The 63,404-nt window shown below is 30.5% G+C and overlaps 4 protein-coding genes and 2 long non-coding RNA genes across 8 annotated transcripts; 3 read left to right on the top strand and 3 right to left on the bottom strand.

Annotated features, from left to right (window-relative positions):
- The first annotated feature begins 5,561 nt into the window (after positions 1-5,561).
- Positions 5,562-6,550, top strand: Pfdn1 (prefoldin subunit 1). Of its 2 annotated transcripts, XM_075293884.1 has the most exons (4): positions 5,562-5,662; positions 5,726-5,774; positions 5,868-6,010; positions 6,071-6,550. In XM_075293884.1, the coding sequence occupies exons 2-4, from the start codon at positions 5,745-5,747 to the stop codon at positions 6,273-6,275; spliced, it is 378 nt and encodes a 125-aa protein (XP_075149999.1). In that variant the 5' UTR covers positions 5,562-5,662; positions 5,726-5,744; the 3' UTR covers positions 6,276-6,550. The 2 variants fall into 2 exon arrangements, with proteins under 2 accessions (XP_075149999.1, XP_075149998.1); XM_075293883.1 differs by having other exon boundaries at positions 5,620-5,774.
- On the bottom strand, positions 6,535-8,337 carry LOC142224074 (protein-lysine N-methyltransferase CG9154). Its single transcript, XM_075293882.1, has 3 exons — positions 8,096-8,337; positions 7,863-8,010; positions 6,535-6,931 (listed from the first exon to the last, which is right to left on the bottom strand). The coding sequence occupies exons 1-3, from the start codon at positions 8,240-8,242 to the stop codon at positions 6,570-6,572; spliced, it is 657 nt and encodes a 218-aa protein (XP_075149997.1). The 5' UTR covers positions 8,243-8,337; the 3' UTR covers positions 6,535-6,569.
- Positions 8,338-12,475: 4,138 nt separating this feature from the next.
- Positions 12,476-13,777, bottom strand: LOC142227501 (uncharacterized). Its single transcript, XR_012719867.1, has 3 exons — positions 13,486-13,777; positions 13,050-13,420; positions 12,476-12,985 (listed from the first exon to the last, which is right to left on the bottom strand). It is a non-coding gene; the product is annotated as an uncharacterized LOC142227501 (long non-coding RNA).
- A 44-nt stretch (positions 13,778-13,821) lies between these two features.
- LOC142224072 (uncharacterized) lies at positions 13,822-14,909 on the top strand. Its single transcript, XR_012719019.1, has 3 exons — positions 13,822-13,899; positions 13,965-14,335; positions 14,400-14,909. It is a non-coding gene; the product is annotated as an uncharacterized LOC142224072 (long non-coding RNA).
- A 702-nt stretch (positions 14,910-15,611) lies between these two features.
- On the top strand, positions 15,612-46,617 carry Kr-h2 (transmembrane protein 33-containing Krueppel homolog 2). Of its 2 annotated transcripts, none has more exons than XM_075293879.1 (4): positions 15,612-15,771; positions 44,398-44,857; positions 45,518-45,651; positions 45,720-46,617. In XM_075293879.1, exons 2-4 carry the CDS (start codon positions 44,414-44,416, stop codon positions 45,940-45,942), a joined length of 801 nt encoding a protein of 266 aa, XP_075149994.1. In that variant the 5' UTR covers positions 15,612-15,771; positions 44,398-44,413; the 3' UTR covers positions 45,943-46,617. The 2 variants fall into 2 exon arrangements, with proteins under 2 accessions (XP_075149994.1, XP_075149995.1); XM_075293880.1 differs by lacking the exon at positions 15,612-15,771 and adding an exon at positions 36,560-36,710.
- A 3,753-nt stretch (positions 46,618-50,370) lies between these two features.
- Positions 50,371-51,662, bottom strand: brn (beta-1,3-galactosyltransferase brn). Its single transcript, XM_075293878.1, has one exon. It carries the CDS (start codon positions 51,566-51,568, stop codon positions 50,471-50,473), a length of 1,098 nt encoding a protein of 365 aa, XP_075149993.1. The 5' UTR covers positions 51,569-51,662; the 3' UTR covers positions 50,371-50,470.
- Positions 51,663-63,404: the final 11,742 nt, after the last annotated feature.

Genomic DNA, 63,404 nt, shown 5'->3' with positions numbered 1-63,404 from the left:
CGAAAAACTAGCAAAATATCATCCAAATCGGTTCAGATTTAGATATAGCTCCCATATATATAGCTTTCGCCCGATTTACACTCCTTTGTCCACAGAGGCCAATTTTTTGCTCCGATTTAGATGAAATTTTGCACAGGGAGTAGAATTAGCATTATAGCTATGCGTGTCAAATTTGGTGGAAATCGGTTCAGATTTGGATATAGCTCCCATATATAGCTTTCGCCCGATTTACACTCATATGACCACAGAGGCTAATTTTTTGCTCCGATTTAGTTGAAATTTTGCACAGGGAGTAGAATTAGCATTGTTGCTATGCGTGCCAAATTTGATTGGAATCGGTTCAGATTTAGATATAGCTCCCATATATAGCTTTCGCCCGATTTACACTCATATGACCACAGAGGCAAATTTTTTGCTCCGATTTAGTTGAAATTTTGCACAGGGAGTAGAATTAGCATTGTTGCTATGCGTGCCAAATTTGGTTGAAATCGGTTCAGATTTAGATATATGTTTTTCTGATTTCGACAAAAATTGTCAAAATACCAACATTTTCCTTGTAAAATCGCCACTGCTTAGTCGAATAGTTGAAAAAATGACCCTAATTTTCTTAAACTTCTTATGCATATATATCGAGCGATAAATCATAAATAAACTTTTGCGAAATTTCCTTAAAATTGCTTCAGATTTATATGTTTCCCATATTTATACCCTTCACCACTACTGTGGTACAGGGTATAATAAGTTTGTGCATTTGTATGTAACGCCAAGAAGGAGTAATCATAGACCAACCTTTTAGTATACGGATCGGCTTAGAATTAAATTCTGAGTCGATTTAGCGATGTCCGTCTGTCTGTCTGTCTGTCTGTCTGTCTGTCTGTCTGTCTGTCTGTCTGTCTGTCTGTCTGTCTGTCTGTTGATGTATTTTTGTGTGCAAAGTACAGCTCGCAATTTTAGTCCGATTGTCCTAAAATTTGGTATAGGGTCCTGTTTCGGCTGAAAGACGATCCCTATTGATTTTGGAAAAAATCGGTTCAGATTTAGATATAGCTGCCATATATATTTTTCACCGATCTGGTCATAATTGGCGTGTATATCAACCGATCTTCCTCAAATTCCGTACATCCGAATATTTTATGAGTCTCGAAAAACTTGCAAAATATCAGCAAAATCGGTTCAGATTTAGATATAGCTCCCATATATAGCTTTCGCCCGATTTACACTCATTTACCCACAGAGGCCAATTTTTTGCTCCGATTTAGTTGAAATTTTGCATAGGGAGTAGAATTAGCGTTGCAACTATGCGTGCTAAATTTGCTTGAAATCGGTTCAGATTTGGATATATCTCCCATATAAAGCTTTCCCCCGATTTACACTCATATGACCACAGAGGCCAATTTTTAACTCCGATTTAGTTGAAATTTTGCACAGGGAGTAGAATTAGCATTGTAGCTATGCGTGCCAAATTTGGTTGAAATCGGTTCAGATTTAGATATAGCTCCTATATATATGTTTTTCTGATTTCGACAAAAATGGTCAAAATACCAACATTTTCCTTGTAAAATCGCCACTGCTTAGTCGAAAAGTTGTAAAAATGACTCTAATTTTCCTAAACTTCTAATACATATATATCGAGCGATAAATCATAAATAAACTTTTTCGAAGTTTCCTTAAAATTGCTTCAGATTTAAACGTTTCCCATATTTATACCCTTCACCACTACTGTGGTACAGGGTATAATAAGTTTGTGCATTTGTATGTAACGCCAAGAAGGAGTAATCATAGACCAACCTTTTAGTATACGGATCGGCTTAGAATTAAATTCTGAGTCGATTTAGCGATGTCCGTCTGTCTGTCCGTCTGTCTGTCCGTCTGTCTGTCCGTCTGTCTGTCTGTTGATGTATTTTTGTGTGCAAAGTACAGCTCGCAATTTTAGTCCGATTGTCCTAAAATTTGGTATAGGGTCCTGTTTCGGCTCAAAGACGATCCCTATTGATTTTGGAAAAAATCGGTTCAGATTTAGATATAGCTGCCATATATATTTTTCACCGATCTGGTCATAATTGGCGTGTATATCAACCGATCTTCCTCAAATTCCGTACATCCGAATATTTTATGAGTCTCGAAAAACTTGCAAAATATCAGCAAAATCGGTTCAGATTTAGATATAGCTCCCATATATAGCTTTCGCCCGATTTACACTCATTTACCCACAGAGGCCAATTTTTTGCTCCGATTTAGTTGAAATTTTGCATAGGGAGTAGAATTAGCGTTGCAACTATGCGTGCCAAATTTGCTTGAAATCGGTTCAGATTTGGATATATCTCCCATATAAAGCTTTCCCCCGATTTACACTCATATGACCACAGAGGCCAATTTTTAACTCCGATTTAGTTGAAATTTTGCACAGGGAGTAGAATTAGCATTGTAGCTATGCGTGCCAAATTTGGTTGAAATCGGTTCAGATTTAGATATAGCTCCCATATATATGTTTTTCTGATTTCGACAAAAATGGTCAAAATACCAACATTTTCCTTGTAAAATCGCCACTGCTTAGTCGAAAAGTTGTAAAAATGACTCTAATTTTCCTAAACTTCTAATACATATATATCGAGCGATAAATCATAAATAAACTTTTTCGAAGTTTCCTTAAAATTGCTTCAGATTTAAACGTTTCCCATATTTTTTTACTAACATTGTGTTCCACCCTAGTGCATTAGCCGACTTAAATTTTGAGTCTATACATTTTGTAGAAGTCTATCAAATTCTTCCAGATCGAGTGATATTTAAATTTATGTATTTGGGACAAACCTTTATATATAGCCCCAACATATTTGACGGATGTGATATGGTATCGAAAATTAAGATCTACAAAGTGGTGCAGGGTATAATATAGTCGGCCCCGCCCGACTTTAGACTTTCCTTACTGGTTTTTTACTAACATTGTGTTCCACCCTAGTGCATTGGCCGACTTAAATTTTGAGTCTATAGATTTTGTAGAATTCTATCAAATTCTTCCAGATCGAGTGATATTTAAATTTATGTATTTGGGACAAATCTTTATATATAGCCCCCAACACATTTGACGGATGGGATATGGTATCGAAAATTTAGATCTACGAAGTGGTGCAGGGTATAATATAGTCGGCCCCGCCCGACTTTAGACTTTCCTTACTGGTTTTTCTATAGAAAATTTTGTCAAAATTTTATTTCTATAGAAAATTTTGTCAAAATTTTATTTCTCTAGAAAATTGTATTTCTATCGAAAATGTTCGCAAAATTTTATTTGTAAAGGAAATTTTGAGAAGAGGGTAAGGCTTTTGACCGGGCGAATCAAAAACTGTTGTTGTATAAGCTGGATAGGATTGGATTAGCCAGTACACTTTGGTTTTGAACTTGAAGAAATGCAAGTTTATTCGTTTCTTCAGGTCTAGGTCTATTGATGTTCGGTATAGTATACAGGGCACGTTATTGGAGGAGGTTTATTCTTTTTGTTGATCTTGGCATTGTTATGGATCGTAGGCTTAATTTTAATGATCACATTAATTCGATGGTGAGTAAGGCATCTGGGGTTCTAGGATTCATAAAGCGTTGGACGAAGGAGTTTTCGGACCCTTATGTTACTGCCTTTGTTAGACCTATTCTGGAGTATGGTCCTATCACGTGGGATCCTCAGTATGATAAAATAGAATAGGTTCAAAAGCAGTTCTTGTTGTTCGCTCTGAGACATCTTCATTGGAACAGTGATTTTGTTCTTCTTCCTTACATTTCTAGATTGAGGCTGATTCATTTGCCTACTCTTAGGAGCCGAAGGACGATGTTGGGCTCCATGATGATGTATGGGCTAGTTTGTGGCGATATTCCATGCTCTGAATTGATATCTAGGATTATGATAAATGTTCCTTTTAGGGCATCTAGGAATTACCAGTTTCTTTTAATTAATTTTCAACGTTCGAATTATGCTTCTGTGGAGCCTATTCGTAGGATGTGCATTAATTTTAATTCAATCTATCATATAGTTGACACTAACTTAAGTATTGATATGGTGAAGTCCAGAATTTTAGCATATTTGGATAACTAATACATTTGTTTTATTGAATAACCTAATATTTTGTCTTGTTTTGTAATTTACCCGGCTGATGAGTTCTTCTCTGTAGCTGGTTAAATCCCTCTGCCTCCACCCCGCCATGGTCCGGATCATGGTGTGTACGCTGTCGCTACGTCATGGGGACGAGGCCCTCACGGTCGGAAGGGGCGGGAAAGTTGGCGATGGGACAGTTCGACTGTGACAACCGTACTACAGAGGACTATGATCTTGGCTGTTAGACTGTAGGAACGTAGATGTAGTCTAGTTCTTGGACACATGTTGGTATTTTCAGAATTTTAGTCGAGTGTCGGATGAGATTGGATCTTGATGGTGTAACAATGCACTGCGTGTATCTTCCAAACTATCGATTTAACATATGAAGGAACAGTACAACTGGGATGTGTCCAAAGAGATTTGGTAGTAAATCAAGACGGTTTGAAAGAACACGACCGCTACGATTTCAAACCCGGATTTAAAATTAGGAATTAATCTGCTTTGCAAACCTTTTGTTTGCGGCTGTGCCTTAATTAGAGAAAAAATCACATTTTTACGCAAATACACTACATTTTCTAAAAATGGCATTATTTGTCGCTTTATCACTCCCGGGTCGTTTAATAAACTGAGATCGCATTATTCATCTTGGTGGAATTCGAGAGTGCTTTTACAACGGCCAGAAAAAAACTTACATGTATCTGCGCCTAACTTTTGGTTAGGTGCTCGTGTACTATTTTTCTAATGTCTAATGACTCAGTTCCTTTGCCTCTCAGGTCCTAGCTGCGGTTAAAGAACTAGTAGTTGCTGCTTTGATCATCTCCCACAACTTCCACTCGGAAGAACGATCATGAGGTGGCGCGGTAGCACATTGAAACGGCAATCGGTGTTGTCCATGAAGCATTCCTAATTGGACATCTCGCTATGTATTTAATTTTTGTAAGCTACAGTGGGCACCCATAATTCCATTGTGGTATCCTCGTTCACCGTGTAAACTTTGGAGTTATCAAATAGGCTTGTGAAGGGTATACCTTCCTCTTGACGTTGCCTAAAAGAGAATGCCAATGTTTGTGCATCATAGCACAAATAGTTTATGCTCGCATTCTGACGTTCGGATGGCTGGAAGAATTTCGATAGTGTACTTAATGGTTAAACCGAAAGTCGATATCAAGTCCGACAGACAGAAAGAAATCTGGTCCGATAGACAATGGGCTACGCATACTTTGCGATTGTGTTTTGAAATGATCAATTATAAGACGAAATCGCTCCCAATACACTGGATATCTGCCATCCTATAGTTTGTGTGACTTTTTCAACATTTGTATGCCTTTAAATATATTTTTGTGAGTTTACAATTGGGATTTTACTGTGACAATGTACATGGACTGATATTTACTAGACATTTTTACTCTACCCACCTTACAATACATTCACAATAAGAAACGTTATTTATTATTGTGAATAGCGGCGACGTCGAATGTTTACATTTAGATAAACTCGCCCCATTCATGCTGTTTTGATCTGTCAAAAGCTTATGACAGTCACAAAAATCACCGTAGACCTCGTAAAGGAATAGAAATTTTGCAGGTGTTGTATATTTTATAAAAATTCCAAAGAAAATCAATAAAAATTACAACAAACTATTTACAGAACAAAAGATAACTTCAAAATGGAGCAAATGGATATGGAATTAAAGAAGGTATGTACGATTTACTCTAACAAATGGACCATCTTCACATTGTGAGTCATAAAACCAATGTGTCCTGGTGAATTTTTTTCCCATCTTTTCCAGGCATTCACCGAAATGCAAATTAATAAAATTGAGACAACCAAAAAAATGAATATGATTGACATGAAATGCGACATGGTAAAGACGGGTAAACAGAAATATCAACTAACAGAAAAAGGTACCAGTGACCTAACAGATGATACCAGGTAAGAAGGACTAGTGGAATCATTTTCACGAATCATCATTAACAACTAATCTTCTTATAGAGTATACCTATCGGTGGGCCGTATGTTTGTCCTGACCAGTGTCACAGATATGCGTAGTGATTTGAAAGCCAAACAGGAAAAATGTGATAAGGCCATTGAATTGTTGAGTAAAAAGAAAGAATTTCTAGTGAAATCGCTGAAAGATCAAGAAGATGGTTTACGTGAACTAGTCCAGCAGCGTAAAGAGGCCGAAGCTACCAAATAGAATCACAAAAAACATACACAGCTAAAACCAGCTCCCGCTACTCATTGTCTTTAACTTTAATTTGTTTGCATTTAGCTTTTAACAAGGAAGTAGAACGAACAATATATGTGGTATTAGAAGCAATACTCTACTACTACTACTACTACTTCTACAGGATCCGATGTCATTAGACCTATCGATCGGATAGAATGTTACACACAAATATCTATTAAATTATTAAACATCAAAGATATACTAAGATATTAAAAAACAACATTCATTAATTTTTTCTAAAATTGTCGCCTTTATTTGTGGTTACGTTTTTACAAAATCATCCAAGTTAAAATTAGCATAAGACACAAATTCATTGCCTAAATTTCTTTCGTGTTGTGGTTGATATTTGCACTTTTTAATACCAGGCAAGCTGTTGATAAGCCATGGCTCCACAATTTCTCCAGAGCAGAAAATAATTTTTCCTTCAGGTTTTAATAGATTTTTTATAATTTTCGATATTTTTGTAATGCACTCCTCTGACAAAAAGGGTGGATCGGCTATAATCAAATCAAAGCTATGCCATAAATTATGTAGATAATTCTCACTGTTGGCCTCGTTGAAATCGTAGAATACAAAATCTTCGCCGTATGCCGAGAAGCGTTTATCAAACTCGAATATCATAACTAAAAAGAAAAAAATACTTGTATTAGTTTGGGTTAAAAACGCTTATACTTTGGAAGGTTATGGATGTTCAATCTCACTTAATATTTTTCAAATAATGGAAACAATCTACCTGACGTTTTTACAATGCCCAGCCTCCTAATTTTTCGAATTTTTTGGCTTCTTGAGAATTTATTTGCAAGATTAAGCCTTGGATTATTCGATTGGGACTTTAAAATTTGTCAGTTAGATTACGGTCAATAACGTTTTTAAAGAAAGGTCGATAAGTTCAGTTAAAGTCGATTTTAATTGATGCATGTTGCAATAGATCTTCCGAAATCACAGGAGTCGGTTGTGTTATCATCTGGTACCTTATGTCTGATTCTATGGTAAGGGAACACCATTTGAGAAATTCTCGGGGGGCTGAAAATCCCCCACTGAAACATTTTTATGCTCGGTCGACGCCTGAATAGACCTCATGATCGTTCCAATATGCAACCAAGGGCCACATGACACGCGTCATATTTCTTTCTTACCCAGCTAAACCAGCCCGACTTACCACCAAATCACTCTGGACACACCCCACCTTAGTCGCAGATCGATCTGGCTACAAACTGAAGTACAAAGCGTATAACATAAAACTGGATGAAATCACAATAAACTGTTACAACAACCTCATGATCGTCACAGTGGACATTCCAACCATTTCAAAACTATGTGTCGTGCCAATCGAAAGACTCTTGGAATAGCGTGGTGCCGTAACCCCAAAAACGAATGACTATCACAATAGAAATTGCATGGTGTTAAGAAACTAGAGAGCTTAGGGAGCAGATTCAAATGTAACGGACCAATATTCAGTTTTGTCATCGCAGATTAAAGTTTAAAAGACCATATTTGTGAAATAAATCCTTGAGATGAGTTTATAATTACTATGGTACTATTCCCTATTCTTACCGTTTTCATGTATTTCCTTAATTGTTCCATATAATGATGGACACGATAATAAAGCCATTCTATAGTCTTTGGAATTGCCCAGGAGTTGTGATGCGACACCGCCAATGATCTCTTTTGTACTTTGACTATACCAAAACTGACTGAGTTGCTAATAAATTAAAAATGATGATAATTGATTTCTATTCCATTTATTATAAAAAATAATAATAAATAATAATATATGGGGGACTAACCCAATCTTCCTCGAATTCAGCATCTTTGCCGGCTTTCTTTTCTATCTTCTCCAATTCTTGTTGTTCTCGTTGGGCTTTTTCCGCTAGAAATTGCTGAAGAATCGCCATTGTGTCGGCAGGAAGGGTAGTAACATCATCATCTTCCATGTTTTGTTTAGTTTTTCTGGCAAACAAAAATTGTTACAAAGTAAACTAGCACGTTTTGAGAATATTAACAAGCAATGTTTTGTTTATTATTGTGAATGGTATGCCAAATGGATATGACACGCAAGCCTTGGCAAAGGGTGGTACCCCCTCTAAAAACAAAACATTTGTGCGCAAAGTAATTCACAGTCCAATCAGAATGAAATAATAAAAGGTAGGATTACAAACACAACTTTACAAATCCAATATATTTGGTATTGGGGAAACTTAATGGTCGGTACTAAGTTCGGTTTCCGCAGCCAAATCCCATACAAACCAAAAATGCGAAAAACTACCGAATTATTTTTCATTTGTGGTACTTTGTTTTTTTTTTTTCGAGTTGATAAATTGACGTAATGCGCTTTACAGACTATCAGTTATTCCGGACGACAGTGCTCGTGTCGAACATATCCCATATATTGTGCGCATTATAAGTTAAGTCCGAAGGCATAATCGATACTACTGCATGTTTATGGGATCGATAACACATTTACCGATTATTTAGTCATCGCCGACAAGTCGTATCGACCCGACACACTGTAAGATTCTTTACAAACACCGACATTCCGTCCGGAATAACTGATAGTCTGTAAAGCGCATAAAGCGCACAGTCCCCAATTATATCGTGTTAAATCCTTCCTTAGGTTCCCTGCCAGCATTTCAAAGTTCCGTTTCATCCTCATCGCTACCACAGACTCGTGAGTGACACTACAACAATCGCCAACTGTGATGCGATTGTTGTCGTCGTTCTAAATTTATTTAAAAAGGCACCTAATAATTGCACTCATGCAAAACTTTTTTGTAGTAACTTGGCGTGGTACAACTTCTCAAAAGTGACGGCGCTTTTCCGACGAGTTTTGGATTGTTTTCGACGTGGTGGGGATTCTCAGAAGAGCCGTCAAATTCAAAAAATGTTGGTCGGGATCATTCTTTTATTAATGCATAAAATTATATTAAATGTGATGTGATAGTCTTATAAATGTTATATTTGTAAGAATTTATAAATGTTTAATGAAATTAATAAACCACTAAAGAATCGTGTTTTACTTGACCACAATGATTCTTTTACAACTATCTTAAAATGCACTTTTTCTGATAGTTTGAAAGGGCTCATATTGGGCTCGTTCTTATCTAAAAAGGCACCTAATAATTGCACTCATCCGATACTTTTTTGTAGTAACTTGGCGTGGTATAACATCTCAATAGTGACGGCGCTTTTGCGAGGAGTTTTCAAGGCCGAAATTTCAAAGCAAAGAGTTAAGCGGCGTGTTCATTGTGTGTCGGCCTTTACGGCATCATCAAGTTGAGAAGCTGTGCCTTGCTAAATTTCCTGCCACAATGTCGATTACAACAACCTTTTAATTCAATAAGTTGGCTTGGTACAACTTCTCAATAGTGGTACATCGTCTTAATAGTGACACTTTTCTGATGATATTTAGATATCGCGTACGTTATATGTTAATGTCAAAATAAAAGTTAAAATGTGGGAAATATTATTATTTGAGTTGCACAACCACCTAACGTATGCATATGAAGCATGAATTTGACATAACTTTTAACGAAACTTAAACGAATCTACAAACGAAAAACAATCTAAAATATGGACGAGGAATTACCCTGCCAACATTTTTTGAATTTGGGGGCGCTTCTGAGAATCCCCACTACGTCGAAAACAGTCGTATACGATATCTAAAACTTCTCGGAAAAGCGCCGTCACTATTGAGAAGTTGTACCACGCCAAGTTACTACAAAAAAGTATCGCATGAGTGCAATTATTAGGTGCCCTTCTGGATACATTTATAGGGACGCCAGTAAGAGCCCCTTCAAACAATCAGACAAAGTGCATTTTAAGATAGTTGTAAAAGAATCGTTGTGGTCAAGTAAAACACGATTGTTTAGATGTTTATTAAAAATTTATAAATTCTCATAAATATAACATTTATACGACTATCACATCACATTTAACATATTTTTATGCATTAATAAAAGATTGATGTTGAGTTACAAGTTGAAGCTACATGTTGTAGCGTCTATCAGCCAGTGCTTTTATTCCCAATGGAGGCAGCGTGTCTGGAAAAATATTAGAAAAACTATCACTTTATTCCATTTGGAAAGTCAAAAATTGTTCACCAATATACCTTTCACAATTGTAAGCGAAATAACTATAGGGCTGTTTTCTTTTTGCACTGGATGCAACATTTGTATGGGCTATCCAGAACATCGTTGCACTGGTGTTCTATCCAGAACATCTCATCAGTGCAATTCGCGCCGGTGTTGCCAGAATGTATTTGGATAAAGTGACGCTTCTTCGATTCACAATAGCAATTTATTGTTACTATTTTACCGAAAAACATGAAATTCAAAGTGATACAGTGTCATAAATAATCGCAGCAGTAAATATTTATTACTAATTGAAGCATTTCATACATTAAAAATGCAAGATTTCACTTCTTTTCTGTGATTGTTTTTAAACAGCTGATGACAGTGTTGCATATTTTTGGAGATGTCCTGGATAAACGAATACTCTGTTTTATTTTAGTCCTTAACGGCTTAGCATATCCAGTGCTAAAAGAAAACAGCCCTTATGTTTTCAGCACTTCATTGTCATTTTTATTTAAATAAATTATAAGAAGCTAGTTGTGCTCGGTGTTTCTCAAAATATAAAATGGCTCTTGTAACAATAGTGATGGCAAAATACTTTCATGCGAATAGTGATGGCAAAATACTATCACAGTTGGCGATTGTTGCAGTGTCACTTACGAGTCTGTGGTAGCGATGACGTTGAATTGGAACTTTGAAATGCTGGCAGGGTATTGAGGAAGTTGAAAAAACATAAAGTCCTATCCTTTAGTGCGTGGAACTTAAAAAACATAATAAATAGTGCAGATGCGAGGAATTCAGCAAATCCATTGGTGTTCCGACGAGTACTGTGTAACTAAATTCGAGAATCGTATTCGTCGGCGCATTCGAATATAACGTATGCACTTATGACCGGATGGTATGCAATTCTACCTTCAGCACGTTGCATTTTCCAGTAAAAAGCTGAGTGCTATGTTCAGTTTCTAAGCTGAAAATCAGCTTGTTTTCAGGGTTACTTTTTCAAATTAATTAGTTCAGAAATATAAAATGATTCGCAATTAATTCCCTGTATATTTTCCATCCACTATTTGACAAGACTTGATAAAAATATAATCGTCTTCATATATATTTTTGTACTTTTAATTAAGTGTTTTGGTGAAAAAACCGAACATAGTACTCACCTAAACTACGAAAACAAAACTAAATTCTTAAGGTGAGTACTATGTTCGTTTTTTTTTCACCAAAACACTAAAAAGTACAAATATAATTATGAAGACGATTATATTTTGATCGAGTCTTGCCAAATAATGGATGGAAAAGATCCAAGGAATTGAATACAAATAATTTTATATTTCTAAATTAGTTAATTAAAAAAAGTAACCGTGAAAACAAGCTGGTTTTCAGCTCGAAAACTGAACATAGTACTCAGCTTTACCCATTGCCATTCGATAAATTCGCCAACCGCTTTTTGCTAATAGTGTGCAAATTTCCCAATAAACACAAACGTTTGAAAAATGCTAAATTTCAACAATTTTTCAAACATTTTTTCAAAGGATTAGGGTAATATTCAAGTTGAGAAATTGTTGAGAAAATCGCGTTCTCAACAAAAAACAGACATTACCCTCAACAGTGAAATTCAACACATTAGCAATAATATCTCAAGTGTTCTCCTCAAATTGAAATACATCGCTACTCAATAATTTCTCAAACAGTTTTCAACAGTGAGAAAAATAAAAAATTAGCATTGTTGCGAATACTTTCAAACCACAATTTGTATGAAATTCAATCCTACCCAATAAACACAAACGTTTGAAAAATGCTAAATTTCAACAATTTTTCAAACATTTTTTCAAAGGATTAGGGTAATATTCAAGTTGAGAAATTGTTGAGAAAATCGCGTTCTCAACAAAAAACAGACATTACCCTCAACAGTGAAATTCAACACATTAGCAATAATATCTCAAGTGTTCTCCTCAAATTGAAATACATCGCTACTCAATAATTTCTCAAACAGTTTTCAACAGTGAGAAAAATAAAAAATTAGCATTGTTGCGAATACTTTCAAACCACAATTTGTATGAAATTCAATCCTAGTTCTAACTGAAAGTCAATACTAAATTTCTAGGGATTTTGTAAATTTTATTATTTTTTCGTTAACAAATATAATAATCTTAAAAATAACATTAATAATATATAAAAATAATAATATAATACCGATCAAAATGTAATTATCTTATTAAACGTATTAATAAATAAAAATATGAATACAACTTTAAATATCTTAAACATTTTTACATGTATAATTCCATTTCCTCCATAATGTTGGTGTCAAATAACTATTAATTAATATGCTGGCAATTTGAAATAATTACTATCGAGGAACTTGCTGGCTTGTGTGTTAGAATAGATTCCAGCAAGAGGAAATCACTAAATATCAACCTGATGACGGGATGTAAATTGATGTAATGCACATTTTCATCCAGAAGTTCTTGATATAGGAATTGTTGCACTTTGTTTTAGTTGGTTGCACTTTGTAAGTTTTCTGAAAACTTTTCTTTGTTGTTTCCTTCATTGGTTTTTCTTCGGCCAACATCTTCCAAGAATATACCATCCAATGATTTTAGTTTTCTGCAAAACAATCGAGTTTTGTGATTTCCATTATGTTTTCATTTCACTTTTTATTTTGACTTACCAATTTGTATTTCGTATTTCTTCCAACTGACCACGTACTTCGTGATTTCCTCAAGAACGTTGGAGTTACAAAATTGTTGTTATTAAAATTCTGGCAATTTTCAGGAACTTGATGACCAGATAATTGGAATAAATTTCCAGCAATTTCAATTCACAAAATAACAAATTAAACCGATGATGCGATGTAAATTAAACTATCGATGTGATGCGAATTATCATCCAGTAGTTGTTGATATGGAAAAGCATAAATACCAAGTTTGTTTGGTTGCACTTTGATTTATGGAAACTTTCTCTTCTCGATAAGCCACTACCATTGTTCATCGGCCAGCCTCTTAATGTGTCCAAGAACCAGCATCCAAATATTTTAGTCTTCTGCAAAGAGATTTGAGTTTAGTGACTTCCTTAAAGTTTTCATTTCGTGTTTTAGTTTTACTTACCAATTATTATAAGCAATTTCAATTGATTATTAAAAACTTTCCACATTTTTGTATTTCTTCTACGAACTTTGTTGTCCAAAGTAGTATTGAAAACCATGTGGTTTTTTCGTTGCATTTCAGGGTTGTGTTTTGTCAAAGTTTTCTCCAATTATCTTCAACACATTTTCAAAGTTTTCGTCAACATTTTGCCAAATTGGTTGTAATTCGCAAACTACTTGAAGATGTATTGAAGATGAGCTTTTTCAAGTCAAGTTCAATTTATGTTGAAAATTATATTTACCCTCAAACTGAAGAGGTGTTGCATTTGAAAAACGCTCATCCTGTGTTTATTGGGTTTGGACAACAAAGTTCGTAGAAGAAATACAAAAATGTGGAAAGTTTTTAATAATCAATTGAAATTGCTTATAATAATTGGTAAGTAAAACTAAAACACGAAATGAAAACTTTAAGGAAGTCACTAAACTCAAATCTCTTTGCAGAAGACTAAAATATTTGGATGCTGGTTCTTGGACACATTAAGAGGCTGGCCGATGAACAATGGTAGTGGCTTATCGAGAAGAGAAAGTTTCCATAAATCAAAGTGCAACCAAACAAACTTGGTATTTATGCTTTTCCATATCAACAACTACTGGATGATAATTCGCATCACATCGATAGTTTAATTTACATCGCATCATCGGTTTAATTTGTTATTTTGTGAATTGAAATTGCTGGAAATTTATTCCAATTATCTGGTCATCAAGTTCCTGAAAATTGCCAGAATTTTAATAACAACAATTTTGTAACTCCAACGTTCTTGAGGAAATCACGAAGTACGTGGTCAGTTGGAAGAAATACGAAATACAAATTGGTAAGTCAAAATAAAAAGTGAAATGAAAACATAATGGAAATCACAAAACTCGATTGTTTTGCAGAAAACTAAAATCATTGGATGGTATATTCTTGGAAGATGTTGGCCGAAGAAAAACCAATGAAGGAAACAACAAAGAAAAGTTTTCAGAAAACTTACAAAGTGCAACCAACTAAAACAAAGTGCAACAATTCCTATATCAAGAACTTCTGGATGAAAATGTGCATTACATCAATTTACATCCCGTCATCAGGTTGATATTTAGTGATTTCCTCTTGCTGGAATCTATTCTAACACACAAGCCAGCAAGTTCCTCGATAGTAATTATTTCAAATTGCCAGCATATTAATTAATAGTTATTTGACACCAACATTATGGAGGAAATGGAATTATACATGTAAAAATGTTTAAGATATTTAAAGTTGTATTCATATTTTTATTTATTAATACGTTTAATAAGATAATTACATTTTGATCGGTATTATATTATTATTTTTATATATTATTAATGTTATTTTTAAGATTATTATATTTGTTAACGAAAAAATAATAAAATTTACAAAATCCCTAGAAATTTAGTATTGACTTTCAGTTAGAACTAGGATTGAATTTCATACAAATTGTGGTTTGAAAGTATTCGCAACAATGCTAATTTTTTATTTTTCTCACTGTTGAAAACTGTTTGAGAAATTATTGAGTAGCGATGTATTTCAATTTGAGGAGAACACTTGAGATATTATTGCTAATGTGTTGAATTTCACTGTTGAGGGTAATGTCTGTTTTTTGTTGAGAACGCGATTTTCTCAACAATTTCTCAACTTGAATATTACCCTAATCCTTTGAAAAAATGTTTGAAAAATTGTTGAAATTTAGCATTTTTCAAACGTTTGTGTTTATTGGGAAGTAGTATTGAAAACCATGTGGTTTTTTCGTTGCATTTCAGGGTTGTGTTTTGTCAAAGTTTTCTCCAATTATCTTCAACACATTTTCAAAGTTTTCGTCAACATTTTGCCAAATTGGTTGTAATTCGCAAACTACTTGAAGATGTATTGAAGATGAGCTTTTTCAAGTCAAGTTCAATTTATGTTGAAAATTATATTTACCCTCAAACTGAAGAGGTGTTGCATTTGAAAAACGCTCATCCTGTGTTTATTGGGTTAATTCAATGTGTACGCAATGAAACTCTGCTAAATAGCTGAACATGTAGCGTTTGCGTCGTAGTAAACGCCTTGAAAAGCGTCGCTATTAATTTGACACTAAACTATTGTGAATGGTTAGGTAAATTTTTTCACAATTCTGACGTGTGATTCGTGTGCGTAAATATTAGCTTTCGATTTCACGCGGATAAATTTTGTATTTTCTAAGTCGAACGGAAGAAAGTAGAATTTTACGGAATAAAATTAAAGTATTAAAAAGACACATCCGAACTAGCAAATGTAAGTTGTGATAAAAATAATACAATAATTTGAAGAAAGTCGAGATGAATAAAAATTTACTTTACCGTGATTCCTATTATTACTGGTCATGGTGTTGGATAGCCTTTTAATTATTTCTTTGTGTTTGTTTAAAAGTGCAAATAACTATTTTTTTTATTATAAATCAAAGACCATTTAATTCAATTTGTGTTACCAAATTTACTACGTGGATATAGTCACAATAGGATATTAATCCAGTTTTTTTAGAAGGGGGAGAGTTTCCAAGTTTCTATTGTCCTTAAAAAAATGACCCATACCATTGACCCTACTGTCTTCTTTCAACACAAAAAGTGAAATCTGTGCTAAACTCACATATTATTAAATAGGTCAACGAAATATCGCAAGTCTTGGATAGTAAAAGCTTAGCTACTATTAATGGTATGTGGCCCAATTACCTAAATTACAACTTCCTAAATAGATGGGGGCCCTTATGTTTTTTTCTCTCATAACACAAGTCTGTATTTTATTCGACGTACAATAATTTAATTAAAGTGAAGCAACTGTCAACTGGCCTTTTATCTGAACTTTGGAGTTTGTACTCGCTTCAAATCCAGTTTTTAATTTTATTTATATATTTTATATTAAAGGGTAGTCTCACATATCATGCAAGTGTATGTTTGTTAAGGCTTTTCCATTACTTCTGTGTTTTTAGCTGCCCTGTGATGATGGGGGAAACTCAATGCAATTTTGAAGAATTTATTGAAATTGTACATAGAGAAAAAATGCTTTAGTACATATCAGATCAATGGATTTCTTCAACGTTATTGGCATTTCTGATAATATAAAAAAATATTTGTGCAATTTTAACAAGTCCGCTTACAAAGATTATTTTATTTTATATGTTATTTTTAAATTTCGTAGAGTAAGCCGATTGTAAAGGAAGTCGATTTCAAAATTGGCTTAAAATGGAATTTTGTTCATGAATTTAGCATCACATAGATGCTTGGCTCCAAAAAGCTCAAATTAAATTAGGAGCTACAAAAAGTCGCCAATTTTAGAAATCTGTTAAACTCGATACGTTTGGCCTAAATACCCTCCATACGCTACGGTATTAACATTTCCAACGAGTGTTTTAAATTTGGAAAAATATAGCGCTTGGTGCCAAGTCGAGTGGATATAGTAGTTGGAACATAAGTTCGTAGTCCGATCAATTGTACCTTGGAGAGGCAGTAGGTGCGGATGTTTCGTCATTATGATGAAATATCAATATTTTATAATATATGTGAAGTCTTTTGTTCAATTCGTAGTTGAACCACTCTTCAGTCAGTAGATGTCGATCACATCTTGTGGAACAATGACCATCACCTTTCCGGTCGATTGGGCAGTCTTGACTTCCTTCACTTACTGATTCGAGTTCTGCTATGTCCCCAGTGTTTACCGGTAGATTTATGTTCTATATGGACCTCTGTTGCTGTGATATTATCATTCAAGTTCAAAGATTGCTTATGTATTTTTTTTTAAATGGGCTGAAACCTGAGAATACTACTTAGTGTGAGCCCGAGCGCTATTATGATGAACGAGATTTTTTTTTCATTCCATTCAGCTTCGAATCGGTACAATATTTTGGCGCGCGAATATCTCTATAGGAAACAACTTTGAAAATCCCTAAACACAATTCTGAAATTGTCTCACTGCCGTTGTCATTATGCTGTCGATGGTAAACCCTTCACCTGTTAAGGAGCACGGAGACGGATGCAGCCCGCTGTTTTTCTGGGTCTTGATCACCGGTATGTTCCAGTGGTTTCCCGTTTCGTCGAATAAACCGCCTTGAACACAACGTGTTTAAATGAAGAGAATACTGTGGATGCGGCAAAAGTACGTAATCTAATTGGCCGTAGCGAGTGAGAAAAAATGAGCCGGTTCAACTTCTTTGAAGCGAGTTCGGCACTTTGGAGAACGTTCGACCGGTTCAGCTCCTTGTTTCTATTGGATGTTGATCTCCAGAGTGCACCAGGGGATTGTCGGTTTTTCGAATGTCAGAAAGCGAAGTGGAAAAACCCTCGGAGTACTCAGAAATGGTCTTACTCTTGCGCTTGTGGTCATAAGTAACTTTTGTTTACGCCTAAATTTCCATGAGAATCCGCTATTGCAAGAATAGCTAACGAACTTTTAGACATTATAAGGGATAGCTGTCATCAAGCTCTGCTGCCAATATTTAGTTAGAGTAAATGGAATATATGGAATTTATTTGGTCTTAACTGTCATTTCATTGCAAACGTCTGCGATCACCTCAATATGAATTTTGCAGATTTTTTTAATTTTTACACGTAGAGAAATTTGCGAAAATTGTCACCAAATATCTGGTCCTAACATTGTCCCATACAGCATTGCCGTTACTGGCTCTAAAGAGCCAAATTGGCTCCTTTTTAAACTGCTATCCTATTTCTAGCCCTTTCTTATGTTGGCTCCAAATTTGACTCTTTAATTTTTCTGACTCTTTTTGGCCCATCAGGTTTTTTCCCAACTAAAGTGACTAAATTGAAGGCCCTATCAAAGAAAAAGCAAAGCAAGATTGTTGTGTTGTATCAAAATTGGGTGTACTAATTATGTTAATGAACAAGTAAGGAAAGTCTAAAGTCGGGCGGGGCCATATCACATCCGTCAAATGTGTTGGGTGTTATAATAAAGGTTTGTCCCAAATACATGCATTTAAATATCACTCGATCTGGACAGAATTTGATAGACTTCTACAAAATCTATAGACTCAAAATGTAAGTCGGCTAATGCACTAGGGTGGAACACAATGTTAGTAAAAACAAGTATATACGGCCGTAAGTTCGGCCAGGCCGAAGCTTATGTACCCTCCACCATGGATTGCGTAGAAACATCTTCTAAACACTGCCATCCACAATCGAATTACTTAAGTTGCGGTAACGCTTGCCGATGGCAAGGTATCTTAAAACCTCCTAACACCGTCTTCTAAATTGTATTGTGGTATATATTAAATCAAAAAAGATCGATTAAATACGTATATAATTCAGTTTGAAAAAATTTTCTACAGACATAAAATTTTGGCAAAATGTTCTATAGAAATAAAATTTTAACAAAATTTTCTATAGAAATAAAATTTTCAAACAACTTTTTATAGAAATAAAATTTTGACAAAATTTTCTTTAGAAATAAAATTTTGACAAAATTTTCTACAGAAATAAAATTTTAACAAAATTTTCTATAGAAATACAATTTTAACAAAATCTTTCTATAGAAATTAAATTTTAACAAAAATTTTCTATAGAAATTAAATTTTAACAAAAATATTCTATAGAAATTAAATTTTAACAAAATTTTATGTAGAAATAAAATTTTGACAAAATTTTATATAGAAATAAAATTTTGGTAGATTATTTTTGGCTCGAGTGGCAACCATGATTATGAACCGATATGGACCAATTTTTGTGTGATTGGAGATCGGCTATATATAACTATAGACCGTTCCACATTTGAACCGGATCGGATGAATTTTGCTCCTCCAAGACGCTCCGGAGGTCAAATCTGGAGAACGGTTTATATGGGGGCTATATATAATTATGGACCGATATGAACCAATTTTGGCATGGTTTATAGAGACCATATACCAACACCATGTACAAAATTTCAGCCGGATCGGATGAAATTTGCTTCTCTTTGAGGCTCTGCAAGTCAAATCTGAGGATCGATTTATATGGGGGCTATATATAATTATAGACCGATGTGGACCAATTTTTGCATGGTTGTTAGAGACCATATATTAACGCCATGTACCAAATTTCAGGAGGATCGGATGAAAATTGCTTCTCTTTGAGGCTCCGCAAGTCAAATCTGGGGATCGGTTTATATGGGGGCTATATATAATTATGGACCGATGTGGACCAATTTTTGCATGGTTGTTAGAGACCATATATCAACACCATGTACCAAATTTCAGCCGGATCGGATGAAATATGCTTCTGTTAGAGGCTCATCAAGCCAAATCTGAGGGTCCCTTTATATGGGGGCTATACGTAAAAGTGGACCGATATGGCCCATTTGCAATACCATCCGACCTACATCAATAACAACTACTTGTGCCAAGTTTCAAGTCGATAGCTTGTTTCGTTCGGAAGTTAGCGTGATTTCAACAGACGGACGGACGGACATGCTTAGATCGACTCAGAATTTCACCACGACCCAGAATATATATACTTTATGGGGTCTTAAAGCAATATTTCGATGTGTTACAAACGGAATGACAAAGTTAATATACCCCCATCCTATGGTGGAGGGTATAATAAAATCCAAAATTTGTTCCATAATGGATCTGTTTGCCATTCTATGAATGCAACTAACAAGCCGCATTAAAATGCATACGAAATGACGTCGAACAAGTACAACGAAATATTTCAAAAGTATTAAACGTCAAACACGGTTTAAGGAACATAAAGGCATTTTCGAAGTACCGGAACATAAAATCTTGAATCATAGTGGTGATACCAGGTAGAATGTATTATGTCAGAAAGTTTGCTCAACGATGAAGAAAAAATAATAACATTTTTCTGAAAACCTTAACAAAATTCAGCCATACATGGTCCCTCGCCCGAAAAAATCAATTTTAATTTTTTTTGGTATACGTCATTGTATTATAGACAAATTTAATAGACTTTTTAGTAAGGAAAAAATCTTAAAAAAAAATCCTATAAACCATCGTTTTCTTTCTAACAAAATTCATTTTTAAAATTTGCTCTTTTTCAAAAAAGTCAGCTGCAACGCTGCTCCCATATACATTTTTCAGATCTTTGGCAATTTTTTTAAACTGATTGAAGAGTTTTTTAGAGTTTTGGATTTCCCTACCGATTTTTCCACTCTGGTTTTTGGTTGGTTTTTCTCAGTTTTTTACGTTTTTTGAGGATTCTTTGTATCAAGGTCGATTATAACCATAATCAAAATTAACTTTTGTTATATAGGGCAACACCAACAATCAATTATATGCTATTAAATGTGCCGTACATGTACATTTGAGTTTTCAGTGTACTGTCCGTACCGTATACTTATTCCATTGACCTAGCATAATAAAGAATATGGGTAATTGGAATAAGCCAATCGAAAGTCAATCGATATTGAAGAAATATCTAAACCACCACCATGGCATCACACACATACGTTTGTACATAAGAGCTATCAAACCGCATGAAATATTTATTGCTTTAATTATTAATTAAAACTATGTGGATTGTATATACTCCATGAAAGTGTTTTTGTGGTATGTATTATAGGTCAAATATTTGATGAAAATTTGTGTCAAAACTTTTCCAAAAGCATTTTGGAAAGAACTCTAGAAAATGTTCACACAATATTACTATGTGATGGGTGGACACAGGGTTTACAACCCAGTCCAAGGACTGCAAACCCCCATTTGGAGTATGCCTATTTCCCGAAAAACTCGAAAATAACAACTTCAAAGAGCTACAACAACAACAACAACTATGCGATGCACAATCTTCCATCTACAGGTTACCAACAAATGCCAACAATTATATTACCCTAATCCACAGTAGGGGTGAATGTCATAAATATGACATAGCAAAATATTTTAATGTACATAATTAGGCACTTCACAAAGAATGGCAATATTTCTGCGATTAATATCAATTCACTTGTATATAATTTCTTCTGTTTTCATAACCTTCACTACTACTGTGGTAGAGGGTATAATAAGTTTGTGCATTTGTATGTAACGCCCAGAAGGAGTAGTCATAGACCGATCTTATAACATACCCGATCGTCCTAGATTTAAATTTTGAGTCGATGTAGCCATGTCCGTCTGTCTGTTGACGTTTTTTTTTTGTGCAGTCCAGCTCACCGTTTAAGTTCGATAGTTCTTAAATTTGGTATAGGGTCTTTTTCCGGCACAAAGACTCTGTTGATTTTAGAAAAATTTCGATTCAGATGGAGATATAGCTGCCATATATATTTATCACTGATCTGGTCATAAACGACGCATTTTTAAACCGATGAAATAAAATTTTCTATAGAAATACAATTTTGCAAAAATTTTCTAAAGAAATAAAATTTGGACAAAATTTTCTATAGAATTAAAATTTGGACAAAATTTTCTATAGAAATAAAATTTTGACAAAGTTTTTTACAGAAATAAAATTTTGACAAATTTTTTTATAGAAATAAAAATTTCTTTCTGTTTTGTTATTGTTGGTTTTGTTCTTTAAGCATTGTTGTTGTTTTTATTGCAGCTTAAAATCATACATTGACTAAAGTACAAGTGTAGCTTAACCAACAGAGGAAAAGAATGTTTGTCAAATTTATTTGGGCAAAGCCCTATAGACTGCAAGATGGTTGGATGGATGCACGTTTCGGTATTACAACATTCCTCATCAGCATCCTCTACTTGCAGCAAAACTATCAACCAATTATCAGAATAAATTCAGGCAGTTCATTAAACCCAACAATGAACCACACTTTTTGTTTTGTTATTGTTGTTTTTAAGCTGCAATAAAAACAGCAACAATGCCGAAATAAAATTTTGCAAACATTTTCTCTAGAAATAAAATTTTGTCAAAATCTTCTTTCTACTATATAAAAATAAGTCGGGTTTCCATTCCTCACGCAATAACTCCAGAACGCACCAACCGATTTCCACGGTTTTGCGTTCGTCTCGGTCTCGGGCTCCGTGAGGTTTATAGCAAAAAAATGCAAGAAAAGTTTCAACGCCATCTCTGATGCAACTCCAGAACGCACGAACCGATTTCCACTGTTTTGCATTCGTTGGATAGGTCTCGGGCTCTATGAGGTTTAAAGAAAATCTTTTTTACATGCAGTGCACATTATAAAAATTTATAATTTGAATTCATTGCAGTTGCTTTTGTTATAAAATAATTTTATTTTTTTCGGAGAAAGTAGAGGGTAATCATGTGGTGAAAATAGGGTATCTCATTTTTTGATATCTGGTGGGAGAGGGGGACATCCCCCTTGCCCGACGTTTTCAAAATTTGGCCAAAGTTCTCTGATTTGGGTGAAATTTCCAAGGAAGGTTGGAGATGATGTCTAGACAAAGATCCGCTACTTTATTTTTCGATATTTTGTCGCGGAGGTGGACCCCACCCCTTTGTACAACTTTTGTTTAAAGTAAAAAGTACTGTAAAAAAACAAAAGTTCTTTGATTTACTTGCGATTTACAGATAACACGCCGTGAGATTACGAATTTATTATTGGGTAACCGATGTTTTTAATATTTGGACAGGAAGGGACCGACCTCCCTCTTGCCCGACTTTCTTAAAATTGGAACAAAATTTTCTCGAAATTTTCAGGGAAGATTGAAAGGGGCGTCTAGGCAGAGAACAGCTACTTTTTTCGATATTTGGTCGAGGACGGGGGCCTACTCTTTGTCCGACTTTTTTTTTAAAGTACAGTAAAAAAAAACTAAAATTTGTCGACTTAATGAAATTTTTCCGGAGAACTTGGGGGAGATTATGAAATTTATATGAGGTATATGTTTTTTTAATATTTGGTCGGGGATAAATAAAAGGGCACAGGAAGCCCTCATTTCTCCTCAAGTACATACCGTGAAACAATTAAAATTTTCCTATTTACTTGAAATTTACAGAGGATGTGGGGTAGGTTATATTATTATAATGGATATCCGATTTTGTGATATTCGGAAGGGAAGAGGGGCCTCCCCTTGCCCTGATGCTTCAAGATTGGGCTTATAATTTGCTTGATATTTCCTAGGACGTCTACACAATATACACTATATCATTTTTCGATATTGGGACGGGGAGGTAGACCTCCTCTGAAACTGGAAAAAACTAGAATTTTCAAGTTTACTTGAAATTTACAAAGGCCGTAGGGGAAGGTTATGAAATAAATATGGTGTACTTGATTTTTTGGTATTTGGACGGGAAGCTTCTCCTTGCCCCACACTATGAAACTTGAAGGAAAGTTTACAGAAAGTTTCTTGGAATTTGCAGAGAAAGTGACGTCCCTTTACAAAAAAAAAGGAGCAAAATCTAACCTTCTTCGTTTTACTAGAAATTGGGAGAAGATGATTAAATTTATACAGGGTACATGATCGATGTCTGGTTGGGGAAGGGGAATAGTGAAGTTGGGTAGTTTGTGAAATATGAATATAGGGTACGTGAATTTACGATATATGGTCGGGGAGGAGCGAAGAAATAAAATTTGCAAAATTTTTTGAAAATAGAAAGTCAATTGTCGATAAATGGGAACTCAGTGCATAATTTTTCCACAGGCTTCTGCCAGACTTTTTTAAGTAAAAAAACTTAAATTTACATGAAGTTGACAGGCAACGTAGAGGGTGCTCAATTTTTCGTGTCCAACACTTTAACAAATATGCTAAATTTTTAAGTACTTTTACTTTTCCGATCATTTGGATTATTTGAGGAGATGTATACCTCACCTTGACAAACCAAGCGTGAATTCATATGAAATGTTAAAGATTGTCCAACGATTTGAATACAGAACAATTACAAAACAAAAAATTAGTTGAAAGGGAACACCCCATACCCGACGTTTGTTATGCTGGTTCGTTTTACATTTGCATAACCGCCCTATTTCTGTATATAAACGAAAACGCAAGTAGTGCGATTTTTTTGGAATGCACGGGACACGTGTTTGGAAACCATGAAATTTTGCAAAAATTTCTATTTTTGCAAAAATTTTCTATTGAAATAAAATTTTGCAAAAATTTTCCATAGAAATAACATTTTGCAAAAATTTTCAACAGAAATAACATTTTGCAAAAATTTTCTATAGAAATAAAATTTTGACAAAAATTTTCTATATGAGTAACATTTTGCAAAAATTTTCTATAGAAATACAATTTTGCAAAAAATTTTCTATAGAAATAAAATTTTGACAAAAATTTCTATAGAAATAAAATTTTGACCAAATGATCTACAGTCGACTCCGCTTTAGCGCAATGCGCTTTACTGAAAAACCTCGGATAACTGAAATCGATCGCATTCCCCAGTTGTTTTTTCTGTCCATTTCATTTAAATTACTCCGCTTTAGTGAAACTCCGCTTAACTGAAAAAATCGGATTACTGAAAAGTTTTTTGTGTTCAAATGAGTTTCGTCACATTAGTATGACTTCGCTTTACTGAAAATGCCACATTCTCGCTATTGAGAGAGAGAGTACATTTTCTTCTCCGTATTGAGAACGCTTTATTTCAAGTGAAGATGGCACTTTCAAAACAGTTTAAATCACTCTGTAAATAAAATCAACTGAAAGGTAAAATTGTAGATGGCACACACACGGAATCAAACACCTTGTTTTTATTATTTTATGTACATAGCATTGGTCATAAGTTCGGTTAACTGAAATTGAGTGGATTTTTTTCCAGTTATACGGAGTCCGCTTTACTGAAACTTTTTCAGTTATCCGAAGTTCGCATTACTGGAAGTTTTTTTCAGTTATCCGTAGTCCGCTTTAGCAAAAACTTCGGATAACTGAAATTAAATGGCTGCATTTTTAACGTTTCAGTAAAGCGGAGTCGACTGTATAGAATAATAATATTTTTAACAAACATTTCTATAGAAATAAAATTTTCTATAGAAATAAAATTTTACAAAAATCTTCTATAGGAATAACATTTTGCAAACATTTTCTATAGAAATAAAATTTTGACCAAATGTTCTATAGAATAATAATGATTTTAACAAATATTTCTATAGAAATAAAATTTTGCAAAAATTTTCTATAGAAATAAAATTTTGGAAAAATTTTCTATAGAAATAAAATTTGCAAAAATTTTCTATAGCAATAAAATTTTGCAAAAATTTTCTATAGAAATAAAATTTTGCAAAAATTTTCTATAGAAATAAAATTTTGCAAACATTTTCTATAGAAATAACATTTTGCAAAAATTTTCTATAGAAATAAAATTTTGCAAAAATTTTCTATAGAAATAAAATTTTTCAAAAATTTTCTATAGAAATAAAATTTTGTCAAAATTTTCTACAGAAATAAAATTTTGCAAAAATCTTCTATAGGAATAACATTTTGCAAAAAAGTTCTATAGACATAAAATTTTGCAAAAGTTTTCTATAGAAATAACATTTCGCAAAAATTTTAGATATAAAATTTTGCAAAAATTTTCTATAGAAATAAAATTTTGCAAAAATTTTCTATAGAAATAACATTTTACAAAAAATTTCTATAGAAATAACATTTTGCAAAAAATTTCTATAGAAATAAAATTTTGCAAAAGTTTTAGATACAACATTTTGCAAAAATTTTCTATAGAAATACAATTTTGACAAAAATTTTCTATAGAAATAAAATTTTGACAAAATTTTCTATAGAAATAAAATTTTGACAAAATTTTCTATAGAAACAAAATTTTGCAAAAATTTTCTATAGAAATAAAATTTTGACAAAAATTTCTATAGAAATAAAATTTTTCAAAAATTTTCTATAGAAATAAAATTTTGCAAAATATTTCTATAGCAATAAAATTTTGCAAAAATTTTCTATAGAAATAAAATTTTTCAAAAATTATCTATAGAAATAAAATTTTGCAAAAACTTCCTATAGAAATAAAATTTTGATAAAAATTTCTATAGAAATAAAATTTTGCAAAAATTGTCTATAGAAATAAAAATTTGCAAAAATTTTCAATAGAAATAAAAATTTGCAAAAATTTTCAATAGAAATAAAATTTTGCAAAAATTTTCTATAGAAATAAAATGTTGACAAAATTTTTTATAGAAATAAAATTTTGCAAAAGTCTTCTATAGGAATAACATTTTGCAAAAAATTTTTAAAGAAATAAAATTTTGCAAAAATTTTCTATAGAAATAACATTTTGCAAAAATTTTCTATAGAAATAAAATTTTGCAAAAATCTATAGGAATAACATTTTGCAAAAATTTTCAATATTCAATTTTGCAAAAAATTTCTATAGAAATAAAAATTTGCAAAAAAAATTCTATAGAAATAAAAATTTGCAAAAATGTTCAATAGAAATAAAATTTTGCAAAAATTTTCTTTAGAAATAAAATTTTGCAAAAATTTTCAATAGAAATAAAATGTTGCAAAAATTTTCTATAGAAATAAAATGTTGCAAAAATTTTCTATAGAAATAAAATTTTGACCAAATGTTCTATAGAATAATAATAATTTTAACAAACATTTCTATAGAAATAAAATTTTGCAAAAATTTTCAATAGAAATAAAATTTTGCAAAAATTTTCCATAGAAATAAAATTTTGCAAAAATTTTCTATAGAAATAAAAATTTGCAAAAATTTTCAATAGAAATAAAATTTTCCAAAAATTTTCTATAGAAATAAAATTTTGACACAATTTTCTATAACAAAAAAAAAAATGTTTGACAAAATTAAATTTCAAGTCTAGGGATTTTGTAGAAGTCTAACAAACTTTGTCCAAATCGGGTCAGATTTTAATATATGTGTATGGAAACATGGACCTTTATATAGTGCACTGAAAATTTAGATCTACAAAGTGGTTCAGGGTATATTATGGTCGGCCCCGCCCGACTTTAGACTTTCCTTGCTTATTTTATTTTCTTTCTTTTCACATTGTTTCTTCTTTTGGGTTTGCTATGGACAATATAAACAGGCAAGTAATTAAATTTTTATTGTTGTTTTGCTTGTGGTGTCAACGATTAAAGTTCGTCATCAAAATAAAGGCAGTTTTATAGAACATAACAATGGTCATATATTTTTCTATCAATACTTGGCTGGAATGATGAAATTGTATAGCGATGATATGTAATACTTCTACATAAATTAAATAAAATATATATTTTAAATATTATCAATGTTTGCCTTAAATATACAAAAAAAAATATCTAAAATGTTCGATATTGTCAAATCAAAACATTTCATTGGTCATTCTCATCCCAGCCTCGTAATTAAAACCCCCATTTCTGTTAATTATTGCGTATATGGGGCTTCACAACAGGTTTATATACAATTTTTTCCCAACTTGGTATTTGCTTTTTTGTGTGCTTATATCATGTAATACGTTTATATGTATTTGTATGCAAGTTTCGATTTCAACATGATTTTTTTGTTATTTAGTCATTGGATTAGCGAAAAAGAAGACTGTTGAATTTTTAAGCGAATGTGGCTATTGATTCAGCTGTACTGGTCCTATCTCTTTTGCCTTTTTTTTAACTGGTTTGTTTTTAATGTATGTTTGTGTGTTTTATTTTTTCTTTGAATAAGAATATATAAATTTAATAAAAAACATTTTAAAATACTTGAATTTCGTTGATTTTTGATTTGTTTTTCATTTTACGAGTGAACGAGTTATGATAATTTATTTTATTTTTAATTTCTTGATATGCTGTTTTAATTAAAGAAAGTCGAAAGGAGAAAATATCAAAAGTTAAAAATGGGGCATTGTTATAAATATACAATATATTTATAAATTATTATTATTATTATTAATTAATAACTTTTTGGTCCTATTAATAACTATAGAAAATTGCATACACACATTTTTTATCTTCACTCACGAAATTAATTGATGCAATAAAATTTTATTTAAAATGTCTTCAATCGCAGAACAGCAATTAAAAAATGATATTTTTTTTTAGAATTCAATTAAAATTTTAATTTGAAAAATTTTGGTAATATTTTTTTGTGAGTACTGTCAGACTGAACAAATATATGGCAGAAATCAAAAATAAGTTCCTCGCCTCCGTCAAACCAGCAACCTTTTTAGGCCATATTGAGTATATAAAGTCACGAAGGGGTATTTTCCAATTATCCAGATATTTCATTTTGGTCAAATATTTGACTAGTGTAACCGCAGCCGCCTTAGAATTCTATATAGTATGATTTTTATATCAGTTTCGTTTCCTAGCAAATATGTTCACTGTGGGTTACTTTTCTTAAAATTCAAATTAAATGTTCAAAATTTGTAGACAAAAATTTAGGAGTAGCTGACACGAAGTGTTACCAGTTACCATAGTGGCTAATAAGTAAAGTGAATATTATTCTTTTTTTTACCTTTATAGTTTAAAAGCAATAAATTTCGGAATAAACATCAAATTATAGAATTAATTTAGATTTGTTTCAATTACCTGCCTTTGGGTCGGATTATCAACTTCAAAGGTCGACAAAGCCATCTGCGGTATTTTGGCTCATTCGACACTTTGGTATTTGTTTAGTGCCAACTTTTTTTGATGGCCATTCTGCGGTAGAAATTAAGCGAATATCGTAGTAACGAGCAATGGTACGAAAAACGAAAATATTTATTCACATTCTAACCCAGATATGCCGACGGGACGTTATATTCTGTAGCACACCAGCAAGTAGATTAGAAAATGTAAAGCACTGTAAACGCAGAAACCTGAACATAATAGGTGTACTACATGTAGTACGGTCGGCATATCCGGGCTAATGCCACTTGTGGGTTCCCAGCCAAAAAAGAAGAAGAACTTTATGAATGAAATATATTAAAATGCTTCTGTGAGTTTGTAAACAATAAAATGAGCTGACACTGCACACAGAAATGTTTTTTTTTTTATACCCTCCACCATAGGATGGGGGGTATATTAACTTTGTCATTCCGTTTGTAACACATCGAAATATTGCTCTAGGACCCCATAAAGTATATATATTCTGGGTCGTGGTGAAATTCTGAGTCGTTCTGAGCATGTCCGTCCGTCCTTCTGTTGAAATCACGCTAACTTCCGAACGAAACAAGCTATCGACTTGAAACTTGGCACAAGTAGTTGTTATTGATGTAGGTCGGCTGGTATTGCAAATGGGCCATATCGGTCCACTTTTACGTATAGCCCCCATATAAACGGACCCCCAAATTTGGCTTGCGGAGCCTCTAAGAGAAGCAAATTTCATCCGATCCGGCTGAAATTCGGTACATGGTGTTAGTATATGGTCTCTAACAACCGTGCAAAAATTGGTCCACATCGGCCCATAATTATATATAGCCCACATATAAACGGATCCCCAAATTTGGCTTGCGAGGCCTCTAAGAGAAGCAAATTTTATCCGATCCGGCTGAAATTCGGTACATGGTGTTAGTATAGGGTCTCTAACAACCATGCAAAAATTGGTCCATATCGGTCCATAATTATATATAGCCCCCAAATAAACCGATCACCAGCTTTGACCTCCGGAACCTCTTGGAAGACCAAAACTCATCTGATTCAGTTGAAATTTGGTACGTGATGTCAATATATGTCCTCAAACACCCATGCAAAAATTGGTCGATATCGGTCCATAATTATATATAGGCCCCATATAAACCTCCGGACCTCCGGAGCACGTTGGAAGATCAAAATTGTTCCCATTCGGTTGAAATTTGGTATGTGATGTTAGTATACGGTATCCAACGACCATGCAGGAATTGGTCCCTATCAGTCCATAATTATATATAGCTCCCATATAAACCGATCGCCAGATTTGACTTCCGGTGCCTTTTGGAGAAGCAAAATTCATCCGATCTGGTTGAAATTTGGTACGTGGTGGCAGTATATGATATTTAACAACCATGCCAAAAGTGGTCCATATCAGTCCATAATCATTTATAGCCCCATTCCGAGATTTGGTTTTGGAGCCTCTTGGAGGAGCAAATTTCATCCGAGTGAGTTTAAATTTTGTGGATGACAGTCTTTCGCAGAAGTTTCTACGCAATCCATGGTGTAGGGTACATAAGATTCGGCCTGGCCGAACTTACGGCCGTATATACTTGTTTTCTGATTCAATCACGAAATTGATTGATCCAATTAATTATACCTTGCGCCACACTGTGGAACAGGATATTATAAGTTAGTGCATATGTTTGCAACACCCAGAAGGAGACGAGATAGATACATGGTGTCTTAGGCAAAAATGCCCAGGGTGGACTCCTGAGTCGATATAGCCATGTCCGTCTGTCTGTGAACACATTTTTGTGATCAAAGTCTAGGTTGCAGTTTTAGTGCAATCGACTTCAAATTTGGCACAAGTATGTGTTTTGGCTCAGAATAGAACCCTTTTGATTTTGGAAGAAATCGATACAGATTGAGATATAGCTCCCATATATATCTTTCGTCCGATATGGACGTATATGGCCGGAGAAGCCAGAGTTTTACCCCAATTTGCTTAAAATTTTGCACAAGAAGAACAATTAGTACTATAGTCATGTGTGCCAAATTTTATTGAAATCGGTTGAGATTTAGATATAGCTTCCATATATATATCTTTCGCCCGATATGGACTAATATGGTCCCAGAAGCCAGAGTTTTACCCCAATTTTGTTGAAATTTTGCACTAGGAGTACAATTAATAATGTAGTCAAATGTGCCCCGCCCCACTTTAGACTTTCCTTACTTGTTTTTTGAGTGAACTGTCTTTAATTACGAAAATGATAGCATCAATCACCGTTTTAATTGGACATTAAAAAATACTTGATTAAACAATTAATTGATTTCATTATCAAATTTCAATTAATTTTTTTAAATTAATTCAATTAAAAATTTAATTGATGTTGATTGCAAACCTCAACTAATTTTTTCATTAAAAGCGTAACTATTTTCAAGTACTTAGTTAAATGACTTAGTCTTCCGAGTTTGTTTAAAAAGTTAATTGTATCAATTAATTTTTTAATTATAAATTTTATAATTTCCTATTATTGACTTAATTAACTTTTTATTTTGATTAAAAAGTTAATTTTATCAATTATTTTATTAATTTAAAAAATAGTTTCGACTTTAATCAACTTTTTAATTGGAAATATTTTGGTCATATTTTTTTCTGTGTACACTCTAAAAATAGTGAACACATCAGGAAGGAATTTAAATTTTTCTAAAATTAACCAGAAAAATGTAACTAAATTGTATTACAAACATCGAAGTCGCGCCAATATCATTAAAATTAGTAAATATTTTTCGACCAATTCAAGAAAATTTATTAGGCATAATTATTTTTTGTTTTCTTCACTTGATAGAGAAATTTTGCAAGAATGTCTTTAGCGCCATACGAAATTCAAGATGGGCGTTTTTATGGTAAATTTTTTAATTTTTAAAAAATTCTAAACTATTTTGTGGCAAGGCTAGTACGAATTTCCAAAGCCTTCGGTATAGATTTGGATGAGGAGATGACTTATCTGGGGTCTTATACCCCAATTTCTTATGGAAATTATATACGCGAATTATTCGTTTCAAAGTGAATCATTTCCACCATCATTGGACACCATCTTTTCATACAACCAAAATCCCCTAATCTTATTTTTGAGTTCGATTTGTTAATACACTAATGTACCAACAAATCGAAATGCAGTTGATTCTGACTCGATCGGTATAATGTATACCGCTTTATATGGAATGTAAAGCTAATATTTCTGTTTGGCATCTCTTACGGCAGATGAAAGTTATTATACCATGACCCCACTGTGGTTTAAGCTTTTAACACTGTTATGGTTAATAGGAAAAATTTGGCCTTTTTTCTTCATATAGTTTTTTTATTGACATAGTTATTGGCTTTACTAGTTTTAATTGTTTCTTTAAATTACTTCAACTATCTCTTTCACAACTCTCACATTTCAATAGTTAACCCTATTTTAAATTTTTACCGCTCTTTTTGAGAGTTAATTTATGTCATAATTCTCTACCATGCGTAATAAATGTTCATATTTGAAATTGTACTATTGCTGGCCACCAATAGAATTTTTATTTAATCACTTTATAGATAAAAAAAAATGTTTTACTGATAAGAAATTATTTTGGTTGTCTTCGTTGTGTGTTTTTTAGTGTTTTTACTTTGAATTCCTTTTTCAACATCCATTTTGGGTAGTTGCCTATAGAAAATACCGTCGTCAGGTAGATTAATAAAATATTCATAATAGTGTACATATGAGACAATCCACAAATATAGCTGGAGAAAAGAAAACAATATTTGTTTTAATATGAGTTAAGGCTCTTTTTCTTTAATATTCCCAACTACTCTTTTTTAGTAATGGATGCAACGTTGGTATGACCTACGCTAGTGCTAAAAGTAGGGCACTTTATTTTTATAGACAATTTTGTCAAAATTTTATTTCCATAGAAAATGTTGTCAAAATTTTATTGCTATAAAAAAATTGGTTAAAATTGTATTTCTATAGAAAATTTTGTCAAAATGTTTACTTCTATAAAACATTTTGTTACAGTTTTATTTCTATAGAAAATTTTTTAAAAAATTTATTTCTATAGAAAATTTTGTCAAAATTTATTTCTATAGAAAATTTTGTCAAAATTTTATTTCTATAGAAAATTTTGTCAAAATTTTTACTTCTGCAGAAAATGTTGTCAAAATTTTATTTATATAGATAATTTTGTCGATATTTTATTTCTATAGAAAATTTTGTCAAAATTTTATTTCTATAGAAAATTTTGTCAAAACTTTATTTCTATCGAAAATTTTGTCAACATTTTATTTCTTTAGACAATTTTGTCAAAATTTTATTTCTAAGAAAATTTTGTCAAAATTTTATATTCTACAGAAAATTTTGTCAAAATTTTATATTCTACTGAAAATTGTTTCAAAATTTTATTTTCGTAGAAAAATTTTCAAAATTGTATTTCTTTAGAAAATTTTGTCAAAATTTTATATTCTACAGAAAATTTTATCCAAATTTTATATTCTACAGAAAATTGTTTCAAAATTTTATTTCTATAGAAAATTTTGTCAAAATTTTATTTCTATAGAAAATTTTGTCAAAATTTTATTTCTATAGAAAATTTTGTCAAAATTTTATATTCTACAGAAAATTTTGTCAAAAAATTGTTTCAAAATTTTATTTCTATAGAAAATTTTGTCAAAATTTTATATTCTACAGAAAATTGTTCAAAAATTTTATTTCTATAGAAAATTTTTGCAAAATTTTATTTCTTAGAAAATTTTGTCAAAATTTTATTTCTGAAAAAATTTTGTCAAAACTTTATATTCTACAGAAAATTTTGTGAAAATTTTATATTCTACAGAAAATTGTTTCAAAATTTTATTTCTATAGAAAATTTTGTGAAAATGTTTACTTCTGTAAAACATTTTATCACAGTTTTATTTCTATAGAAAATTTTGTCAAAATTTTATTTCTAAAAAATTTCTATAGAAAATTTTTTCAAAATTTATTTCTATAGAAAATTTTGTCAAAATTTTATTTCTATAGAAAATTTTGTCAAAATGTTTACTTCTATAAAACATTTTGTTACAGTTTTATTTCTACAGAAAATTTTGTCAAAATTTTATTTCTATAGAAAATTTTTTCAAAATTTATTTCTATAGAAAATTTTGTCAAAATTTATTTCTATAGAAAGTTTTGTCAAAATTTTATTTCTATAGAAAATTTTGTCAAAATTTTTACTTCTACAGAAAATGTCAAAATTTTATTTATATAGAAAATTTTGTCGATATTTTATTTCTAGAGAAAATTTTGTCAAAATTTTATTCCTATAGAAAATTTTGTCAAAACTTTATTTCTATCGAAAATTTTGTCAACATTTTATTTCTTTTTTTGTCAAATTTTGTCAAAATTTTATTTCATGTTAGCCTGATACCGAAACAGGCAATTGACGTCCAAATGCATTATATCTAATTATACAATTATTTTTCGAGCTTTATGGACAGATATAGATTAAGGAACATGGTAAATAGAGCCATTGAAAGAATGGTTTGTATAATTAGATAAAATTTTATTTCTATAGAAAATTTTGTCAAAATTTTATTTCTATAGATAATTTTTGCAAAATTTTATTTCTTAGAAAATTTTGTCAAAATTTTAATTCTATAAGAAATTTTTGCAATATTTAATTTCTGTAGAAAATTTTGTCAACTCTTATTCTTATAGAAAATTTTGTCAACATTTTATTTCTGTAGAAATTTTTTGCAATATTTTATTTCTATAGGAAGTTTTCTCAAAATGTTATTTCTATAGGAAATTTAGTCAAAATGTTATTTCTATAGGAAATTTAGTCTAAATTTTATTGCTAGGGACCATAGAGAGTTGTGCCGATAATGGTGATTATCGGACCATGTTTTGGTATATATGGCGGCTTATCGACCGATCTCCCGATTTTACTTCATGGGCTATTCTAGGACCATAAATAGGTGTGCCGATAATGGTGATTATCGGACCATGTTTTGATATAGCCCCCGTATAGACCGATCTCCCAATTTTATTTCTTGGGCTTCTAGAATCCGTAGTTTTTATCCAATTTGCCTGAAATTTTAAATCTAATGTAATTCCAGGACTATAAAGAGGTGTGCCGAATATTTTGTGTATCGGTACAGTTTTTGATATAGCCAGCTTATAAACCGGCCCTCCGATTTGGGGTATAGATTCTAGAACTATAATTAGATGTGTTGAATATTGTGTGTATCCCTCCATGTTTTTGGCATAGCCTTAATTAGACCGATATCCCGATTTAACTCCTAGGGTTTCTAGAAATTGTGGTTTTTATCCGATTTGCCACAAATTGAAAAAATACTGGCATTATAGACCCACAAATAAGTGTATATGATTTAGTTTTTATTAGTCCATATAGACCGATTTAAGATCTTGAGTGTACAAAAGGTGCACTGATCATGAAAATTGCTTGAAACTGAATGTAAAATATACAGACTTTACTTCTCGCAATGATTTAAATAATTGGAGTAAAAAACTTACAGATTTAAGATTTCAAATCAAGGCGTTATTTCATCATTTTCTTGCACAGTTACAAGAGATGTTTATGATTCCTCTAAAACTCAAACAAAAAATGGTTCTTATAAACCCAGAATCTGATCTAGTCTTCATAAGTAAAATCTTTACATTTATCTTGCGGAAGCGTACTGGTTGAACTGATCTGCTTGGGAAAATACCTGTCATCAAATCCCCCTGAAATTTTCAAAGGAAACTATTATATTTGATTCATGGTGGTGGGTATTTAAGATTCGGCCCGGCCGAACTTACTGCTGTATATTCTTGTTTCTATAGATGATTTTATCAACATTTTATTTATTTCTATAGAAAAAAAAATAAAATTTTGTCAAATTTTTTTTTCTATAGAAATTTTTGTCAATATTTTATTTCTATAGAATATTTAGTCAAAATTTTATTTTTATAGAAAATTTAGTAAAAATTTTATTTCTATAGAAAATGTTTGCAAAATTTTATTTCTGTAGAAAATTTGGTCTAAATTTTATTTCTATAGATAATTCTCTCAAAACTTTATTGCTATAGAAAATTTTGTAAAATTTTTATTTCTACAGAAAATTTTGTCAGAATTCTATAGGAAATTTTGTCAAAGTTTGTACTTCTACAGAAAATGTCAAAATTTTATTTCTATGGAAAATTTTGTCAAAATTTTATTTCCACAGATATTTTTCTCAAAACTTTATTGCTAAGAAAATGCTGTCGAAATTTTATTGCTATAGAACATTTTTCCATTTTTTCATAATTTTCTCAAGATTTTATTTCCACAGATAATTTTCTCAAAATTTTATTTCCACAGATAATTTGGTCAAAATTTTATTGCTATAAAATTTTTTTCAAAATTTTATTTCTATCATTCCGATCATTCATATCAAAAAATTCAACTTTGACTAGATTTGAAACCCCTTTTTTTGAAAAAAAATATATATATATATTTTCTTTCTCTGCGTCCCTCATAAACGTGGAATTACTCATATGGCTTATGTGTGAAATTAACTTTTTTCCCCGTTCCAACTTGCCTGCAATTACTTTACTGTTTATTCAAAACGTTTATAACTTTTGAAATCTACTACCTCTCGCATTTTAGAGTGAGTCCAAGGTATGTACGGTACGCCGCTAGTGGGCTTTAGTTTAGTATAGAGTATTAAGCTTGGTTGGTCGGGTCATTGCTACTTTCGTTCGTGGATGAGTAAACATAACCGAAAAATACCCAACATTTGATAACATTTTTTTTTACTTAAAAAAACACACACAGAAATACGGTACGCTTGTAATATTAAAAAAAATTGACAAGTTCATTCATACTTGCATGTGTCTCATATAAAAAATTTATATAAACTATAATTTCATGGTAAATTTATTACGAACAAGTTTATGAACGAACTTTGAGCTTTGAGTTCAAAAAAAAAAAAAACAAATGTGAATAATGATATTGAAGAAAAATTATTTTAATTACCATAGAAAATGGACATTAGATCTTTGTTTAAATTGTTGTTTTCCATCGAAAATGTGTGATTAAATCTACTATTAAAAGTTGATAAATATTTAAAATATGATAAAATTAAAATAGTGAAGATTGAAGGTGAAATTTAATACCAATTTAATATAGCCTCTAGAATTCTCTAGGGAATGATAAAATAGTTGGCTATCGTTTATATTAAAAAAAAAATTATTGAAAATTTTAATTAAAAAGTCTTCTGTATATCTATAAATAAGAAAAAAACAGAGTTGGTTCGTTTTTTCATGATTTTTGTATGGAAAAAGTTATAAAGATATTTTATCGCAATAAATTGACATCGTAAATTGTATATCGGTTATGTGAAAAAAAAAAACAAAAACAAACTAAATAGGTCTAGTCGATCTCTAGGTGTACTATAAAGATCATCTAGAGTTCAGCCAAAGTTTGGAGTTCGTAAACAAAAAACAGTCGAACGTTCATTAGAAATTTTTATATCCTCCACCATAGGGTGGGAGTTTGTAACACATGAAAATATTGGTCTCAGATTCCCGTAAAATATATATCGTGGTTAAATTCTGGCTCGATCTAGCGATGTCCGTCTGTCTATATGTGTTGAAATCACCTTAACTTCCGAACGAAACCAAGCTATCAACTTAAAACTTGGCACATGTATTTGTTATTAATGTAGGTCGAAACAGACCAGTGATTAAAGTAGTGTTCCAAGGTCTCATCATCCTCAAAGCGCGCCCTAAATGCACCATCGTCTGTTGCTCCCATTCGTCACAGATGTGCTCTCAATTCTATGTGCCCGGCCATTATTCCCGGTCTATATTCCCAGTGTTCACGTTTTGTGGGCTCGTGTTACTCCCAAGCCATTTAAAACATTCCGTTATGGAAAAGATTTCTATAGAAATAAAATTTTGAAAAAATTTTCTATAGAAATAAAATTTTGAGAAAATTTTCTATAGAAATAAAATTTTGGCAAAATTTTCTATACAAATAAAATGTTGACAAAATTTTCTATACAAATAAAATTTTGACAAAATTTTCTATACAAATAAAATTTTAAAAAAATTTCTATAGAAGTAAAATTTTGTCAAATTTTTCTATAAAAAAAAATTGAGAAAATTTTCTATAGAAATAAACTTTTGATAAAATTTTCTATAGAACTAAAATTTTGACAAAATTTTCTACAGAAATAAAATTTTGAGAAAATTTTCTATAGAAATAAATTTTTGATAAAATTTTCTATAGAACTAAAATTTTGACAAAATTTTCTATAGAAATAAAATTTTGAGAAAATTTTCTATAGAAATAAAATTTTGAGAAAATTTTCTATAGAAATTAAATTTTGAGAACATTTTCTATAAAAGTAAAATTTTGTGAAAAATAAAATTAAAAAAAAAAAATTATAGAAATAAAATTATGACAAAATTTTCTATAGAAATAAAATTTTGAGATAATTTTCTTTATAACATTTTGAGAAAATTTGCTATAGAAATACAATTTTGCGAAAATTTTCTATAGAAATAAAATTTTGCGAAAATTTTCTATAGAAATAAAATTTTGCAAAAATTTTCTATAGAAATAAAATTTTGCGAAAACTTTCTATAGAAATAAAATTTTGACAAAATTTTCTATAGAAATAAAATTTTGAGAAAATTCTTTGTAGAAATAAAATTTTGACAAAATTTTCTATAGAAATAAAATTTTGACAAAATTTTCTATAGAAATAAAATTTTGGCAAAATTTTCTATAGAAATAAAATTTTGGCAAAATTTTCTATAGTAATAAAATTTTGAGAAAATTTTCTATAGAAATAAAATTTTGCGAAAATTTTCTATAGAAATAAAATTTTGGCAAAATTTTCTATAGTAATAAAATTTTGAGAAAATTTTCTATAGAAATAAAATTTTGAGAAAATTTTTTGTAGAAATAAAATTTTGAAAAAAATTCTATAGAAATAAAATAATGACAAAATTTTCTATAGAAATAAAATTTTGAAAAAATTTTCTATAGAAATAAAATTTTGAAAAAATTTTCTATAGAAATAAAATTTTGAGAAAATTTTCTATAGAAATAAAATTTTGAGAAAATTTTCTATAGAAATAAAATCTTGAGAAAAATAAAATTTTGAGAAAATTCTTTGTAGAAATAAAATTTTGACAAAATTTTCTATAGAAATAAAATTTTGGCAAAATTTTCTATAGAAATAAAATTTTAACAAAATTTTCTATAGAAATAACATTTTGTCAAAATTCTCTATAGAAATAAAATTTTGACAAAATTTTCTTTAGAAATAAAATTGTGACAAAATTTTCTATAGGAATAAAATTTTGAGAAAATCTTCTATAAAAATAAAATTTTGCGAAAATTTCCTATAGACATAAAATTTTGACAAAATTTTCTATGGAAATAAAATTTTGACATTATTTTTATTTTGTTATTTTCGGTGTATATTTTTGTAGAAATATATTTTTTATTTAAACTCCGGCTAAAACAGGCTTCAAATTCACATTCGATGGTGAAATTTTTACTTTTATTTTCCTTATTTTTTGTTGTTTTCAATTCGGTTTTGCGATATTTAATTTCCATAATTTAAATTTTGACTTTAAATTAACCCCTTGATCGATCGAATGATGGTTAACCGAATGTACCTGGCAATATTGTTCACATGAAATTTGCCTTTGAAAATAAAACTTGTGCCTTACAATGTTGACTAAATAGAAATATTTAAAGTCTTCCATATTAAGAATGCTTCAAATACTCCTACCTAGCATTTAAATATATTTTGTTAACTAAGAAACCAGACATACAAATATTTATTAATTAAAGCATGTATAGAAAATATTTCGAATACAAATAAGATATGTCTTTTAAACAATAAGAAAAAGGGTGTTGAATATTAAAAACCTACCATATTTAAAATAAACCATCTTCTTTATATCTTCTCAAAATTCAGACAAATTGGTTCGAAACTTTTAACTATGTTAGTATACCGTCCATCCTATAGTGGATGGTATGAAAACCAATTTCAATACAGACTTCCATCGTTTGTACCTAAATGGCAAACACAAAGCATATTTTGCTTTAATCAAATATTTGCATTATCAAATTCTGCTATTTTAAAATGTCATAAAGCGACAATATACATTGAAAATTTGTGATAAGTAATTTCGAATATTATCTAGATTAGATTGACCTTGTTAGCGGCCAAATTGAACATTTTGTAATTGGATGATATCAGAAAAAAAAAACAAATAAACATATATATAAAAACCCTTGATTTATCGAAAAGTGTCCTTGGAATAGAAATTAGGTAACTGTCAATAATATAATAAAACATTTTTTTAAGTGATACAAAGATTCTTTGGCAGAAAAAAATTAAAATAAAATTAAAAGTAAAAAATTTTGACAAAATTTTCTTAAAAATAAAATTTTTAAATTTTGAGCAAATTTTCTTTAGAAATAAAATTTTGAGAAAAATAAAATTTTTTATAGAAATAAAATTTTGAGAAAATTTTCTAAAGAAATAAAATTTTAAGAAAGTTTTCTATAGAAATAAAACTTTGAGAAAATTTTCTATAGAAATAAAATTTTGAGAAAAATAAAATTTTGAAAAAATTTTTTATAGAAAAAAATTTTGAGAAAATTTTCTGTAGAAATAAAATTTTAAGAATGTTTTCTATAGAAATAAAATTTTGAGAAAATTTTCTATAGAAATAAAATTTTGAGAAAATTTTCTATAGAAATAAAATTTTGAGAAAATTTTCTATAGAAATAAAATTTTGAGAAAATTTTCTATGGAAACAACATTTTGAGAAAAGGCCAATATTGTCCCCTCCTCATTAATTTCCTCTTCACCCACCACCATATGAGCTCGCGCAACCGTACAGCCATTTTTGCTGCTGATTGTTTGGCTAATGACATTAGGGGAAACTGTTCCTGTCTTACTGAATGCGCCAGAGATACACAAAAACACGCCATTCGTTGAACTTTAAACTTGTTGGCTGCTGATGTGCCGGCCATCAGACCACAGCACCGTATATCATTATAGGTCTAAGCACTGCAGTGTACAGCCAATATACAATTTTCGGTTTTAGTCCCCACTTTTTCCCTATTGCCTTTTTGCACGAGTACAAGGCTAGCGTGACTTGTCTCGCTCTTTATTCAATATTAAGCATAAAGTTCAGCTTCCTGTCCATCGTGAAAGCACAGAGGCGACCTTCTCGCATATCACTGAGTTCTGGTCGATTCCATGTTTCTGACGACGAACCACCGGACATCATTTGTCAGAAAGATCGTATTCTATTTTGAAGTACTCAACAATTGAAAAATGTTCATTTTAATTGTCCTTTTAGAATGGAAATTAATTCCATAGGAATGTATAATTCGTCTGTTAACTCACTCTTATTAATAATTTATAAGGTAAATTAGCTGTACACAGATATAAACATCTCTCAATATTTTATATGTATTTTTTTATTATAATAGCTATTGAAAACTGGGAATATCGACTGGCTTAGAAATATGAAACAAAAACAAGTTTGAAATATTGAAATAAATAATGAAATAAGTATTTAAGAATTTGTACAGACATATTTTTCAAATAAATATAATAATATTTATTTCTAAAAAAAATTTAGTCAAAATTTCATTTCTATAGAGAATATTCTAAAAATGTTATTTCTATAGAAAATTGTTTCAAAATTTTATGTTCACAGAAAATTTTTTCAAAATTTTATTTCTATAGAAAATTTTGTCAAAATTTTATTTCTATAGAAAATTTTGTCAAAATTTTATTTCTATAGAAAAATTTGTCAAAATTTTATTTCTATAAAAAATTTTGTCAAAATTTTATTTCTATAGACAATTTTGTCAAAATTGTATTTCTATAGAAAATTTTGTCAAAATTGTATTTCTATAGAAAATTTTGTAAAAATTGTATTTCTATAGAAAATTATGTCACAATTTTATTTCTATAGAAAATTTTGTCAACATTTTCTTTCTATCGAAAATTTTGTCAACATTTTATTTCGATAGAATATTTTCTCAAAATTTTATTTCTATAGAGAATTTTCTCAAAATTTTATTTCTATACAATATTTTCTAAAAATTTTATTTCTTTAGAAAATTTTGTCAAAATTTTAATTCTATAGAAAATTTTGTCAAGATTTTATTTCTATAGAAAATTTTGTATACATTTTATTTCTATAGAAAATTTTGTCAACATTTTATTTCTATAAAAGGATTGTGTGTGAAACCAAATTGTGGGTGAATTAAATTTTTTACCACCATCATATAGCAAATTTTTAATATTGTTATTCAAAACGCCATATTTACATACATCTTTCAATATTTTATATGTATTTTTATTATAATAGCTATTGAAAACTGGGAGTATCGACTGGCTTAGAAATCTGAAACAATAACAAGTTTGAAATTTTGAAATAAATAATGAAATAGGTATTTAAGAATTTGTACAGACATTTTTTTTTTCAAATAAATATAATACTAATTATTTCTATAGAAAATTTTGTCAAAAATTTATTTCTATAGCGAATTTTCTAAAAATTTTATTTCTAAAGATTTTTTTTTCAAAATTTTATTTCTAATGAAAATTTTGTCAATATATTATTTCTATAGAAAATTTTGCCAAAAATTTATTTTTATAGAAAATTTCGTCAAAAATTTTATTTCTATAGAAAATTTTGTCAATATATTATTTCTATAGAAAATTTTGTCAAAATTTTATTTCTATAGAAAAATTTTGTCAACATTTTATTTCTATAGACAATTTTATCAAAAATTTTATTTCTATAGAAAATTTTGTCAAAATTTTATTTCTATAAAAAATTTTGTCAAAATTTTATTTCTATAAAAAATTTTGTCAAAATGTTATTTCTATAGAAAATTTTGTCAAAATTTTATTTCTATAGAAAATTTTGTCAAAATTTTATTTCTATAGAAAATTTTGTAAAAATTTTATTTCTATAGAAAATTTAGTAAAATTTTATTTCTATAGAATATTTTGTCAAAATTTTATTTCTATAGAAATTTTTGTCAAAATTTTATTTCTATAGAAAATTTTGTCAAAATTTTATTTCTATAGAAATTTTCTCAACATTTTATTTCTATAGAAAATTTTGTCAAAATTTTATTTATATAGAAAATTTTGTAAAAATTTTATTTCTATAGAAAATTTTGTCAAAAATTTTATTTCTATAGAAAATTTTGTCAAAAATTTTATTTCTATAGAAAATGTTGTCAAAAATTTTATTTCTATAGAAAATGTTGTCAAAAATTTTATTTCTATAGAAAATTTTGTCAAAATTTTATTTCTATAGAAAATTTTGTCAAAATTTTATTTCTATAGAAAATTTTATTTCTATAGAATAATTTGTCAAAATTGTATTTCTATAGAATAATTTGTCAAAATTGTATTTCTATAGAAAAATTTTGTCAAAATTTTATTTCTATAGAAAATTTTATCAAAAATTTTATTTCTATAGAAAATTTTGTCAAAATTTTATTTCTATAAAAAATTTTGTCAAAATTTTATTTCTATAAAAAATTTTGTCAAAATGTTATTTCTATAGAAAATTTTGTCAAAATTTTATTTCTATAGAAAATTTTGTCAAAATTTTATTTCTATAGAAAATTTTGACAAAATTTTATTTCTAATGAAAATTTTGTCAATATATTATTTCTATAGAAAATTTTGCCAAAAATTTATTTTTATAGAAAATTTCGTCAAAAATTTTATTTCTATAGAAAATTTTGTCAATATATTATTTCTATAGAAAATTTTGTCAAAATTTTATTTCTATAGAAAAATTTTGTCAAAATTTTATTTCTATAGAAATTTTCTCAACATTTTATTTCTATAGAAAATTTTGTCAACATTTTATTTATATAGAAAATTTTGTAAAAATTTTATTTCTATAGAAAATTTTGTCAAAAATTTTATTTCTATAGAAAATTTTGTCCAAAAATTTTATTTCTATAGAAAATGTTGTCAAAAATTTTATTTCTATAGAAATTTTTGTCAAAATTTTATTTCTATAGAAAATTTTGTCAAAATTTTATTTCTATAGAAATTTTCTCAACATTTTATTTCTATAGAAAATTTTGTCGAAATTTTATTTATATAGAAAATTTTGTAAAAATTTTATTTCTATAGAAAATTTTGTCAAAAATTTTATTTCTATAGAAAATTTTGTCAAAAATTTTATTTCTATAGAAAATGTTGTCAAAAATTTTGTTTCTATAGAAAATGTTGTCAAAAATTTTATTTCTATAGAATATTTTGTCAAAATTTTATTTCTATATAAAATTTTGTCAAAATTTTATTTCTATAGAAGGATTGTGTATGTATTCAAATTGTGGGTGAATTAAATTTTTTACCACCTACATATAGCAAATTTTAAATATTTTTATTCAAATCGCCATATTTACAAATTTCCTTTTTCATTTATTTATCTTTCCAGATAATCCTATACAACAATGAGTGACGATAATAACAGTGATAATCAAAGGAATGGCACATCCTCTCAATCGAATACGCCGCCACCAACTGCTGACAATATACCCGCCAAAATGATTGAACACTTTAAGGCACACAAAGTCGATGTGGCCATGTGGCTAATGCGTTGCTTAGCTGTTGTCTTCACATTCTTCTATGTCCTGCCCATCTTTGGCTCACCACAAAGTGCATTCAATAAAGTACTACTCTCAAATGCAGCTGTATCAGCATTGCGTCTGCATCAACGTTTACCCGCCTTCACATTTTCACGTGAATTCTTGTCACGCCTATTTGTTGAAGATTCATGCCATTATCTCATGTACTCGTTGATTTTCTTTAATGTGCAGCCAACATTTTTGATTTTGATACCAATTGTATTGTTTGCTGTATTACATGCATCAAGTTACTCGCTGAAATTATTGGATGTAAGTATACGGGGAAATTTGGTGTGATTGTGTTTTTTTGCAGGATTACCAAAGTTGAAAATCAAGTCAAATCGATTAATCGACTTTTGATATTGGTTAAAATTGAATTTTCACCTAATAGACTAATAGACGGGAGGGGGCCATTTGGGAAATCAAATTTTTTGTTTGATGATATTTTTTAAACCTAAAACATATAAATTTAAAATTTTGCAAAATATTACTCTGTAATAAAAAGTTTAAATACAAATAAAATGTTAGAATTTTTATTTTTGATTCGATTTTTTCTTTATATAAAAAAAAGTAAAATCTTGCGATTTTCGATTCGGAATATCGGAACATAGGGGTGTGATTTCTCTTCGGTTACAACGACTCTAACCCCCATTTTCATGAAGCTCCGTTAATACTACGTTTGCTAACGAACTTTTAAACCGTACTATGGACATATCTGTCATCTGTCTGCTAGGAACTAAACTGAAGAAAATTTTTCAGTTAAAGTTAACCGGAGAGAAGTTCTTTGCAATTTACTTTCTGTTAACAGGCAGTTAAAGCCTAACGGAGCTACATGAAAATGGCCCTTAGTGTTTATATTTATTTATAAATTCCTCATACATTTGTAATGGTTATTTATTAATTATTTGTCATTTCTATATTTTCTTACAGATCATTGGTCAAAACTCATGGTGGGGTGCCCGTTTCCTTATTTCCTTGGTCGAATTCCAAGCTGCCAATATTTTAAAGGCTGCCTCATTCTCTGAAATTTTCATTATGCCTTTGGCTGTGGTCTTGACCTTCATGTATGTCTATTTGTACATGATTATGCTTATTCTTATACTAAATAATTTTTTTTCATTTACAATTCTAGGGGAAGAGCTGGTCTTATGACTCCCATAGTGTACTATCACTTCCTGGTTATGCGTTACAGTTCTCGTCGTAATCCCTATACACGCAATGCTTTTGCTGAATTGCGTATGACTGCTGAAGCTTTGGCTAATCGATCACCCGGCGCTGTGGGGAAAATTGTACGTGGTGGTATTGCCTTTGTTAGTCGTTTGGCTCCACCACCACAACCAGCTCCAGCGCAATAGATTTAATAGAAAGTTTGCCAAACACCACTTTCATTAGAAACAAAGAACCTTTAAAGGTTTCCAAACCCCTTTTATACAGCATTGTATTTTAATGAATATTCTAAGATGTCAGGAGTATGGAGTATATATGTTCGTACTTTATGTATGTTTAATTTAGGTTTTACATAAAAAAACATTCTGCAAAACAACAAAAACAAACACATGCAAATTTAGTACAATCTAAATTTTTCTAATGAATGTTTCTGCTAAAGCAAAACAACTCCACATGAATTCATAGGATTTCTTTTGAATTAATTTATTTAAATACAAAAAGTGTTTTCTCTTTTTATTTTATTTGTTGTAATAGTTTTTTTTGCTTACACATATTGTTGTATTTTGTTTAATATATTTTTTTCTGAATCACTCTTTTCACTTTAACTTTTTTAAGATCTATTTAAAATGGTATTAGCTGTCATATACTTTATAAAACATGGCATTCAACCGCCCCCCGTTTTTATTAATTTAATTTTCGTTTCAATTAAGAAGTCATTAAAGTATTTTTCAGTTTGGATTCGTAGTTTAACAAGTGAATATGAAAAAAAAGAAGTTTATCATTAATTTATTGACTTTATTATAAAAACAAATAAGAGATATGTCATGGGAACAGTCAAAGAAACAAAAACAATTAAAAACTAATATTGTGTTTTAATATTTATAAGATGGAAATGTGTAATAGTGATAATTAAACTGGAAAGGTTGAGATTTACAGCAAGCTCACAACTGCCACAGTTGGTAGAATTATACCAACAATAGTAAATTGTTTAGCTAGATTCTTAATGTTTTGGTAGATTTTGCAAAATCTTCCTATAAATGATTATCTCTATAGAACTAAAATTTTGACAAAATTTTTTATAGAAATAAAATTTTGACAAAAATTTTCTATGGAAATAAAATTTTGACAAATTTTTTTATAGAAATAAAATTTTGTCAAAATTTTTTATAGAAATAAAATTTTGACAAAGTTTTCTGTAGAAATAAAATTTTGACAAAACTTTCTATAGAAATAAAATTTTGACAAAATTTTCTGTAGAAATAAAATTTTGACAAAAATTTTCCATAGAAATAAAATTTTGAAAAATTTTTCTATAGAAATAAAATTTTGACAAAATTTTCTCTAGAAATAAAATTTTGATAAAATTTTCTCTAGAAATAAAATATTGACAAAATTTTCTATAGAAATAAAATTTTAACAAAATTTTCTATAGAAATAAAATTTTGACAAAATTTTCTATAGAAATATAATTTTCTATAGAAATAAAATTTTGACAAAGTTTTCTATTTTTATTGTTGTTTTTGATCTCAGCTTAAAACCATACATTGACTAAACAACAGAGGAAAAGTATGCTTGTCAAATTTATTTGGGCCAGCCAACTACATTCAAATCGATGATTTGAGTTTGGCAAAGGAAAAGAGATATGCTTGCAAATTTGTTTAGGCAGTAGCCGACTATCAAACCATTTTTCTGAAGGTTCAAGTGTAGATCACTTTGGATTGAGTGAATTACCCGAATTTATTCTGATAATTGGTTGATAGTTTTGCTGCAAGTAGAGGATTCTTATGAGGAATATGGTAATTCCGACACAGCTGTACATCCAACCATCTTGCAGTCTATAGGGCTTTGCCCAAATAAATTTGACAAGCATACTTTTCCTCTGTTGGTTAAGCTACACTTGTAGTTTAGTCAATGCATGGTTTTAAGCTGAGATCAAAAACAACAATAACGATTGAAGAGAAACCAACAATAACAAACAAAACGAATGAAATAAATTTTAGAAAATTTTCTATAGAAATAAAATTTTGACAAAATTTTCTATAGAAATAAAATATTGATAAAATTTTCTATAGAAATAAAATTTTGACAAAATTTTTTATAAAAATAAAATGTTGACAAAATTTTATTTTTGGTAAAAATTTCTCAAAAACGTCTTAGATAATTTTTGGCTCGAGTGGGAACCGTGTTCACAAAACGAAGGGAAGTTACTAGACTTATTAGCTTTGCGAATATCGCCAAAGCGCTTGATTACAATGAAACCTCAACGATGATTCGGATTCAGTACAAACATTCAGTGGTAATTCCGAAACATGCGTCCATCCAACCATCTTGCAGTCTATAGGGCTTTGCCCAAATAAATTTGACAAGCATACTTTTCCTCTGTTGGTTAAGCTACACTTGTAGTTTAGTCTATGCATGGTTTTAAGCTGCAATAAAAAACAACAACAAATTTTATTTTAGAAAATTTTCCCAAATTTTATTTCTATAGAAAATTTTCCCAATTTTCTATAGAAAAATTTTATTTCTATAAGAAATTTTGTCAAAATTTCATTTCTATAAAAAATGTTGTCAAAATTTTATTTCTATAAGAAATTTTGTCAAAATTTTATTTCAATAGAAAATTTTGTCAAAGTTTTATTTCTATAGAACATTTTATCAAAATTTTGTATCTATAGAAAATTTTTTCAAAGTTTTATTTCTATAGAACATTTTCCCAAAATTTTATTTCTATAGAAAATTGTGTCAAAGTTTTATTTCCATAGAAAATTTGCCCAAAATTTTATATCTATAGAAAACTTTGTCAAAATTAAATTTCTGTAGAAAATTTTGTCAAAATTTTATTTCTATAGAAAATTTTCCCAAAATTTCATTTCTATAGAAAAAATAGTATTTCTATAGAAAATTTTCCCAACATTTTATTTCTATTGAAAATTTTGTCAAAATTTTATTTCTATAAAAAATTTTGTCAAAATTTTATTTCTAAAAGAAATTTTGTCAACATTTTATTTCTATAGAAAATTTTGTCAAAATTTTATTTCTATAGAAAATTTTGTCAAAATTTTATTTCTATAGAAAATTTTGTCAAAATTTTATTTCTATAGAAAATTTTGTCAAAATTTTATTTCTATAAGAAATTTTGTCAAAATTTTATTTCTATAGAAAATTTTGTCAAAATTTTATTTCTGTGGAAAATTTTGTCAAAATTTTGTTTCTATGGAAAATTTTGTCAAAATTTTGTTTCTATAGAAAATTTTGTCAAAATTTTGTTTCTATAGAAAATTTTTTCAAAGTTTTATTTCTATAGAACATTTTCCCAAAATTTTATTTCTATAGAACATTTTGTCAGAATTTTATTTCTATAGAAAATTTTGTCAGAATTTTATTTCTATAGAAAATTTTGTCAAAATTGTATATCTATAGAAAATTTTGTCAAAATTTTATTTCTATAGAAAATTTTGTGAATTTTTTTTCCATAGAAAATGTTGTCAAAATTTTATTTTTATAGAAAATTTTCCCAAAATTTTATTTCTATAGAAAATTTTCCCATAATTTTATTTCTATAGAAAATTTTGTCAGAATTTTATTTCTATAGAAAATTTTGTCAAAATATTTCTATAGACAATTTTTGCAAAATTTTATTTCTATAGAAAATTTTTGCAAAATTTTATTTCTATAGAAAATTTTTGCAGAATTTTATTTCTATAAATTTGTTTTTGAAAAATTTTATTTCTATAAAAGTTTGCGAAGTAGCCAAAATTTGCTTTGCAAATTAATAATACAGTTTTGTATTGTGTTTCTTATGGGAGCAATATGTTAACAATCGCTTAGACTATTCAGCCCATTGTGGTAGCACAACTGGATTCTATCTATCAATGAGCGTTGTCCGAATTTTCGGGAGCCATACTAACCCTTGCACCACTGTGTTTTTTATAAGAGAAAATGAGAGAATTGGTGATCGACCCACGACCTTGTGTATGCAAGGCGGGCATGGTAACCATTGCACCACGAGGAATAGAGGAATTTTTTGGTACAAGGTTGAGTCTCAATTACAAATATGGCTATGGTATCCATAGATAATCAACAAAAAGATAATCCATCCCTTCTAGCATCGAACATTATGCAGAAACTCAAATTAATTTTCTGACCTTTTGTTTTGCCATGTATTTCTTATAGGAGCAAGATGTAAAAAACAACGCTTTGCGAAATTTTCACTAGTAAAATGCCAATGCATTTCTACGGGTAAAAAGAAAATTTCCCCTAAATTAAATTTTGTGCAGATTTAAACTTTTAACATTTTAATTTGAAAACTAAAATCGAAAAGAATTTAGAATTCCCCCCAATTTTCTTTGTTTATTCCTCAAATTGTCAAACACCGATGGGTCATCTTTATGTTAGTTGTCTATGATAGTGTCCTTACTAGGGAGTCACGGGTAGTAATGGTTACATGTTCGCTTTTCGTATTTTCGTAAAAGCTGCTTATCGTTATTCAAGGGATCAAAATACAGTCGATAACAAAGTTTCCAAGTTCTCTCGGGGAATCAATACTCATTTGGTTTACTATATATACGTTGCAATATTCCAACATTTTGGTTGTTTTGGAAAAATAAAACATCATGTTCTTTTACTACACGTTTGTGATATGTGAAATGCATCATGTTCAACTCTTTATTTAGTACTTGTTTGCCCCCTAAGGGGTGGGGGGCACACAACCATATTTTAAGCATAATTCGATGATCTACACTCATTCCATATTCTCTCCATTTCTGGTGTATCGTCAAACTCGTGGGATGCCACAACAAAACGGTAACTATCAGGACCACTATAACGGGGTCGATGGAAATGAAAATTTCCACAGTGCGTCAAGGTGAGGCGCGCTTTCAGAGCCACCAAACCCAAATAGATATCATCAAATCGAAAATGTTTCGTATATTGGCTAACATAGTAGAGATCGATCAAAGCACTTCGAGATAAAATAAATGCACCCGCTGTGACATAGGGAGGCCATCGATTAAATGGATATTCTTTAAGAGTTACCAGCCATTTACTAAATTTGTGACGCAATGGGCGTGACTGGAACACAAAGCCGCCAAAAAGTTTTTCATGTTCTACACTGGCCTTCTTTTCCCACATACTATTTAGGGAAACAGCATTTTCCGGATATAAAGCTGGATGGGCAATGAAACGAAGCACATTCTTCATGGACACATAGTAGTCGTCATCGACAAACATATAATAATGAGCACGGGGACAATGCTCCACAACCCACTTGAAACCCATCATGGTCTTGATGGTATTATTGAAGTAAGCATCTATGAAATCCGCCTGCACTATATCACCATACTCGCGGGCCTCTTGATCTATGGCATCCATTAGAAATGTGTTGGTACTGGCTCCCAGTAAGAATACTCGTCGGATATGGACATCGGAAAAACGTTGTTCATAGCCCCAGGTACGTCGTATTGCCTCTCGTCTTTGAACATTGGCTAAAGCTGATTTTACCAATAGGGTCAGTTGTGGTTTCTTGGCCTCCACTGCATCACACTGGCGTTGATGTAGAAATGTAAAATTGTATAAATTGATTGGATTTGGCACTTCTTCACTACCATCATCGATATGGTTTTGTTTGTTTTTGCGGGCGTGGGCATATTTCAGTACATCCCCTTCTAGGGGATAATGAAAATTTGTGTCATAGTCTAATTCGAAAAGATGAGTGAAAAGACCACAATAGTCTAATAGAAATATAACAGCAACAACGGCAAGGTACTTGTATATGCGTCTATTTTTGCCTTTCATTGTATTTTCCAATAGACCCATTAATTGTATCACTAATTAAATTAAAGTTTTTCGTTGTTCATAATCACGTCGTATCTGACCGAAAGTTTTTTGGCACAATAATACCCACCCCCAAATGCAAAACAATAAACAGCTGATTAGGTCATTGGGTAGAGTTGCCAAGTTTACATTGCAGAAAGAAGGTAACAAACGTAACGTAAACGATGTTTAGATATTGTTTAGAAACAGGGTGATTCAGAGTCGTCAATAGATAATTCCAATGAGTGAGTGCGATATTCTCCTCTAGCGGAATTTTTGTTTACATTCCTACGCATTTCTTATGGGTAGCGGAAATATCGGTAGAGTTGCATACCGGTCTCTATGGGAGCAAAATCGATAATAAAACCTCACTAAATTTACAATAATACAGTTTTTCTTTGTATTTATTAGAGCTGTTTTCTTTTAGCACTGGTTACACTAAGCCGTGAAGGACTAAAATAAAACAGAGTACTCGTTTATATACGACATCTCCACAAATATGCAACACTGTCATCAGCTGGTTAAAAACAATCACAGAAAAGAAGTGAAATCTTGCATTTTTAATGTATGAAATGCTTCAATTAGTAATAAATATTTACTGCTGCGATTATTTATGACACTGTACCATTTTGAATTTCTTGTTTTTCGATAAATTAATAACAATAAAGTGCTATAGTGAATCGAAGAAGCGACACTTTATCAAAAATATAACGTGGCAACGTCGGCGCAACTTGCACTGATGATATGTTCTGGATAGAACACCAGTGCAACGATGTTCTGGATAGCTCATACAAAAGTTGCATCCAGTGTTAAAAGCAAAATGTAAATAATCGATAATAACGTCTCTCAGAAGTTTCGTTTACAAAAGTACCTATATGCTGATATAAGCCTAGTACTAAGATCACGTTTTCGCACGAAAAACTGTTAGGTTAGGTGGCAGCCCGATGTATCAGGCTCACTTAGACTATTCAGTCCACTGTGATGGTAAACTTCGCTCTTATCACTGAGTGCTGCCCGATTCCATGTTAAGCTCAATGACAAGGGACCTCCTTATTATAGCCGAGTCCGAACGGCGCTCCACATTGCAGTGAAACCACTTAGAGAAGCTTTGAAACCCTCAGAAAGGTCACCAGCATTACTGAGGTGGGATAATCCACCTCTGAAAATCTTTTTGGTGTTCGGTCGAAGCAGGAATCGAACCCACGACCTTGTGTATGCAAGGCGGTCATGCTTACCATTGCACCACGGTGGCTCCCAAGAAAACTGTTATACTCCATATAAAAACGTTACCGCGGAATAAATGCGAAATCTTTGTTTTGAGCCTTTTCAGACACATATTTATATAACCCTGGATTTTTCGGCAGGCATATTATTTCGCATAAATAACTTAACATCCCTGGTTTTTGGGACCCTATTTACGGAGATAGAAGAAGATATTCGCATTTCGCAGAAACGAACTAGTACTACTAAGCAATATCGAAAACTGCGTTAAAGGTGCATACCGGGCTATAAATATCATATAGACAGTTAGCAGCTTTCTTGAACATTTAATTTTTGCATTTTGTCAAATTTTATTTCTATAGGAAATATTGTTAAAATTTTTTTTCTATAGAAAATTTTGCCAAAAATTTATTTCTATAGAAAATTTCATAAAAGTTTTATTTCTATAGAAAATTTAGTCGAAATTTTATTTCTATAGAGAGTTTTGTCAAATTTTTATTTCTATAGAAAATTTTGTTCCTGTATACTATAGCGAAGACTTCGTTAAAGGTGCATACCGGGCTATAAATATCACACAGGCGATTCTTGTACATTTAATTTGCATGTCGATAACAGCAAACATTAAATTTGCTTGTCGATAATAACAAAGAAATAACAAAACAAAACGTTCGATAATGACAGCTCACGGAATTTTTACTAGTAAACATGTATTTTCATGTGGGAAAAATATGTTACTTTTGCCGATAAGGCAGGTTGTCATATGCTTCTTGAGCCCGCTATGCAGCTTTGTGTTTCTAAAAAAATAATGACACCTCACGGAATTTTGGCTAGTAAACATAGGCATGTATGTCATGTGGGAACAATAAATCATCATTTTGCATGCCAATTAAGCAGGTTATAATTTCTTTCTTGAGCCCGCTATGCAGCTTCTGTTTAGTGTCGATAAGATAATATTTATATGAGATTCTAAAAAATTGTAAACATTCGATTGTGGTATCTGAAATTTTGTCTGAATCATGTGGGAAGCAGACATTCCTGTTAAAGCCGGTATGCACCTCTATAAATATCACACAAGCGGTTAAAAGCTTTCCCTTACAAATAAATAAAAAATTAAACGGTCGATAATGAGTTACACGGAATTTTGGCTAGCAAACATAGTCCCAAGTATTTCATGTGGAAATCTAAAAAATCTTAATTTTGCCAATATGGCACGTGTTTCTTGAGCCCGGCATATTCTATAAAAATAAAGTTTTGACAAAAATTTTTATAGAAATTAAAGGTTGACAAAATTTTATTTTGATAGAAAATTTTGTCAAAATTTTATTTTTATGGAAAATTTTGTCAAAATTTTATTTCTATAGAAAATTTTGTCAAAAACTTGATTTTTATAGAATTTTGACAAAATTTTCTATAAAAATAAAAAAAAACTGACAAGATTTTCTATAAAAATTAAATTTTTACTAAATTTTCTATAGAAACAATATTTTGACAAAATTTCCCATAGAAATAAAATTTTGAGATAGTTTACTATAGAAATAAGATTAGGGTTAAAATTTCTATATAAATACAATACTGATAACATTTTTATAGAAATAAATTTGTGACAACATAATTTTTTTTTGTTTGATAGTTTTTTTTTTTGGTAAAATTTGCTCCAATTTTAGATTATTTTTGCCTCGAGTGGCAACCGTGTATGCAGCTCCTATTTGCTGTCGGTAAATTAGTTTTGCCTTGCGTTCTGAAAATAATGGCATCTCACGGAACGTGGGAACAAAAAATCTTCACTTTACATACCGATAAGGCAGTTTATAATTTCTTTCTTGAGCTTGAGCTGTTTAGTGTCGATATATTAATATTACTATGTGTTTCGAAAAAAATTGTAACCGAAATTTTGCTAGAATCAAAAATCCCTTTCGAGCCGTATACCGAACTAAACATTCCACATAACCGTATTGTCAAGGTCAAAAGAGGTCGAGAAAGATCCTAAGGTGGTACGTGCCAATAGGATTTATAAGTTTAATATACACCTAGACCTCGCTTTGCGTCGCAGATACGTTCCAAAAAAATACGACGCAAACTGAAACGACGCAAAGTGAGTTATGAGTTTCTATGGCAAACCATGCAAAATTGTAGACAGATAACAACGCAACTTCGAAAATCTAACGACGCAAAGTGAAAAGTAGTACTAATTCAGAAGCGACGCAACTTCGAAACAACGCAAAACGAAACTACGCAAAGCGAGGTCTAGGTGTAGTTTTAAACCCGACAACAGGTCGATAAGACAGTCACCTATGTGTATATTGAAAGAAATGTAAACAATCGATAATATAATTTCAAATCCAGTATCCAACTCTAACGAAAATTGCCGTTACATGCCGATAAGACAGTGTTGTCACGTATTTCTTATCGGAGAAATTTAATGGAATAGATAACATCGTCCAAATGAAATTTGTGGTAATACCAATATATTTCAATGTAGTCGATAACGTCGTTTTGTCTTTCTTATGGATTTCGCTAGAGGTACATATCGGGCTTTACTTTGCAATTTAGATAGAGTTGTATATTGGCCTTTAAATGCAACACCTATCCCTCATACAAATAGTGCCAGTGTCAATGACCGTTACAAAATTTGAATTCAAATGGGAACACAAAACAAAGACGAACATGAAAATGTTTTGCGGGCAAACTTAATGCCAGCCCCATATGAAATCGGAAACGTTAATGATATGAAGCACAATTAATATTTTTTGTACTCAAAACGAATTAGCACCACTTGGTGCTAGAAATTATTCAAGCTACAATAACCAAACACACAAAACCAAAACAACAACAACAAGGACGACAGTAAAATTTAATTGGAAACTAATTTAACAAAATGATTTCATTAAATAACAATGAACATATTCGACAATTTGCTCCCCGAAAACATCACCTCCGCGTCTGTGGCCAAAATACCAGATATTTTATTACACTTGACTTTGTTGCTTTCCATCATCGCCATCCACCATTCCCAGTGAAACAATGAAAATTGAGTTTTTCCTCCGTCTTATTTGGGACACGAAAACTATTTCGATTGTGAGGGAGCAATGAACTTTTTTCGATTTTATTTAATTGGGAGATGTAGAGATTTTTGGATGTGTATATTATGAGCAAGTGCTGTACAAGCTTATGAACAATTGTAATTGGGGAGAAATTTCCCACATTGTTTGCCACTCGAGTCAAATAAAAAAAAATCTACCAAAACTTTAGAGAAAATTTTACCAACAAACTACCAAAAACAAAATTCTGTTGCAAAATTTTATTTTTATAGAAAATTTTTTTAAAAATTTTATTTCTATAGAAAAATTTGTCAAAACTTTATTTCTATAGAAAATTTTGTCAAAATTTTATTTCTATAAAAAATTTTGTCAAAATTTCATTTCCGTGGAAATTTTTGTCAAAATTTTATTTCTATAGAAATTTTTGTCAAAATTTTATTTCTATAGAAAATTTTGTCAAAATTTTATTTCTATAGAAAATTTTGTCAAAATTTTATTTCCATAGAAAATTTTGTTAAAATTTTATTTCTATAGGAAATTTTGCCATCATCCTATTTCTAAAGAAAGTTTTGTCAAAATTTTATTTATATAGAAAATTTTGTCAAAGATTTTTTGTATAAAAGATTTTGTCAAATTTTATTTCTATAAAAAACATTGTCAACATTTTATTTCTATAGAAAATTTTGTCAACATTTTACTTTGAAATAAAATTTCGTCAAAATGTTATTTCTAAAGAAAATTTTGTTAAAATTTTATTTTAATAGAAAAAGTTTTCAAAATTTTATTGTTACAGAAAATTTTGCCAAATTTAAATTTTAATAGAAAATTTTGTCAGATTTTTATTTTTATAGAAATTTTGTCAGATTTTTATTTTTATAGAAATTTTGTCAAAATTTTATTTCTATAGAAAATTTTAAAATTTTATTTCTATAGAAAATTTTGTTAAAATTTTATTTCTATAGAAAAAAATTTTCAAAATTTTAGTTTTATAGACATTTTTGCGAACATCTTATTTCTATAGAAAATTTTGTCAAAATTTTATTTCTATGGAAAATTTTGTTAAAATTATATTTCTATAGAAAATTTTGTCAAAATTTTTTTTCTGTAGAAAATTTTGTCAAAATTTTCTTTCTATAGAAAATTTTGTGAAAATTTTATTTCTATAGAAAATTTTGTTAAAATTATATTTCTATAGGAAATTTTGTCAAAATTTTATTTCTTTGACAATTTTTCCATCATTTTATTTCTAAAGGAATTTTTGTCAAAATTTTATTTATATAGCAACTTTTGTCACAATTTTATTTTTATATTAAAAATTTTGTCAAATTTTATTTCTATAGAAATTTTGTCAAAATTTTATTTCTATAGAAAATATTGTCAAAATATAATTTCTATATTTCAAAATTTTATTGTTACAGAAAATTTTGCCAAATTTAAATTTTAATAGAAAATTTTGTCAAAATTTTATTTTAATAGAAAAAATGATCAAAAATGTATTTTTATAAGAAAAAATGTCAAAATGTTTTTTCTTTAGAAAAATTATCAAAATGTTATTTTGTTAGAACATTTTATCAAAATTCTATTTACACACAAAAAAAAAAAATTTTTCTGATTTAATCACGAAATTAATTGATCCAATTAATTTTTTAATTGAAATGTCTTCAATCACGAAAATGATAGTATCAATCACAGTTTTAATTGGGCATAGAAAAACTTCTTGATTAAACAATTAATTGATGTCATTAGCAATTTTCAATTAATTTTTTAATTGATTCAATTAAAAATTTAATTGATTTTGAATGCAAACCCCAATTAATTTTTTATTTAAAAAGGTAACTATTTTCAACTACTTTCTGAATTGGCTTAGAGTTTTTATTTGGATTAAGAAATGTTCATCACTTTTTTTAACTTACTTAGTCTCAATTATCAATTAATTTTTTAATTAAAAATTTTAAAATTTTCAATCATTGACTTGATTAACTTAATGTTTCTATCTTGATTAAAAAGTTAATTGTATCAATTAATTTATTAATTGAAAAAACGTTCAACTTCAATTAACTTTTTAATTGGAAATATTTAGGTGATATTTTTTTCTGTGTATTTAGCAAATTTTGTCAAAATTTTATTTATATAGTAGTATTCCCCGCGAGAAGGTTACGATGTGTATTTGGTGGGTTGTGAGAAACTATCCCAGGAGCGTTGTATTGAACTCAATTACCTGTGGAATATAATAGAAGAATGTACCCTCAGCGTTCGAAGAGAAAATTACCCTCAAGGAAGAATTACCCCCACTTGTGAGGTGGAGAGTTGCCCTCAGCTAATATGGAGGTCTGTTACCCTAAACTTGTGAGGAGGATTTTATCCTCAACTGGTAAGCTGCTGGTTCGACTGTACTGGATTATGGTATCGATTCCCCTTTTGTGGTTAGTTATTTTGGGTGCATCGTTATTAGTTGCTTGTTGTTGGGTTCATCACTGGTCGGCATTTCAATGACCGGCATCCTTAATGAGTGGATGTTGTGTCCAATTGTGATGAGTAGATGAAGCTTTTGAGTATGGGAAGACTTTGGCAGGTTTTCGAAACGCACCTTGCGTTTAAAGTCCTTTCCTGATCGATTTGTTTGGTGGTCATCCTCTTGTTGCCTTAAAATGGAAGAATGTACCCTCAGCATGTGAGGAAGTGAGTTACCCTTAACTTGTGAGGAAGAGTTACTCCCAACTAGTGAGAAAAAGTTACCCTCAACTTGTGAGGAGGAGATTTCCCTCAGCTGGAGAAGAGGTGAGGAAGATTTTACCCTCATAATGGAAGAGTGTACCCTCAGCATGTGAGGAAGAAAGTTACCCTCAACTTGTGGGGAAGAGTTACCCTCAACTTGTGGGAAGAGTTACCCCCCAACTTTGGAGGAGAGGTACCCTCAATTTGTGAAGAGGAGAGTTGCTCTCAGCTTGTGTTCAGTTACCCTAAGCTGGTGAGGCGATTTCACTCTCAGTTTGCGATGAGATTTAACTCTCAACTTGTGGGGAGGATTTTACCCTCAACTGGTGAGCTGATGGTTCGACTATACTGGATGGTGGTATCGATCCCACTTTTGTAGTTAGTTCTTTTGTATGCACCGTTAATGATTGCTTGTTGCAGGGTCCACCATTGGTCAATGACTGACATCGATAGTGAGTGGATCTTGGGCTTTACCTGTCGTGGAAGTTGTTTTAATGGTCCGTTTGTGGTGAGTAGATGAAGATTTTGAGAGTGCGAAGAATGTGGCAGATCTCCAAAATGCACCTTGCGTTTAAAGGCCGTTCCTGATCGACTTGTACCCTTGATGCCTTAGAATGGAAGAATGTACCCTCAGCGTGTCAGGAAGAGAGTTACCCTCAGCTTGTAAGCAAGAGTTACCCCCAACTTTGGAGAAACAGTTATCCTTAACTTCTGAGGAGAAGAGTTGGCCTCAGCTTGATACCCTCATGAATTGATGAGGAAGATTTTACCCTCAACTGGCGAGAATGATTTTATCCTCAACTGGTGAGGAAGATTTTACCCCTGAGTTAATGGTTCCATTATACTGGAGAGTTGCCCTCAGCTGTTGAGGATATTTCACTCTCAATTGATGAGGAAGATTTTACCCTCAACTGGTGAGTTGATGGTTCCACTGTACTGGATAATGGTATCGATTCTCCTTTTGTGTTTAGTTATTTTGGGTGTACCGTTATTGGTTGCTTGTTGCAAAGTTCACCTTTGGTAGGCGTTTCAATGACCGGGTGTTGGGCTTTGCCTGCCGAGGATGTTGTTTTAATGGTCCAATTGTGGATTCCGAAACGCGCCTTGCGTTTAATGGGCGTTCCTGATTGACTTGTTCGGAGAACTTTCCCTCGTTGCCTTAGAACCCTCAGCGTGTCAGGAAGAGAGTTACCCACAACTTGGGAGCCACCGTGGTGCAATGGTTAGCATGCCCGCCTTGCATACACAAGGTCGTGGGTTCGATTCCTGCTTCGACCGAACACCAAAAAAGTTTTCCAGCGGTAGATTATCCCACCTCAGTAATGCTGGTGACGTTTCTGAGGGTTTCAAAGCTTCTCTAAGTGGTTTCACTGCAATGTGGAACGCCGTTCGGACTCGGCTATAAAAAGGAGGTCCCTTGTCATTGAGCTTAACATGGAATCGGACAGCACTCAGTGATAAGAGAGAAGTTCACCAATGCGGTATCACAATGGACTGAATAGTCTAAGTGAGCCTGATTCATTGGGCTGCCACCTAACCTAACCTAACCTACCCACAACTTGTGATCAAGTGTTACCCCAAGTGTTTGGAGCAATATGTACCCTTAACTTGTGAGGAGGAGAGTTGCCCTCAGTTGTGTTCTGTTACCTTCAGCTGGTGAGGAGATTTCATCATCAATTGTTGAGGAAGACTTTACCCTCAACTTGTTGGAAGGATTTACCCTCAACTGGTGAGGAAGATTTTTCCCTCAACTGGTGAGGTGATGGTCCGGCCTTCAGCTGATGAGGAGATTTCACCATCAATTGCTGAGGAAGACTTTGCCCTCAACTTGTTGGAAGGATTTACCCTCAACTGGTGAGGAAGATTTTTCCCTCAACTGGTGAGCTGATGGTCCAACTGTTCTGGATGATGGTATCGATTCCCCGTTTGTGTTTAGTTCTTTTGGGTGCTGCACCGTTATTGGTTGCTTTTTTGCAGGGTTCACCATTAGTCGGCGTTTCAATGGCCGGTATCGATAGTAAGTGGATCTTGGGCTTTATCTGTCGTGGAAGTTGTTGTAATGGTGCAATTGTGGTGGGTATATGGAGCTTTTGAGTGTGGGAAAATTTTGGAGGTTTCCGAAACACACCTTGCAATAAATGACAGTTTCTGATCGGCTTGTTCGGAAGCCATCCCCTTGTTGCTTTAGAATGGAAGAATGTATCCTCAGCGTGTCAGGAAGAGAGTTACCATCAACGTGTGAGGAGGAGAGTTGCTCTCAGCTTTTTGTCTTCAGATTGATTTCATTTGGGAAGTAATAATATTCATACTTTTCTTATGGTTAATACAGAATTCGATTGAACTGCATACCTGGATTTGAGCATACAATTTTTGGTTAATAAATCCTGATCAGGGCCAATGATTTAATGGACTAAAACGTTTTAACCCTTAACCCTTACAAATTTTATTAAAAGCTCCTTCGCCATATACCTTGAATTTTCTTTCTAAGACCATCGATTTCTTGCATGTCTGCCTCAAATGCTAATATTGCAATGGGGTGGAAATTGAAGTACTAGTAGCACTGTTCCTTTCCTTCCTTTTCATGTGGGTTTGTTTTTCATAGCTAGGTGGGTGGAATGAACTTTGGAACGTGGTAAAATGTGTTGTTCGCTTTGTTTGTATGCGTTTCGTGACCATTGGAGAATATTTTGGAAAATAAAAATAAGTTCCATTAGATTTCCTTCTATTTGATTCGTATTGTGATATCCAAGATGTATTGCCATTCATTGAAACACCACCCCGATGCCATTTCTCTGGAAAACGCTAAACAAAGGTTCAATGAACTTGAAGAAGCTTTTTTTTCGTTTCAATTTGAAAGAATGTGGGGCTAGTTTTATTTTTTGTTCCTACTCAACCATTGGGGGGTTAAAAATTTGACCCATATATATACGATATTGATATGTGTTTTTTTTTCTTGGGGGGAAATATCCATTAATAAGTGTTCTGGAGTAATGGCGTAGAGAGTGATATAGTATTGAATATTTTAAAATATTTTTATGAGTTCATGTTTTTAATACAAAAAACTGTTGCACAAAGAAGTAGAGAAACTGAATGTTAAGTCGGATATTGTTAAGAGATTTTTTCGAAATCTGTTCAGTATAGATTAGGAAAATTCCTCCGACTTCTTTAAATTCCCAATCAAAGCCCCACATTGCCTACTCAAAAATTTGGAACCCATTCACGGAAAACTCCAATTTGAGGAAATCCGCGATACTGGCAAACAAGTTCTATTCAGTGTAGATTTCGAAAACTCCTCAGATTTTTTATTTAAATTCCCATTCAAAGCCCCAATTTGCCAACTCAAGAATGTTTGCCCTTTTTGCGGGAAAAATATTTGGGGGGATCCCCTATAATTTTATTGTTGGAATGTAAATACATATGTATGTTGGAATTAGCATCAACTTTTCGTATCATTTTAAATATTTTCGAAGTGGCTACATTTGGCACGAAGAATGGCCTTAAAAAAATAACATTTTGCAAAAATTTTTTTTATAGAAATAAAATTTTGCAAAAATTTTCTATAGAAATAAAAATTTCCTATAAAATAAAACAAAATTATCTGTAGATATACAATATAAAAAAAAATTTTCTATGGAAATAAAATTTTGTCAAAATTTTCTTTAGAAATAAAATTTTGACAAAATTTGCTATAGAAGTACAATTTTGACAAAATTTCTCTAAAAATAAAATTTTGAAAAAATATTTTATAGAAATAAAATTTTGACAAAATTTTCTATGGAAATAAAATTTTGGAAAAATTTTCTTTATTTATTACACTCAAAAAAAAGTGAACTCACTATTTCACTAAAGCCAATTTAACCATAGTTTAGTACATGAACTTATTATATTTGGTGAAAGTTTCATTTACTATAATAATTTTTTGCGTACGTTAGTTAAATGAACTAAAAGATGGGAAAAAATTATACACAAGTTAAGGATAGAGATTTACTAAATTCATATTTGTCATAAAATAGTTCACTATTTCTTCAAATTTTTAAATTTTACTACAAAAGCGTCCATCATGAACTTCGTATGTCACTAAAGACATTCTTGCAATTTTGAACTCCAATTTTTTCCTCCAAACTACAAAATTTTCTTTAAAAAGTGAAAAAAATTATTTATATATAATAAATTTTCTTGAATTTGTCGAAAAATTTTTACTTATTTTTGTGATATCGGCGCGATGCCAGCGCTTGTAATACTGTTTAGTTAAAAATTTCTAAAAATATTCAAAATTTTCTAAAATTAATCAAAAGTTTTCTTCCTGGTGGGTTCACTGTTTTTTCAGTGTAAATTTATTAAAAAATTGTTTATAGATATAAAAGTTTTGAAAAAATTTTCATTAAAGATAAAATTTTGGCAAATTTTCTATAGAAATATAATTTTTCATAATATTTCTATAGAAATAAAATGTTGACAAAATTTTCTATGGAAATATTATTAATAAAAATTTTTCTAAAGATATACAAATTTTGAAAAAATTTTCAATAAAAATAAAATTTTGAAAAAATTTTCTATGGAAACAAAATATTGAAAACATTTTCTATATAAATACAATTTCGACAAAATTCCTATAAATATAAAATTTTCTATAGAAATAAAATTTTGGCACAATTTTCTATAGAAATAAAATTTTTAGAAAAATTTTCTTTAGAAATAAAATTTTGACAAAATTTGCTATAGAAGTACAATTTTGACAAAATTTCTATAAAAATAAAATTTTGACAAAACTTTTTATAGAAATAAAATTTTGACAAAATTTTCTTAAGAAATAAAATTTTGAAAAAATTTTCTTTAGGAATAGAATTTTGACAATATTTTCTATA

The sequence above is a fragment of the Haematobia irritans genome, chromosome 2, assembly GCF_050003625.1.
Source record: "Haematobia irritans isolate KBUSLIRL chromosome 2, ASM5000362v1, whole genome shotgun sequence".
Lineage (NCBI taxonomy): Eukaryota > Metazoa > Arthropoda > Insecta > Diptera > Muscidae > Haematobia > Haematobia irritans.
Note: the sequence above shows the minus strand (reverse complement) of the source record. Positions and strands in the feature narration are given on the sequence as shown.

What these genes read in the sequence shown, in the direction of transcription:
- Pfdn1 (XM_075293884.1), top strand. Translation starts at nt 5,745, where the DNA reads ATGGAGCAAATGGATATGGAATTAAAGAAG. An exon ending in TGGATATGGAATTAAAGAAG is followed by an intron (nt 5,775 to 5,867) that starts GTATGTACGATT and finishes CATCTTTTCCAG; the next exon opens with GCATTCACCGAAATGCAAAT. An exon ending in GACCTAACAGATGATACCAG is followed by an intron (nt 6,011 to 6,070) that starts GTAAGAAGGACT and finishes ATCTTCTTATAG; the next exon opens with AGTATACCTATCGGTGGGCC.
- LOC142224074 (XM_075293882.1), bottom strand. Translation starts at nt 8,242, where the DNA reads ATGGAAGATGATGATGTTACTACCCTTCCTGCCGACACAATGGCGATT. An exon ending in CTGAATTCGAGGAAGATTGG is followed by an intron (nt 8,011 to 8,095) that starts GTTAGTCCCCCA and finishes TTAATTTATTAG; the next exon opens with CAACTCAGTCAGTTTTGGTA. An exon ending in TAAGGAAATACATGAAAACG is followed by an intron (nt 6,932 to 7,862) that starts GTAAGAATAGGG and finishes TTTTCTTTTTAG; the next exon opens with TTATGATATTCGAGTTTGAT.
- Kr-h2 (XM_075293879.1), top strand. Translation starts at nt 44,414, where the DNA reads ATGAGTGACGATAATAACAGTGATAATCAAAGGAATGGCACATCCTCT. An exon ending in ACTCGCTGAAATTATTGGAT is followed by an intron (nt 44,858 to 45,517) that starts GTAAGTATACGG and finishes ATTTTCTTACAG; the next exon opens with ATCATTGGTCAAAACTCATG. An exon ending in GCTGTGGTCTTGACCTTCAT is followed by an intron (nt 45,652 to 45,719) that starts GTATGTCTATTT and finishes TTACAATTCTAG; the next exon opens with GGGAAGAGCTGGTCTTATGA.
- brn (XM_075293878.1), bottom strand. Translation starts at nt 51,568, where the DNA reads ATGGGTCTATTGGAAAATACAATGAAAGGCAAAAATAGACGCATATAC.